The sequence below is a fragment of the Girardinichthys multiradiatus genome, chromosome 6 (assembly GCF_021462225.1).
Source record: "Girardinichthys multiradiatus isolate DD_20200921_A chromosome 6, DD_fGirMul_XY1, whole genome shotgun sequence".
NCBI lineage: Eukaryota > Metazoa > Chordata > Actinopteri > Cyprinodontiformes > Goodeidae > Girardinichthys > Girardinichthys multiradiatus.
The window spans coordinates 44,515,845-44,573,268 of NC_061799.1; the positions used below are offsets into that span (position 1 = coordinate 44,515,845).

Below are 57,424 nucleotides of genomic sequence, written 5' to 3' on the forward strand. Positions count from 1 at the left end.
ATGCATTAGGACAGGATGAACAATAAATCAATTGGATCTTTTATTAACCCCAGCTCCTCTGAACCGCACAAGTTTGGATCAAGTGTTTATTATGTAGGCCTAAGCAGCAGTGGTAAAAGTAGTTTTACATTCTTGCCAGTACTCAGGTATATGGGGTTACTAAACGATCCAACGTTAGGTGGTAATATTTGTAGTAATGGTTAATATATATTTAAAACCAATGTTCCTGAAGACAAGTGACCTGTACCATCATAAGTGTTGATTGCAACAAATACAACAGGAGGAAACAAAAAAAATACAAAATAAGTTAAGGAAGTTTTGAAAAAATAAATCCCGCAAACATAGAACAGCAAAACTGAAACTATTTCAGGAGCTGCAAATGTTTGTTAATCCTAATCTCACTGAGTCACATACCATAAAGAAAACTCTGGCACCAGCTCTTCTTCATTTCTAAGTAAACAGACATTTCCTGGTGCAACACAGTTACTTGAAATTGTCGATGGGATCATTTTAATTAATAAATTTATCCTCATCCAGATGTTTACTGTCAGCTCTGGGTTAAAGAAACTGAGAAATGGTCACAAAGGCAGTTCACCGTGTTTCTTTGGCACAAGCCTGACAGTGAAGGAAGAACGTTCTGTATTGAATCTGGTGGAGAACTCGTACTCGTACTCGTCGTCTTCCGCTTATCCGGGACCGGGTCGCGGGGGCAGCAGACTCAGCAGAGACGCCCAGACGTCCCTCTCTCCAGACACCTCCTCCAGTTCCTCCAGGGGGAGCCCAAGGCGTTCCCAGGCCAGCCGAGAGACATAGTCCCTCCAGCGTGTCCTTGGCCTCCTCCCGGTGAGACGTGCCTGGAACACCTCCCGAGGAAGGCGTCCAGGAGGCATCCGGTATAGATGCCCGAGCCACCTCAACTGGCTCCTCTCAATGTGGAGGAGCAGCGGCTCTACTCCGAGCTCCTCCCGGATGGCCGAGCTCCTCACCCTATCTCTAAGGGAGTGCCCGGCCACCCTACGGAGGAAGCTCATTTCAGCCGCTTGTATCCAGGATCTCGTTCTTTCGGTCATGACCCAAAGTTCATGGCCATAGGTGAGGGTAGGAACATAGTCCGACCGGTAAATCGAGAGCTTTGCTTTTCGGCTCAGCTCTCTCTTCACCACAATGGACCGGCACAGCGCCCCCATTACTGTGGCAGCCGCACCGATCCGTCTGTCAATCTCCCGCTCCATTCTTCCCTCACTCGTGAACAAGACCCCGAAATACTTAAACTCCTCCACTTGAGGCAGGAACTTCCCTCCAACCTGAAGAGGACAGGTGGAGAACACTGTGCAGAAAACAAAGAACCCAGAGGAGTTATTGAGTTTATCAGCATAGAAAGCGTAAGAGGTCAACCTGTTATACATATTTATTTTTTACATGTATTATTTTGTATTGATACATTAATGATTGTAAAAAACCTACTCACTGGAGCTCACACAGAAAGAAAAACGTGAAATTATCATAGTGAATTTAAAAAACAATTGAATTATAGGCAACATACTTCCCCAGGAAGAGAGATTGCTGCCAAGTCATTGACTGAGTGCATCTGGAGGGGCTTCAATAGAAAACATTTCACAGATTAGATTAATAAACTGAATTTGATTGCTTTGTGTTATGACTGGGATTGAAATGTCAGAATAACTGGTTTGATCTGACTTCCTATTTCTGAACATAAATTAAATCTGTGTGTCCTTAAAGTGCGCTGAGATGACATTTATTGTGAATTGGTGCTTTATAAATGAACTGAAACGATCTAAACATTAATGGTCACTCAATCATAGCTATTATTTCATTTAGTTTTATTTTCTGCTGACTGGACAAATGGCAGGTTGAACATTTCTCATAAAACCTTTTAATTATTTTATTTAATTCAAAATGAAAGTTGGTTTTCATTAAACATTGCAAAAACGTTCAATTGAATTCAGTTTTATTTATATAGGATCCTGGCCCGGGGTCGGGCGCTGGGCTGCGGTTGGCGGTTCGGTGGGTGGGGCGGTGGAGCATGTCTTGTGACTGCACTGGGGTGGCTGGTGCTTGGCCTGAAGCGGTTGGCCTGTATGGCCTAGGTCCCCAGCAGGTGCTTGTATCCCTCTTGTGGACTGGTGGGCTGGGGGCTGCTGGCACTGTCTGGGGGGATTGGGCGGGCTTGGAGGTGTGCTGCTCTGCTGGCTGTCGTGTCCAAGGGGGGAGGGGTTGTATCCGCTTCCAGGGCGTGGGGTCACTGGTGTTTGGATCGGCTGGGAGGCGATGGCGGAGCTGAGCCGGATAGTGTTTCTCCCTGGGCAGTCGTTGCAGTGGCGCGCTGTGTTGTGGGGGAGCGGGGCTGTGTGTGGAGGTTGCGCTGTGTGGGTGTGGTTTCATCGGCTTCTCGGCCATGGAGTTCACCTGTGGGGCTGTGCCCCTGTTGGGGAGGGGATTTGTGGCGTTTGGGTTTGGGGGGTGTGTTCGATATCGGGGTCCTTGTTGGGGGTGGCCCAGTGGGGAGGTTCTTGTTGGGGTTCACTGGGGTTGGGAGTCTCAAGGGGTTGGGATCAGAGCTCGTTGGGGGGTCGGGACTGCTCCGTCCTGGTGCGGCTCCGGTTGGCGGGCTGCTTTGGGCCATGTGGACCCCTCTTTTGTACATAGCTCCCTCTCTGGAGGCGGATGGGGGTTGTTGGGGACTGGGTTCGGGGCGGGAGCCGGGCCGGGGTCACCCGGGTCTGGGCGGTGCCGGCGCTGTCTGCCTGCCTATGCCCTGGGAGGGAAGGGGGCCACCTCCTGGGTCTGGGGGGCTGATTGCCCCTAGGGGGTACCGGCGCCTGGACCTGGGAGTATAGAGTATGCATGGGGAGTGTGACGTCCATTGTTGTTTATCTTTACGTTGGGTGTGAGTGATTTTATGTGTATGCATGAGGGTGGGAGTGGGTGATTGTGACTGTGTGCCTATTTGTTTTTTTTGTTTTTTTGCGACAGGTTGGGTCTTGGACTGCTCCCTCTCCTGGATCAGCTTAGGCCCCCATATTATGGGGACCTATTTCCTCCCCGCCACACTACCTGCCGGTGGTTGGAGTCTCTGACTGCTGGTGTACTTGTGGTTCTCGGTGTCCGGGGCCGGGTGCTTTGGCGTGTGCTGGCTCACTCCCGGTGGCTGCTTGCCGGGGCCTGGCCCCCTGGGCTCTGTTTGGCTTCTGCTTTGGGGGTGGTGTGTCCCAGGGTCTTGTGCCTCTGAGTCCATGGCTGGATCTGCTCGGGCGTGGACGGCTGCCGGCGGGGACTGTGGGCTCGTTGCTGCCGCTCCCTGGGGCTTCTGCACTGTCGCTGCTGGGTGGTTCCCCTGGGACTCTTCACTGCTCTTCTCTGGGGGGGTTGCGGTAGTCCCGGCGGTGGTTCTTCCGGGGTTCCTGTGCTTTGGGGGGCTTTTGGATGTCTGTGGCTCGGATCTCCTCAGTGTCCGTCCAGGGACCATGTGGCAGGCCTGTGGGTCCTCACACTCGCTATTGCATATTTTTGTGGAGAAACCTTGTTTCTCCACAAAAATACTTCAGAGGACATTACTATATCTGTTAAAGTTTAAAATAATACTGTGAATGAAAAAAAAAACAATATGCATAAAGTCCAACATACCCACACACCTGAATCCAGTTTCCTCAACCAAACTTTGTAGCCAGTCACTACAAAGTGTTGGTACAAAAACATCCAACAATTTAGCCTCCTAGAGTTAATCCAGCATAAGTTTTATTCTTAACCCTGTTTAAAAGATATTTTATTGCACTGACAACACTAAAAATACCTCCAACTCTTCTGAGCCCTACACTGCAGAGCCTCAGGAGGTTTCTACTAAAAATTATTCACACTGGATGCTTTGTGATGCTCTCTCTAAAGGAAGTATACGAAGGTTTCACTTGCTTGGGGAAAAACGGATCTCACATATTTCTTTACAAAGTTGTATGAGAGCCAGAAAAGGTGTAATGATTTTTGTTTCATTCTGAGTAGAACTAGGTGTGTGTTGGCGAGTCTTTGTATATAAAAAGGAGCAACTGTAAAAGATCGTAGAGCTCATCCTCATGTTCTCTGAAGAATAGTTGGAGGTAAGTGACAATGATGAATTGGTTTCTTCAACATTATGTAGGACATGGCACAGCTTAGTCATATATACCCTTTTCAGACCTTTTGTTTTATTTTGTTACAAGGACATATATTGTATGTTTGTTTCTTTGTAAAACAAAATGTGTCTGAATAAACAAATTTCTTTTTTAAATGCATAAATCAGCTGTTGGCAAAGTGATGCTGTGGTTGAACATGAAGCTCACAAGGATCAAACTAAATTTAACATTCATTCCTCTTATAGAAAGCAAGTAAAGCCTTAACTGTTGGACTTTATGTGTCTGATATTTTCTATTTTTACAATTTCCTGATTTCATTTAGAAATATCTTTACATGATGTACCCTCACAGCAGAACAATAAGACATAAACTGGTTCTGTGTTTGTTCTTGTTTCTCAGGAATTAGTCAGACCCTGACTGGAAGTCCAATCAACAATTTGAGATCATTTGGATCTGCACGTTGTGTTTCCAAATCCCAAGCAAGGTTTGTTCTGATTCATCTTTAACTCAACAGACTCACTTTAAAAAATAATTAATCATTAGCATTGGTTATTCTGCAGGTGAGTTACTTGCTGCAGTAAAGACCAAATATCTGCATGACTGAAATTAACCTGCTGAAAACTAAAAATATATCTCACAGGACTTTAATTTCTATTTAGTTCCACTGAGCAAAACTCGACATTTCAAAATCAGCTGTCATAAAGTCAGCTTAGACATACAGTCATATTCAGTATATTAGAATAATATTGAAGTTCATTTATTCCTGTAACTCCATCACTGAGAGAAAGACGTTATATAGATTAATTACTCACTGATTGATGTTTTGAAATATTTATTTCTGTTAATTATTTTTGCTCACAGCTAATTAAGACACATTAAAGATCAGTATATTACATCAGACCAATAAAACATCATTTAATGTAGAAATGAGGTCTTAATGAAAAGTATGTTCAATACCTGTTCAAGGGTACTTTTAATGTGACAAACAAGCCTCATTTCAGCTCATATTCTAATTTACTGAGTATGTATAATTTGTCTTCATTTGCACCCTAACGTGACAAGAGCTTCCAAAGAAATTCACCTTTTATCACAGTAACATAATTTCACATTGAGCCAAATAAAACCTTTAGTCTGAGTTCATTTATTCTGTGACAACAAAACCCCACATTAAGACTCACACTCGTCGTCTTCTGCTTATCCGGGACCGAATGGCGGGGGCAGCAGACTGAGCAGAGACATCCACTCTTTCCTCTCCCCAGACACTTCCTCCAGCTCCTCCGGTGGGAGCCCAAGGCGTTCCTAGGCCAGACGTGACACAGAGTCCTTCCAGCGTGTCCTGGGCCATTCCCTGGGCCTTCTCCCAGTGGTACGTACCTGGAAAGCCTCCTGGGGGAGGCGTACTGGAGGCATTCCAAAAAGATGCCCAAGCCATCTTTACTGACTTCTCTAAATGTGGAGGAGCAGCAGCTCTACTCCAAGCTCCTCACGGATGGCCGAGCTCTTCACCTCGTCTCTAAGGGAGTGCCCAGCCACCCTGCGGAGGAACCTCATTTCATCCTCTTGTATCCGAGATCTTATTCTTTCAGTCATGACCAGTGAGGGTAGGAACGTGGACTAACTGGTAAATCGCCTTTCGGCTCAGCTCTCTCTTCACCCTAACGGATTGCAGAGCATCCTGATTACTGCAGCAGCTGCACCGATCCTTCTGTCAATCTCCTGCCCTATTCTCCCCTTATTCGTGAACAAAATCCTGAGATACTTAAACTCCTCCACAGGAGGCAGGAGCTTCCCTCCAACCTGAAGAGGGCAAGCCACCCTCGGTTCGACTTAGTGCCAGCAGGGACACATGAGGGACACGGTCAAAGGCCTACTCCAGGTCCACAAAACACATGTGGACCAGTTGTGCAAATTCCCATGAACCCTCGAGCACACTGCAGAGGTTGTAGAGCTGGTCCAGTGTTTCACAGCCGGTCTGAAAACCACACTGCTCCTCTTGAAGCTGAGGTTCGACTATCAGCCGGAGTCTCCTCTCCAACACCCTGGCATAGGATTTCCCAGGGAGGCTGAGGAGTGTGAACCCGCTATAGTTAGAACACACCCACCGGTCACCCTTCTTGTGAAGGGGGACCACCACCCCAATCTGCCAGTCCAGAGGCACTGTCCCTGACCGCCACGAAATGTTAAAGAGGCGTGCCAGCCACGACAGCCCCACAACATCCTGGGACTTGAGGTACTGAGGGTGGATCTCATCCACCCACCAAAGCCTTGCCACCAATGAGCTTTTTAACTACCTTGGTGACTTTATCCTGGGTTATGAACGAGTCCAACTCTGAATCCCCAATCTCGTCTTCCACCAGGGGAAGATATGACAGCAGGATTAAGGAGATCCTCAAAGTACTCCCACTGCCTGGTAATGTCCCCCGTAGAGGTCAGCAGCTCTTCACCCCCACTGTACACAGTGTTGGCAAAGCACTGCTTCCCTCCCCTGAGGTACCGGACGCATTGCCAGAATCGCTTTGAGGCCGACTGGTAGTCTTTCTCCATGGCCTCAACAAACTCCTCCCAAGTGTTTTCCTCTACCACCACCCGGGACACAGCATGCTTGGCCTCAAGGGACCCTTTAACTGCCTGAGGAGTCCTACAATCCAACCACAACTGATAGGACTCCTTCTTCAGCTTGACAGCATCCCTTTCTGGCAGTGTCCACCACCGGATTTGGGGATTGTGGGCACGACAGGCACCGCAGACCTTACGGCCACAGCCATGGGCGGCAGCATCGACAATAGAGGAGGAGAACACAGTCCACTTGGACTCTTATGTCTCCAACCTCCCCCAGAATCTGGTCAAAGCTCTTCCGGTGGTGGGAGTTGAATACCTACCTGGCCAAGGGTTCTGCCAGACGTTCCCAGCAGACCCTGACTAGGTCCGAAGATACAACTACAAAGTCAGTCATCGACCTCCTGCCTAGGGTGTCCTTCTACCACGAGCACTGATGAACACACTTATGTTTGAACATTATGTTCATTATGGACAATCCATGAGTGGCACAGTAGTCCAAAAAATTAAACACCGCTTGGGTTACGAATGGGGAGGCCATTTCTCCCAATCGCTCCCCTCCAGGTGTCACTGTTGTTTCCCACGTGGACACTGAAGTCCCCCAGCAGAATGAGAGAGACCCTGAGAGGGGCACTGTCCAGCACCTCCGACAGGGATGGTAAGAAAGAAGAGTACTCTGCACTGCTGGTCGGCCTGTAGGCCAAAACAACACTTAGAGACCTCTCCCTGACCCAAAGGCGCAGGGATGCGACCCTCTCATCCACTGAGGCAAACCCCAACATGAGGCGGCGAAGCCGGGCGAGCGACAAACAAACCCACTCAATTCCGCCGCCTCTCCCCACCGGCCACTCCAGAGTAGAAGATAGTCTAACGTCTCTCAAAGAGTTCCAGAGTCTAGCTTGTGTGTGGAGGTGAGCTCGGCATCTAGCCAATATCTCTCGACCTCCCGCACAAGCTCAGACTCTTTCCCCCCAGCGAAGTAACATTCCACGTCCATAGAGTCAGGTTAACCATCGGACATGGGGTTGTTGAGGTCTCCGCCGTCGACCGCTGCCTGGTCCTCTTAGCACCGGTCCCTCATGGTTCCCCCTGCAGTTTGTGGGCCCACTGGGGGATGGCCCAGCATCACTAACCCGGCCATTAGGCACTCGCTGACAAATCCCGACCCCAGTCCTGGCTCCAGGGTTGGGCCCTGGCTCCGCTGTACTGGGCAAAGTCACGTGTCTCATTGTACTAGTCCTCATGAAAGCTTCTGAACTGCTTTTTGTCTGACCCTTCTTCAGAGTCTGTTTGCTATGGGAGACCCTACCAAGGGCATTTAAACCCCGAAAAACATAGGACCTAGGATCATTTGAGCACTTAAACACCTCCACCACGTTAAGGTGGCGGTTGAAGGAGGGGCCCACATTAGGAAATTTATACAATCGGCAGTAAAAAAGTTTAGTTAGGTTCAAACCTTTTAACATGTTTATTAGGCAAGACCATAATCACATGGTTAGTTTGTCAGTGTCTAAGAAAAACTATTTTATTGTACCTGTATGACTCACCTGAGGATCGATTAAATAAAGAAGAAACTGTTTTTTAGTTTTGCCATTTTTTTTGACTGTTTTCTTATGTTCGACTACAGGCAGACTGACACCAAAGAAGAATCAACTCTGACAATCAAGATGTGCCTGTTACTGATAACAACTCTCCTCCTTGTTGTGGTTGTTGTACTTTTGTTACACTGGAAGAACATTATCACTCTGACAGATTTACTCGCAGCAGGAAAGAGAGTTTCAGATGTAGTCATCCCAGCATTAGATGATCCTAAGATATCAGGAGCGCTAACACTGACTGTCACAGCATTCTTCATTTTGTCAAGTTCACTGACAACAACTCTGTTGGTCATTGTTACTGTAACACTTTGGTTACATTGGTTCAACATCCTTCCACTGAAACATTTATTCATATTAACTTCAGATTTTTACCAGTCAGTCACTGTGGGACTAAATCAGACCTGCATTGATTCAAAGCCAGGAGCTAAACGACTGGCTGAAGTCGTTAAAGGAAAAAGCACTCTGCTTACATCACAAACAGGCCATCTCCCGCTTTACAAAATTACACTGGAAGAAAAACAAATCAGCATTAAAGGGTGCAAAAGTTTCAGTTTTGGAGAGAAATCCATGAACTGTAACCGAAACATCCTGGTTCTTGGAGCCACAGGTGCTGGGAAGTCCACTGTCATTAATGCGATGATAAATTACGTTCTAGGTGTTAGATGGGAGGACTCGTTTCGGTTTAAGTTAGTGGACGAAAGTCAAACAAAATCACAAGTTCACAATCAGACACCAGAAATCACCGTGTACAAACTCTACCACCAGGAGGGTTTCAGAGTAAATTACTCACTGACTATTGTGGACACTCCAGGCTTTGGAGACACCGGAGGCATAGACAGAGACAAGGACATCACAGAACAGCTGCGTAGCCTCTTCGCTGATCAGGAAGGTGTCGGTGAAATTGATGCCGTGTGTTTTGTAGTTCAGGCCAATATAACTGAACTGACATCAACACAAACATACGTGTTTGATTCAGCACTCTCAATCTTTGGCAAAGATGTAGCAGAAAACATCAGGGTCCTGGTGACGTATGCAGACGAGCAGCAGCAACCAGTTCTAGAAGCCATCAGAGTGTCTGGTGTCCCATGTCCTAAAAGTAATGATGGTCTCCCAGTTCACTTCAGATTTAATAACTCAGTGCTGTTTGCTGACAACAAATCCTCAGTGATAAGACGCATGATTCGGCTCAACGAAGAGAAAACTTTTGAGTTTTGGAACATGGGGACAAAGAGCATGGCCGGTTTCTTTGCTAGTCTAAATCACGTCAGAACCATAAGGTTGACAATGACCAGTGAGGTCCTGAAAGAAAGAAAGCATCTGGAAAGTACAGCTGAGGAGCTGCAGAAGCAGGTTAAACTCGGCTTGGCCAAGCTGCAGGATATTAGGGAGACCAATGAAAAACTCCAAGAGCACGAAGCAGAGATCAGGAAAAATGAGGACTTTGAGTTTCACGTCACTTTGAAAAAAGTTGAGCAAGTTGATATTTCTCACACTGGACAGTACATCACCAACTGTCTGCAGTGTTATGTTACCTGTCACTATCCTTGTGGTATACCTAATGATGATGGTAAAAGAAGATGTGACGCAATGGGGCAGGACGGTTACTGTACAGTGTGTCCAGGGAAATGTTTTTGGAATGTGCATTCTAACCAGAGCTTCAAATTGGAATATCTAGAAATTCATGAAAAAAGAACAGTGAAGGAGCTGAAAGAAAAATACGAGAAGGCCTGCGGGCAGAAGGTGACTTTGGAGGAGCTGATTAAAAACCTGCTGTCTGATTATAAATCTATGCAGGATGATGTGGTGAAACTGATCGCAGAGGCTGCAAAGTGTCTGAACAGACTGAAGGAAATAGCCCTGAACCCAAATCCCCTTACCACTCCAGAATATATTGACATGCTCATTAAAGGAGAGCAACAGGAGTCTAAACCAGGCTGGAAGGAACGAGTTCAGGCTCTGATAAAAATGAAAGAAAAGGCAGAGATCATAGCTAAAATAGAGAAGGGAGAGGAGATCCTGGCTCATCAGTGATCTGCTGATGCCTTCAGAACAAATCTAAACTCCAGCTCAGACAAGATTGTTGAAAAACCAACAGTGATAAAGACAAACTACCAGTTTAACAAAACCTTCAAGTTGGAGCATATATAAAGCTGTTACAGTTTGCTTGACTCACTTCTCATTCACCAGTTTATTCTTAGGGCATTTTAAACAAATTCCTGCTAATTTTCTGACTGAACAGTCTATAACTAACCTATAACATCCTCTGTATGCAATGTTGGAGCCAGTTGGCCTAAACGTTAACATGATTTTGTCTCAAAAGATGAATTGGTCAGTCACATAAACTGTAGTGGCTTCATGCGTTCTGTCCGCCGAGAGGATTCATTTGATTTTTGGTTTAATCGCATAGAGCAAAGAAAGTGGGACAACACATTTAATTTAAGAAGGGATGAAAAAGATACCTTTTGTTTTTATCTGCTTTTCTTTTTTGCTTATTGTTTCGGTTTAAGTAATTTTAGGGTAATCTGTGTCTTTTTAGAGAACCCAAAAGCCTTATTTTGTTAATATGGGCAATTTAATGTTTTATTTTATCATTTTTCTTTAGGGTTTCTTAATGTTTTATGTTTTAAGATTTTTTAAATTTTAAGTTTAAGCAAATATAACTTTTATAAAACACGTGATGTGAACTGCACTGCAATTTACTGTGTTGATAGAAAATATATTGTAATAAATAAAATATATATATATTCCTTATTTTACACACATCTGGTCATTAACTCTTTTTTTTTTTACCTTGAAATCAATTCTATCACATATTAGATTACAAAGGTTCCTTTGCTTTTTTGGTTTAATAAAAAAAATTGTTTTCGAACTGCCAAAAAATGGATTCAGTTGAGCAACAACAATTTTAAAAAATCAAAAGAAAATCATTAATTCAGAGCAGTAAAAGGTAAATCAGTATAAAGTGTATTATTCCAGTACAATCAATCCTAATTGATTGATTGATTGAAAATGTTGTGTGTCACATAAACCTGCTTTTATAAAGATACTGTGAAATCTGAAGATCTCTTCCTGTTAACAGGTTTTAGTTACAAGCTCCTTTCTAATCAGTGATTTTGTTCTCAATCTAAACCTCGATCTCATGTTTTAATGGAAACTTGGTTCAGCCAGAATAATAATGCAGCAATATTAATTTATTTTTAGAATATTTCCAGGATTAAAGGATTAATGTTCCAGCAGGATCTTGAAAAACTCATTAATCTGGAACAAACTTCCAGAAAACTGCAGAAATGCTGAATGCCTGAGTTTTTTTAAATCAAGGTTAAAAACCTGTTTAGAGTTGCTTTTAATTGTTCTAAAATTACTGATATGGGTTTATACTGGAGATAAAAGGTGAATTAGGATTTTCCACCTTTGGACAGGACAGTGAGAAAAAGTCCACTGTCCACAATGAGGACTCCTCGGAGGGACAGCAAGAAGCATAAACCCAAAAAGGAAGACTGCCGGAAGGTCGTCCCGAAAAGGCACAGAGCTTAGGTGGATGGCCATAAGGCCGGCAACATAGGAGCAGGGACCTAGGAGGCCGGCAACAAAGAAGCAGGGGTCTAAAGGGGTGGCAACGCAGGAGCAGGGATCTAGGGGGCTGGTGATGGCAGAGATGAGGATCTGGAGGCTGGCTGTGGTGGTGGTGCATGAGAAACCCACAGAGAATCCAGGGTGGCGACTAGATGTGGGAGTGGCGTTGGAACCTTGGAGGTTGGCGGCGGCGGCTGAGAAGGAACCTTGGAGGCACACTGAGGATCATAGAGGACCCTCTGGGAGTCTGGTTTGGAGGTCGGCCATGGAGGGTGGAGGACCAGGAGAACCCACGAAGAACCCTGTCAGGTGGTTGACTGAGAGGTTGAAACTTGAACCCACTGAGGACCTTGGGAGATTTGTACCCACTGAAGAGCTCGAGAGACTTGAATTCACGATGGAGCTCGGGAGACTTGGAACCACGGTAGAGCTTTAGGGAGCACCGGGAAGGCCCTGAAGAGTGGTGCAGGAAGTGCTGGATCTGCAGTGGAATTTCTGGAGACTGAGCCTGGTCCACCTGGACGGCCTCGTTGTGGGAGTCAGGAGACGGAGGTTGTTCGTCCTCAAAACACTGTGAGACGTACACGTTGACTCTCAGTGAAAGAGCTCGAAGCATCTCGCTGACCTTCAGAAGCAGAAGATAAGACGTCTGGCTGAACCTTAAAGCTACCTTTAAGGTTCAGCCAGACCTTTAGAGTTTAAACTAGGGGCCCAAGATTTACTTTTTGTATGTCCTGATGGGCTAAAAATGAGTTAAATGTGATAAAAACCTGGAGTGGGGCTGATTGTTTAAAATCCTTCAAGTGGTGCTTTTAAATTTTTATATCTCTACATCAAAGTGTACCAAGGGTCTGCAGGTTAGGAGCACTTGGAGGCTTGTACCAGACAAACCATCCAATGGTATAATGACATAAGCAGTATGCAATGTGCAGTAATGCAGGAAACATGCCAGGAAACACAGGCAAACTGGCTGATGGCTCCCAAGCTAAATCTGTGAAGAGAAGTTCAGCAAGACTGCAAGAAAACATCTTTACCTGTGATAAATTCGTAATTCAGCAGCTGTGCCCTAGCTTTGGCTTTTAAGAAGAAAATTTAACTGGTTGTAAACCTAACACAAAACTAAAAATGGTTTTAATACTCTGCTAACGTTTCAGGTAAGTATTCTGTCCTAAATGGGATAACATGTTTTATCTTAGTATTTATTATAGTAGAGTTATATCTATATATTGGTTTTCCCCTTAAAAAGAGTTGTATGAGCTCAGGTAAGTTAGGCCTGCTTAGGCCCACGGGTGAAGGAGAGGCGGTAAGGGTTGGTTCTGCGTCCCACTAAATGATTATGCGCCTGTACGCAGTACCGGGAAGAAGGTAGAACGGCTGTCTGCTATGAAGCCGTCATCCAGAACCAGTTATGGCTGCAAAAACGAGCACAGAAACTCCCAAGCACACAAAGAAGATCAGATCCACTACCAATAGGCAGTCTAAAACACAACTTATTCTGTTTATAAATATAGCTTTTTTTCCTTGTTCCAAATTGTTTCTGAACTGTTCTGCTATGTTGGACCCTCAATGCTCTTGCTTGGCTTCTCTCCCCTCAGAGCTCGAAGCTTTTGTGAAAGGCTAGCCTTTGAAACGTGCACCGCTACATTAATGTCTGTCTGCTTGCTTCAAAATACCCCAGTTAAAATCAAAGCGAGAGAAACTAGTTGTGTTTCATGTTATTTTGCTGAATTACAACAACACAGTACAGCTCGAAAACACAGCTTATGTTCAGAGATTTCACTGACACTACACGAGAGCGCATGCGTGCTTACCTCCAAAACAGAGCGGTTGCTAAGGACATTGGTGCGTTCGATTTAATAGACTGGGAGATTTTACACAGGTGGTGCACATACATAAAACAACGCTGCATGCATTAGGACAGGATGAACAATAAATCAATTGGATCTTTTATTAACCCCAGCTCCTCTGAACCGCACAAGTTTGGATCAAGTGTTTATTATGTAGGCCTAAGCAGCAGTGGTAAAAGTAGTTTTACATTCTTGCCAGTACTCAGGTATATGGGGTTACTAAACGATCCAACGTTAGGTGGTAATATTTGTAGTAATGGTTAATATATATTTAAAACCAATGTTCCTGAAGACAAGTGACCTGTACCATCATAAGTGTTGATTGCAACAAATACAACAGGAGGAAACAAAAAAAATACAAAATAAGTTAAGGAAGTTTTGAAAAAATAAATCCCGCAAACATAGAACAGCAAAACTGAAACTATTTCAGGAGCTGCAAATGTTTGTTAATCCTAATCTCACTGAGTCACATACCATAAAGAAAACTCTGGCACCAGCTCTTCTTCATTTCTAAGTAAACAGACATTTCCTGGTGCAACACAGTTACTTGAAATTGTCGATGGGATCATTTTAATTAATAAATTTATCCTCATCCAGATGTTTACTGTCAGCTCTGGGTTAAAGAAACTGAGAAATGGTCACAAAGGCAGTTCACCGTGTTTCTTTGGCACAAGCCTGACAGTGAAGGAAGAACGTTCTGTATTGAATCTGGTGGAGAACTCGTACTCGTACTCGTCGTCTTCCGCTTATCCGGGACCGGGTCGCGGGGGCAGCAGACTCAGCAGAGACGCCCAGACGTCCCTCTCTCCAGACACCTCCTCCAGTTCCTCCAGGGGGAGCCCAAGGCGTTCCCAGGCCAGCCGAGAGACATAGTCCCTCCAGCGTGTCCTTGGCCTCCTCCCGGTGAGACGTGCCTGGAACACCTCCCGAGGAAGGCGTCCAGGAGGCATCCGGTATAGATGCCCGAGCCACCTCAACTGGCTCCTCTCAATGTGGAGGAGCAGCGGCTCTACTCCGAGCTCCTCCCGGATGGCCGAGCTCCTCACCCTATCTCTAAGGGAGTGCCCGGCCACCCTACGGAGGAAGCTCATTTCAGCCGCTTGTATCCAGGATCTCGTTCTTTCGGTCATGACCCAAAGTTCATGGCCATAGGTGAGGGTAGGAACATAGTCCGACCGGTAAATCGAGAGCTTTGCTTTTCGGCTCAGCTCTCTCTTCACCACAATGGACCGGCACAGCGCCCCCATTACTGTGGCAGCCGCACCGATCCGTCTGTCAATCTCCCGCTCCATTCTTCCCTCACTCGTGAACAAGACCCCGAAATACTTAAACTCCTCCACTTGAGGCAGGAACTTCCCTCCAACCTGAAGAGGACAGGTGGAGAACACTGTGCAGAAAACAAAGAACCCAGAGGAGTTATTGAGTTTATCAGCATAGAAAGCGTAAGAGGTCAACCTGTTATACATATTTATTTTTTACATGTATTATTTTGTATTGATACATTAATGATTGTAAAAAACCTACTCACTGGAGCTCACACAGAAAGAAAAACGTGAAATTATCATAGTGAATTTAAAAAACAATTGAATTATAGGCAACATACTTCCCCAGGAAGAGAGATTGCTGCCAAGTCATTGACTGAGTGCATCTGGAGGGGCTTCAATAGAAAACATTTCACAGATTAGATTAATAAACTGAATTTGATTGCTTTGTGTTATGACTGGGATTGAAATGTCAGAATAACTGGTTTGATCTGACTTCCTATTTCTGAACATAAATTAAATCTGTGTGTCCTTAAAGTGCGCTGAGATGACATTTATTGTGAATTGGTGCTTTATAAATGAACTGAAACGATCTAAACATTAATGGTCACTCAATCATAGCTATTATTTCATTTAGTTTTATTTTCTGCTGACTGGACAAATGGCAGGTTGAACATTTCTCATAAAACCTTTTAATTATTTTTATTTAATTCAAAATGAAAGTTGGTTTTCATTAAACATTGCAAAAACGTTCAATTGAATTCAGTTTTATTTATATAGGATCCTGGCCCGGGGTCGGGCGCTGGGCTGCGGTTGGCGGTTCGGTGGGTGGGGCGGTGGAGCATGTCTTGTGACTGCACTGGGGTGGCTGGTGCTTGGCCTGAAGCGGTTGGCCTGTATGGCCTAGGTCCCCAGCAGGTGCTTGTATCCCTCTTGTGGACTGGTGGGCTGGGGGCTGCTGGCACTGTCTGGGGGGATTGGGCGGGCTTGGAGGTGTGCTGCTCTGCTGGCTGTCGTGTCCAAGGGGGGAGGGGTTGTATCCGCTTCCAGGGCGTGGGGTCACTGGTGTTTGGATCGGCTGGGAGGCGATGGCGGAGCTGAGCCGGATAGTGTTTCTCCCTGGGCAGTCGTTGCAGTGGCGCGCTGTGTTGTGGGGGAGCGGGGCTGTGTGTGGAGGTTGCGCTGTGTGGGTGTGGTTTCATCGGCTTCTCGGCCATGGAGTTCACCTGTGGGGCTGTGCCCCTGTTGGGGAGGGGATTTGTGGCGTTTGGGTTTGGGGGGTGTGTTCGATATCGGGGTCCTTGTTGGGGGTGGCCCAGTGGGGAGGTTCTTGTTGGGGTTCACTGGGGTTGGGAGTCTCAAGGGGTTGGGATCAGAGCTCGTTGGGGGGTCGGGACTGCTCCGTCCTGGTGCGGCTCCGGTTGGCGGGCTGCTTTGGGCCATGTGGACCCCTCTTTTGTACATAGCTCCCTCTCTGGAGGCGGATGGGGGTTGTTGGGGACTGGGTTCGGGGCGGGAGCCGGGCCGGGGTCACCCGGGTCTGGGCGGTGCCGGCGCTGTCTGCCTGCCTATGCCCTGGGAGGGAAGGGGGCCACCTCCTGGGTCTGGGGGGCTGATTGCCCCTAGGGGGTACCGGCGCCTGGACCTGGGAGTATAGAGTATGCATGGGGAGTGTGACGTCCATTGTTGTTTATCTTTACGTTGGGTGTGAGTGATTTTATGTGTATGCATGAGGGTGGGAGTGGGTGATTGTGACTGTGTGCCTATTTGTTTTTTTTGTTTTTTTGCGACAGGTTGGGTCTTGGACTGCTCCCTCTCCTGGATCAGCTTAGGCCCCCATATTATGGGGACCTATTTCCTCCCCGCCACACTACCTGCCGGTGGTTGGAGTCTCTGACTGCTGGTGTACTTGTGGTTCTCGGTGTCCGGGGCCGGGTGCTTTGGCGTGTGCTGGCTCACTCCCGGTGGCTGCTTGCCGGGGCCTGGCCCCCTGGGCTCTGTTTGGCTTCTGCTTTGGGGGTGGTGTGTCCCAGGGTCTTGTGCCTCTGAGTCCATGGCTGGATCTGCTCGGGCGTGGACGGCTGCCGGCGGGGACTGTGGGCTCGTTGCTGCCGCTCCCTGGGGCTTCTGCACTGTCGCTGCTGGGTGGTTCCCCTGGGACTCTTCACTGCTCTTCTCTGGGGGGGTTGCGGTAGTCCCGGCGGTGGTTCTTCCGGGGTTCCTGTGCTTTGGGGGGCTTTTGGATGTCTGTGGCTCGGATCTCCTCAGTGTCCGTCCAGGGACCATGTGGCAGGCCTGTGGGTCCTCACACTCGCTATTGCATATTTTTGTGGAGAAACCTTGTTTCTCCACAAAAATACTTCAGAGGACATTACTATATCTGTTAAAGTTTAAAATAATACTGTGAATGAAAAAAAAAACAATATGCATAAAGTCCAACATACCCACACACCTGAATCCAGTTTCCTCAACCAAACTTTGTAGCCAGTCACTACAAAGTGTTGGTACAAAAACATCCAACAATTTAGCCTCCTAGAGTTAATCCAGCATAAGTTTTATTCTTAACCCTGTTTAAAAGATATTTTATTGCACTGACAACACTAAAAATACCTCCAACTCTTCTGAGCCCTACACTGCAGAGCCTCAGGAGGTTTCTACTAAAAATTATTCACACTGGATGCTTTGTGATGCTCTCTCTAAAGGAAGTATACGAAGGTTTCACTTGCTTGGGGAAAAACGGATCTCACATATTTCTTTACAAAGTTGTATGAGAGCCAGAAAAGGTGTAATGATTTTTGTTTCATTCTGAGTAGAACTAGGTGTGTGTTGGCGAGTCTTTGTATATAAAAAGGAGCAACTGTAAAAGATCGTAGAGCTCATCCTCATGTTCTCTGAAGAATAGTTGGAGGTAAGTGACAATGATGAATTGGTTTCTTCAACATTATGTAGGACATGGCACAGCTTAGTCATATATACCCTTTTCAGACCTTTTGTTTTATTTTGTTACAAGGACATATATTGTATGTTTGTTTCTTTGTAAAACAAAATGTGTCTGAATAAACAAATTTCTTTTTTAAATGCATAAATCAGCTGTTGGCAAAGTGATGCTGTGGTTGAACATGAAGCTCACAAGGATCAAACTAAATTTAACATTCATTCCTCTTATAGAAAGCAAGTAAAGCCTTAACTGTTGGACTTTATGTGTCTGATATTTTCTATTTTTACAATTTCCTGATTTCATTTAGAAATATCTTTACATGATGTACCCTCACAGCAGAACAATAAGACATAAACTGGTTCTGTGTTTGTTCTTGTTTCTCAGGAATTAGTCAGACCCTGACTGGAAGTCCAATCAACAATTTGAGATCATTTGGATCTGCACGTTGTGTTTCCAAATCCCAAGCAAGGTTTGTTCTGATTCATCTTTAACTCAACAGACTCACTTTAAAAAATAATTAATCATTAGCATTGGTTATTCTGCAGGTGAGTTACTTGCTGCAGTAAAGACCAAATATCTGCATGACTGAAATTAACCTGCTGAAAACTAAAAATATATCTCACAGGACTTTAATTTCTATTTAGTTCCACTGAGCAAAACTCGACATTTCAAAATCAGCTGTCATAAAGTCAGCTTAGACATACAGTCATATTCAGTATATTAGAATAATATTGAAGTTCATTTATTCCTGTAACTCCATCACTGAGAGAAAGACGTTATATAGATTAATTACTCACTGATTGATGTTTTGAAATATTTATTTCTGTTAATTATTTTTGCTCACAGCTAATTAAGACACATTAAAGATCAGTATATTACATCAGACCAATAAAACATCATTTAATGTAGAAATGAGGTCTTAATGAAAAGTATGTTCAATACCTGTTCAAGGGTACTTTTAATGTGACAAACAAGCCTCATTTCAGCTCATATTCTAATTTACTGAGTATGTATAATTTGTCTTCATTTGCACCCTAACGTGACAAGAGCTTCCAAAGAAATTCACCTTTTATCACAGTAACATAATTTCACATTGAGCCAAATAAAACCTTTAGTCTGAGTTCATTTATTCTGTGACAACAAAACCCCACATTAAGACTCACACTCGTCGTCTTCTGCTTATCCGGGACCGAATGGCGGGGGCAGCAGACTGAGCAGAGACATCCACTCTTTCCTCTCCCCAGACACTTCCTCCAGCTCCTCCGGTGGGAGCCCAAGGCGTTCCTAGGCCAGACGTGACACAGAGTCCTTCCAGCGTGTCCTGGGCCATTCCCTGGGCCTTCTCCCAGTGGTACGTACCTGGAAAGCCTCCTGGGGGAGGCGTACTGGAGGCATTCCAAAAAGATGCCCAAGCCATCTTTACTGACTTCTCTAAATGTGGAGGAGCAGCAGCTCTACTCCAAGCTCCTCACGGATGGCCGAGCTCTTCACCTCGTCTCTAAGGGAGTGCCCAGCCACCCTGCGGAGGAACCTCATTTCATCCTCTTGTATCCGAGATCTTATTCTTTCAGTCATGACCAGTGAGGGTAGGAACGTGGACTAACTGGTAAATCGCCTTTCGGCTCAGCTCTCTCTTCACCCTAACGGATTGCAGAGCATCCTGATTACTGCAGCAGCTGCACCGATCCTTCTGTCAATCTCCTGCCCTATTCTCCCCTTATTCGTGAACAAAATCCTGAGATACTTAAACTCCTCCACAGGAGGCAGGAGCTTCCCTCCAACCTGAAGAGGGCAAGCCACCCTCGGTTCGACTTAGTGCCAGCAGGGACACATGAGGGACACGGTCAAAGGCCTACTCCAGGTCCACAAAACACATGTGGACCAGTTGTGCAAATTCCCATGAACCCTCGAGCACACTGCAGAGGTTGTAGAGCTGGTCCAGTGTTTCACAGCCGGTCTGAAAACCACACTGCTCCTCTTGAAGCTGAGGTTCGACTATCAGCCGGAGTCTCCTCTCCAACACCCTGGCATAGGATTTCCCAGGGAGGCTGAGGAGTGTGAACCCGCTATAGTTAGAACACACCCACCGGTCACCCTTCTTGTGAAGGGGGACCACCACCCCGATCTGCCAGTCCAGAGGCACTGTCCCTGACCGCCACGAAATGTTGAAGAGGCGTGCCAACCACGACAGCCCCACAACATCCTGGGACTTGAGGTACTGAGGGTGGATCTCATCCACCCACCAAAGCCTTGCCACCAATGAGCTTTTTAACTACCTTGGTGACTTTATCCTGGGTTATGAACGAGTCCAACTCTGAATCCCCAATCTCGTCTTCCACCAGGGTAAGATATGACAGCAGGATTAAGGAGATCCTCAAAGTACTCCCACTGCCTGGTAATGTCCCCCGTAGAGGTCAGCAGCTCTTCACCCCCACTGTACACAGTGTTGGCAAAGCACTGCTTCCCTCCCCTGAGGTACCGGACGCATTGCCAGAATCGCTTTGAGGCCGACCGGTAGTCTTTCTCCATGGCCTCAACAAACTCCTCCCAAGTGTTTTCCTCTACCACCACCCGGGACACAGCATGCTTGGCCTCAAGGGACCCTTTAACTGCCTGAGGAGTCCTACAATCCAACCACAACTGATAGGACTCCTTCTTCAGCTTGACAGCATCCCTTTCTGGCAGTGTCCACCACCGGATTTGGGGATTGTGGGCACGACAGGCACCGCAGACCTTAGGGCCACAGCCATGGGCGGCAGCATCGACAATAGAGGAGGAGAACACAGTCCACTTGGACTCTTATGTCTCCAACCTCCCCCAGAATCTGGTCAAAGCTCTTCCGGTGGTGGGAGTTGAATACCTACCTGGCCAAGGGTTCTGCCAGACGTTCCCAGCAGACCCTGACTAGGTCCGAAGATACAACTACAAAGTCAGTCATCGACCTCCTGCCTAGGGTGTCCTTCTACCACGAGCACTGATGAACACACTTATGTTTGAACATTATGTTCATTATGGACAATCCATGAGTGGCACAGTAGTCCAAAAAATTAAACACCGCTTGGGTTACGAATGGGGAGGCCATTTCTCCCAATCGCTCCCCTCCAGGTGTCACTGTTGTTTCCCACGTGGACACTGAAGTCCCCCAGCAGAATGAGAGAGACCCTGAGAGGGGCACTGTCCAGCACCTCCGACAGGGATGGTAAGAAAGAAGAGTACTCTGCACTGCTGGTCGGCCTGTAGGCCAAAACAACACTTAGAGACCTCTCCCTGACCCAAAGGCGCAGGGATGCGACCCTCTCATCCACTGAGGAAAACCCCAACATGAGGCGGCGAAGCCGGGCGAGCGACAAACAAACCCACTCAATTCCGCCGCCTCTCCCCACCGGCCACTCCAGAGTAGAAGATAGTCTAACGTCTCTCAAAGAGTTCCAGAGTCTAGCTTGTGTGTGGAGGTGAGCTCGGCATCTAGCCAATATCTCTCGACCTCCCGCACAAGCTCAGACTCTTTCCCCCCAGCGAAGTAACATTCCACGTCCATAGAGTCAGGTTAACCATCCGGACATGGGGTTGTTGAGGTCTCCGCCGTCGACCGCTGCCTGGTCCTCTTAGCACCGGTCCCTCATGGTTCCCCCTGCAGTTTGTGGGCCCACTGGGGGATGGCCCAGCATCACTAACCCGGCCATTAGGCACTCGCTGACAAATTCCGACCCCAGTCCTGGCTCCAGGGTTGGGCCCTGGCTCCGCTGTACTGGGCAAAGTCACGTGTCTCATTGTACTAGTCCTCATGAAAGCTTCTGAACTGCTTTTTGTCTGACCCTTCTTCAGAGTCTGTTTGCTATGGGAGACCCTACCAAGGGCATTTAAACCCCGAAAAACATAGGACCTAGGATCATTTGAGCACTTAAACACCTCCACCACGTTAAGGTGGCGGTTGAAGGAGGGGCCCACATTAGGAAATTTATACAATCGGCAGTAAAAAAGTTTAGTTAGGTTCAAACCTTTTAACATGTTTATTAGGCAAGACCATAATCACATGGTTAGTTTGTCAGTGTCTAAGAAAAACTATTTTATTGTACCTGTATGACTCACCTGAGGATCGATTAAATAAAGAAGAAACTGTTTTTTAGTTTTGCCATTTTTTTTGACTGTTTTCTTATGTTCGACTACAGGCAGACTGACACCAAAGAAGAATCAACTCTGACAATCAAGATGTGCCTGTTACTGATAACAACTCTCCTCCTTGTTGTGGTTGTTGTACTTTTGTTACACTGGAAGAACATTATCACTCTGACAGATTTACTCGCAGCAGGAAAGAGAGTTTCAGATGTAGTCATCCCAGCATTAGATGATCCTAAGATATCAGGAGCGCTAACGCTGACTGTCACAGCATTCTTCATTTTGTCAAGTTCACTGACAACAACTCTGTTGGTCATTGTTACTGTAACACTTTGGTTACATTGGTTCAACATCCTTCCACTGAAACATTTATTCATATTAACTTCAGATTTTTACCAGTCAGTCACTGTGGGACTAAATCAGACCTGCATTGATTCAAAGCCAGGAGCTAAACGACTGGCTGAAGTCGTTAAAGGAAAAAGCACTCTGCTTACATCACAAACAGGCCATCTCCCGCTTTACAAAATTGCACTGGAAGAAAAACAAATCAGCATTAAAGGGTGCAAAAGTTTCAGTTTTGGAGAGAAATCCATGAACTGTAACCGAAACATCCTGGTTCTTGGAGCCACAGGTGCTGGGAAGTCCACTGTCATTAATGCGATGATAAATTACGTTCTAGGTGTTAGATGGGAGGACTCGTTTCGGTTTAAGTTAGTGGACGAAAGTCAAACAAAATCACAAGTTCACAATCAGACACCAGAAATCACCGTGTACAAACTCTACCACCAGGAGGGTTTCAGAGTAAATTACTCACTGACTATTGTGGACACTCCAGGCTTTGGAGACACCGGAGGCATAGACAGAGACAAGGACATCACAGAACAGCTGCGTAACCTCTTCGCTGATCAGGAAGGTGTCGGTGAAATTGATGCCGTGTGTTTTGTAGTTCAGGCCAATATAACTGAACTGACATCAACACAAACATACGTGTTTGATTCAGCACTCTCAATCTTTGGCAAAGATGTAGCAGAAAACATCAGGGTCCTGGTGACGTATGCAGACGAGCAGCAGCAACCAGTTCTAGAAGCCATCAGAGTGTCTGGTGTCCCATGTCCTAAAAGTAATGATGGTCTCCCAGTTCACTTCAGATTTAATAACTCAGTGCTGTTTGCTGACAACAAATCCTCAGTGATAAGACGCATGATTCGGCTCAACGAAGAGAAAACTTTTGAGTTTTGGAACATGGGGACAAAGAGCATGGCCGGTTTCTTTGCTAGTCTAAATTACGTCAGAACCATAAGGTTGACAATGACCAGTCAGGTCCTGAAAGAAAGAAAGCATCTGGAAAGTACAGCTGAGGAGCTGCAGAAGCAGGTTAAACTCGGCTTGGCCAAGCTGCAGGATATTAGGGAGACCAATGAAAAACTCCAAGAGCACGAAGCAGAGATCAGGAAAAATGAGGACTTTGAGTTTCACGTCACTTTGGAAAAAGTTGAGCAAGTTGATATTTCTCACACTGGACAGTACATCACCAACTGTCTGCAGTGTCATGTTACCTGTCACTATCCTTGTGTTATACCTAATGATGATGGTAAAAGAAGATGTTCTGCAATGGGGCAGGACGGTTACTGTACAGTGTGTCCAGGGAAATGTTTTTGGAATGTGCATTCTAACCAGAGCTTCAAATGGGAATATCTAGAAATTCATGAAAAAAGAACAGTGAAGGAGCTGAAAGAAAAATACGAGAAGGCCTGCGGGCAGAAGGTGACTTTGGAGGAGCTGATTAAAAACCTGCTGTCTGATTATAAATCTATGCAGGATGATGTGGTGAAACTGATCGCAGAGGCTGCAAAGTGTCTGAACAGACTGAAGGAAATAGCCCTGAACCCAAATCCCCTTACCACTCCAGAATATATTGACATGCTCATTAAAGGAGAGCAACAGGAGTCTAAACCAGGCTGGAAGGAACGAGTTCAGGCTCTGATGAAAATGAAAGAAAAGGCACAGATCATAGCTAAAATAGAGAAGGGAGAGGAGATCCTGGCTCATCAGTGATCTGCTGATGCCTTCAGAACAAATCTAAACTCCAGCTCAGACAAGATTGTTGAAAAACCAACAGTGATAAAGACAAACTACCAGTTTAACAAAACCTTCAAGTTGGAGCATATATAAAGCTGTTACAGTTTGCTTGACTCACTTCTCATTCACCAGTTTATTCTTAGGGCATTTTAAACAAATTCCTGCTAATTTTCTGACTGAACAGTCTATAACTAACCTATAACATCCTCTGTATGCAATGTTGGAGCCAGTTGGCCTAAACGTTAACATGATTTTGTCTCAAAAGATGAATTGGTCAGTCACATAAACTGTAGTGGCTTCATGCGTTCTGTCCGCCGAGAGGATTCATTTGATTTTTGGTTTAATCGCATAGAGCAAAGAAAGTGGGACAACACATTTAATTTAAGAAGGGATGAAAAAGATACCTTTTGTTTTTATCTGCTTTTCTTTTTTGCTTATTGTTTCGGTTTAAGTAATTTTAGGGTAATCTGTGTCTTTTTAGAGAACCCAAAAGCCTTATTTTGTTAATATGGGCAATTTAATGTTTTATTTTATCATTTATCTTTAGGGTTTCTTAATGTTTTATGTTTTAAGATTTTTTAAATGTTAAGTTTAAGCAAATATAACTTTTATAAAACACGTGATGTGAACTGCACTGCAATTTACTGTGTTGATAGAAAATATATTGTAATAAATAAAATATATATATATTCCTTATTTTACACACATCTGGTCATTAACTCTTTTTTTTTTTACCTTGAAATCAATTCTATCACATATTAGATTACAAAGGTTCCTTTGCTTTTTTTGTTTAATAAAAAAAATTGTTTTCGAACTGCCAAAAAATGGATTCAGTTGAGCAACAACAATTTAAAAAAATCAAAAGAAAATCATTAATTCAGAGCAGTAAAAGGTAAATCAGTATAAAGTGTATTATTCCAGTACAATCAATCCTAATTGATTGATTGATTGAAAATGTTGTGTGTCACATAAACCTGCTTTTATAAAGATACTGTGAAATCTGAAGATCTCTTCCTGTTAACAGGTTTTAGTTACAAGCTCCTTTCTAATCAGTGATTTTGTTCTCAATCTAAACCTCGATCTCATGTTTTAATGGAAACTTGGTTCAGCCAGAATAATAATGCAGCAATATTAATTTATTTTTAGAATATTTCCAGGATTAAAGGATTAATGTTCCAGCAGGATCTTGAAAAACTCATTAATCTGGAACAAACTTCCAGAAAACTGCAGAAATGCTGAATGCCTGAGTTTTTTTAAATCAAGGTTAAAAACCTGTTTAGAGTTGCTTTTAATTGTTCTAAAATTACTGATATGGGTTTATACTGGAGATAAAAGGTGAATTAGGATTTTCCACCTTTGGACAGGACAGTGAGAAAAAGTCCACTGTCCACAATGAGGACTCCTCGGAGGGACAGCAAGAAGCATAAACCCAAAAAGGAAGACTGCCGGAAGGTCGTCCCGAAAAGGCACAGAGCTTAGGTGGATGGCCATAAGGCCGGCAACATAGGAGCAGGGACCTAGGAGGCCGGCAACAAAGAAGCAGGGGTCTAAAGGGGTGGCAACGCAGGAGCAGGGATCTAGGGGGCTGGTGATGGCAGAGATGAGGATCTGGAGGCTGGCTGTGGTGGTGGTGCATGAGAAACCCACAGAGAATCCAGGGTGGCGACTAGATGTGGGAGTGGCGTTGGAACCTTGGAGGTTGGCGGCGGCGGCTGAGAAGGAACCTTGGAGGCCAACTGAGGATCATAGAGGACCCTCTGGGAGTCTGGTTTGGAGGTCGGCCATGGAGGGTGGAGGACCAGGAGAACCCACGAAGAACCCTGTCAGGTGGTTGACTGAGAGGTTGAAACTTGAACCCACTGAGGACCTTGGGAGATTTGTACCCACTGAAGAGCTCGAGAGACTTGAATTCACGATGGAGCTCGGGAGACTTGGAACCACGGTAGAGCTTTAGGGAGCACCGGGAAGGCCCTGAAGAGTGGTGCAGGAAGTGCTGGATCTGCAGTGGAATTTCTGGAGACTGAGCCTGGTCCACCTGGACGGCCTCGTTGTGGGAGTCAGGAGACGGAGGTTGTTCGTCCTCAAAACACTGTGAGACGTACACGTTGACTCTCAGTGAAAGAGCTCGAAGCATCTCGCTGACCTTCAGAAGCAGAAGATAAGACGTCTGGCTGAACCTTAAAGCTACCTTTAAGGTTCAGCCAGACCTTTAGAGTTTAAACTAGGGGCCCAAGATTTACTTTTTGTATGTCCTGATGGGCTAAAAATGAGTTAAATGTGATAAAAACCTGGAGTGGGGCTGATTGTTTAAAATCCTTCAAGTGGTGCTTTTAAATTTTTATATCTCTACATCAAAGTGTACCAAGGGTCTGCAGGTTAGGAGCACTTGGAGGCTTGTACCAGACAAACCATCCAATGGTATAATGACATAAGCAGTATGCAATGTGCAGTAATGCAGGAAACATGCCAGGAAACACAGGCAAACTGGCTGATGGCTCCCAAGCTAAATCTGTGAAGAGAAGTTCAGCAAGACTGCAAGAAAACATCTTTACCTGTGATAAATTCGTAATTCAGCAGCTGTGCCCTAGCTTTGGCTTTTAAGAAGAAAATTTAACTGGTTGTAAACCTAACACAAAACTAAAAATGGTTTTAATACTCTGCTAACGTTTCAGGTAAGTATTCTGTCCTAAATGGGATAACATGTTTTATCTTAGTATTTATTATAGTAGAGTTATATCTATATATTGGTTTTCCCCTTAAAAAGAGTTGTATGAGCTCAGGTAAGTTAGGCCTGCTTAGGCCCACGGGTGAAGGAGAGGCGGTAAGGGTTGGTTCTGCGTCCCACTAAATGATTATGCGCCTGTACGCAGTACCGGGAAGAAGGTAGAACGGCTGTCTGCTATGAAGCCGTCATCCAGAACCAGTTATGGCTGCAAAAACGAGCACAGAAACTCCCAAGCACACAAAGAAGATCAGATCCACTACCAATAGGCAGTCTAAAACACAACTTATTCTGTTTATAAATATAGCTTTTTTTCCTTGTTCCAAATTGTTTCTGAACTGTTCTGCTATGTTGGACCCTCAATGCTCTTGCTTGGCTTCTCTCCCCTCAGAGCTCGAAGCTTTTGTGAAAGGCTAGCCTTTGAAACGTGCACCGCTACATTAATGTCTGTCTGCTTGCTTCAAAATACCCCAGTTAAAATCAAAGCGAGAGAAACTAGTTGTGTTTCATGTTATTTTGCTGAATTACAACAACACAGTACAGCTCGAAAACACAGCTTATGTTCAGAGATTTCACTTACACTACACGAGAGCGCATGCGTGCTTACCTCCAAAACAGAGCGGTTGCTAAGGACATTGGTGCGTTCGATTTAATAGACTGGGAGATTTTACACAGGTGGTGCACATACATAAAACAACGCTGCATGCATTAGGACAGGATGAACAATAAATCAATTGGATCTTTTATTAACCCCAGCTCCTCTGAACCGCACAAGTTTGGATCAAGTGTTTATTATGTAGGCCTAAGCAGCAGTGGTAAAAGTAGTTTTACATTCTTGCCAGTACTCAGGTATATGGGGTTACTAAACGATCCAACGTTAGGTGGTAATATTTGTAGTAATGGTTAATATATATTTAAAACCAATGTTCCTGAAGACAAGTGACCTGTACCATCATAAGTGTTGATTGCAACAAATACAACAGGAGGAAACAAAAAAAATACAAAATAAGTTAAGGAAGTTTTGAAAAAATAAATCCCGCAAACATAGAACAGCAAAACTGAAACTATTTCAGGAGCTGCAAATGTTTGTTAATCCTAATCTCACTGAGTCACATACCATAAAGAAAACTCTGGCACCAGCTCTTCTTCATTTCTAAGTAAACAGACATTTCCTGGTGCAACACAGTTACTTGAAATTGTCGATGGGATCATTTTAATTAATAAATTTATCCTCATCCAGATGTTTACTGTCAGCTTTGGGTTAAAGAATCTGAGAAATGGTCACAAAGGCAGTTCACCGTGTTTCTTTGGCACAAGCCTGACAGTGAAGGAAGAACGTTCTGTATTGAATCTGGTGGAGAACTCGTACTCGTACTCGTCGTCTTCCGCTTATCCGGGACCGGGTCGCGGGGGCAGCAGACTCAGCAGAGACGCCCAGACGTCCCTCTCTCCAGACACCTCCTCCAGTTCCTCCAGGGGGAGCCCAAGGCGTTCCCAGGCCAGCCAAGAGAGATAGTCCCTCCAGCGTGTCCTTGGCCTCCTCCCGGTGAGACGTGCCTGGAACACCTCCCGAGGAAGGCGTCCAGGAGGCATCCGGTATAGATGCCCGAGCCACCTCAACTGGCTCCTCTCGATGTGGAGGAGCAGTGGCTCTACTTCGAGCTCCTCCCGGATGGCCGAGCTCCTCACCCTATCTCTAAGAGAGTGCCCGGCCACCCTACGGAGGAAGCTCATTTCAGCCGCTTGTATCCAGGATCTCGTTCTTTCGGTCATGACCCAAAGTTCATGGCCATAGGTGAGGGTAGGAACATAGTCCGACCGGTAAATCGAGAGCTTTGCTTTTCGGCTCAGCTCTCTCTTCACCACAATGGACCGGCACAGCGCCCCCATTACTGTGGCAGCCGCACCGATCCGTCTGTCAATCTCCCGCTCCATTCTTCCCTCACTCGTGAACAAGACCCCGAGATACTTAAACTCCTCCACTTGAGGCAGGAACTTCCCTCCAACCTGAAGAGGACAGGTGGAGAACACTGTGCAGAAAACAAAGAACCCAGAGGAGTTATTGAGTTTATCAGCATAGAAAGCGTAAGAGGTCAACCTGTTATACATATTTATTTTTTACATGTATTATTTTGTATTGATACATTAATGATTGTAAAAAACCTACTCACTGGAGCTCACACAGAAAGAAAAACGTGAAAGTATCATAGTGAATTTAAAAAACAATTGAATTATAGGCAACATACTTCCCCAGGAAGAGAGATTGCTGCCAAGTCATTGACTGAGTGCATCTGGAGGGGCTTCAATAGAAAACATTTCACAGATTAGATTAATAAACTGAATTTGATTGCTTTGTGTTATGACTGGGATTGAAATGTCAGAATAACTGGTTTGATCTGACTTCCTATTTCTGAACATAAATTAAATCTGTGTGTCCTTAAAGTGCGCTGAGATGACATTTATTGTGAATTGGTGCTTTATAAATGAACTGAAACGATCTAAACATTAATGGTCACTCAATCATAGCTATTATTTCATTTAGTTTTATTTTCTGCTGACTGGACAAATGGCAGGTTGAACATTTCTCATAAAACCTTTTAATTATTTTTATTTAATTCAAAATGAAAGTTGGTTTTCATTAAAAATTGCAAAAACGTTCAATTGAATTCAGTTTTATTTATATAGGATCCTGGCCCGGGGTCGGGCGCTGGGCTGCGGTTGGCGGTTCGGTGGGTGGGGCGGTGGAGCATGTCTTGTGACTGCACTGGGGTGGCTGGTGCTTGGCCTGAAGCGGTTGGCCTGTATGGCCTAGGTCCCCAGCAGGTGCTTGTATCCCTCTCGTGGACTGGTGGGCTGGGGGCTGCTGGCACTGTCTGGGGGGATTGGGCGGGCTTGGAGGTGTGCTGCTCTGCTGGCTGTCGTGTCCAAGGGGGGAGGGGTTGTATCCGCTTCCAGGGCGTGGGGTCACTGGTGTTTGGATCGGCTGGGAGGCGATGGCGGAGCTGAGCCGGATAGTGTTTCTCCCTGGGCAGTCGTTGCAGTGGCGCGCTGTGTTGTGGGGGAGCGGGGCTGTGTGTGGAGGTTGCGCTGTGTGGGTGTGGTTTCATCGGCTTCTCGGCCATGGAGTTCACCTGTGGGGCTGTGCCCCTGTTGGGGAGGGGATTTGTGGCGTTTGGGTTTGGGGGGATGTGTTCGATATCGGGGTCCTTGTTGGGGGTGGCCCAGTGGGGAGGTTCTTGTTGGGGTTCACTGGGGTTGGGAGTCTCAAGGGGTTGGGATCAGAGCTCGTTGGGGGGTCGGGACTGCTCCGTCCTGGTGCGGCTCCGGTTGGCGGGCTGCTTTGGGCCATGTGGACCCCTCTTTTGTACATAGCTCCCTTTCTGGAGGCGGATGGGGGTTGTTGGGGACTGGGTTCGGGGCGGGAGCCGGGCCGGGGTCACCCGGGTCTGGGCGGTGCCGGCGCTGTCTGCCTGCCTATGCCCTGGGAGGGAAGGGGGCCACCTCCTGGGTCTGGGGGCTGATTGCCCCTAGGGGGTACCGGCGCCTGGACCTGGGAGTATAGAGTATGCATGGGGAGTGTGACGTCCATTGTTGTTTATCTTTACGTTGGGTGTGAGTGATTTTATGTGTATGCATGAGGGTGGGAGTGGGTGATTGTGACTGTGTGCCTATTTGTTTTTTTTGTTTTTTTGCGACAGGTTGGGTCTTGGACTGCTCCCTCTCCTGGATCAGCTTAGGCCCCCATATTATGGGGACCTATTTCCTCCCCGCCACACTACCTGCCGGTGGTTGGAGTCTCTGACTGCTGGTGTACTTGTGGTTCTCGGTGTCCGGGGCCGGGTGCTTTGGCGTGTGCTGGCTCACTCCCGGTGGCTGCTTGCCGGGGCCTGGCCCCCTGGGCTCTGTTTGGCTTCTGCTTTGGGGGTGGTGTGTCCCAGGGTCTTGTGCCTCTGAGTCCATGGCTGGATCTGCTCGGGCGTGGACGGCTGCCGGCGGGGACTGTGGGCTCGTTGCTGCCGCTCCCTGGGGCTTCTGCACTGTCGCTGCTGGGTGGTTCCCCTGGGACTCTTCACTGCTCTTCTCTGGGGGGGTTGCGGTAGTCCCGGCGTTGGTTCTTCCGGGGTTCCTGTGCTTTGGGGGGCTTTTGGATGTCTGTGGCTCGGATCTCCTCAGTGTCCGTCCAGGGACCATGTGGCAGGCCTGTGGGTCCTCACACTCGCTATTGCATATTTTTGTGGAGAAACAAGGTTTCTCCACAAAAATACTTCAGAGGACATTACTATATCTGTTAAAGTTTAAAATAATACTGTGAATGAAAAAAAAACAATATGCATAAAGTCCAACATACCCACACACCTGAATCCAGTTTCCTCAACCAAACGTTGTAGCCAGTCACTACAAAGTGTTGGTACAAAAACATCCAACAATTTAGCCTCCTAGAGTTAATCCAGCATAAGTTTTATTCTTAACCCTGTTTAAAAGATATTTTATTGCACTGACAACACTAAAAATACCTCCAACTCTTCTGAGCCCTACACTGCAGAGCCTCAGGAGGTTTCTACTAAAAATTATTCACACTGGATGCTTTGTGATGCTCTCTCTAAAGGAGGTATACGAAGGTTTCACTTGCTTGGGGAAAACGGATCTCACATATTTCTTTACAAAGTTGTATGAGAGCCAGAAAAGGTGTAATGATTTTTGTTTCATTCTGAGTAGAACTAGGTGTGTGTTGGCGAGTCTTTGTATATAAAAAGGAGCAACTGTAAAAGATCGTAGAGCTCATCCTCATGTTCTCTGAAGAATAGTTGGAGGTAAGTGACAATGATGAATTGGTTTCTTCAACATTATGTAGGACATGGCACAGCTTAGTCATATATACCCTTTTCAGACTTGTTGTTTTATTTTGTTACAAGGACATATATTGTATGTTTGTTTCTTTGTAAAAATTAAAAAAATGTGTCTGAATAAAAGAATTTCTTTTTTAAATGCATAAATCAGCTGTTGGCAAAGTGATGCTGTGGTTGAACATGAAGCTCACAAGGATCAAACTAAATTTAACATTCATTCCTCTTATAGAAAGCAAGTAAAGCCTTAACTGTTGGACTTTATGTGTCTGATATTTTCTATTTTTACAATTTCCTGATTTCATTTAGAAATATCTTTACATGATGTACCCTCACAGCAGAACAATAAGACATAAACTGGTTCTGTGTTTGTTCTTGTTTCTCAGGAATTAGTCAGACCCTGACTGGAAGTCCAATCAACAATTTGAGATCATTTGGATCTGCACGTTGTGTTTCCAAATCCCAAGCAAGGTTTGTTCTGATTCATCTTTAACTCAACAGACTCACTTTAAAAAAGAATTAATCATTAGCATTGGTTATTCTGCAGCTGAGTTACCTGCTGCAGTAAAGACCAAATATCTGCATGACTGGCATTAACCTGCTGAAAACTAAAAATATATCTCACAGGACTTTAATTTCTATTTAGTTCCACTGAGCAAAACTCGACATTTCAAAATCAGCTGTCATAAAGTCAGCTTAGACATACAGTCATATTCAGTATATTAGAATAATATTGAAGTTCATTTATTCCTGTAACTCCATCACTGAGTGAAAGATGTTATATAGATTAATTACTCACTGATTGATGTTTTGAAATATTTATTTCTGTTAATTATTTTTGCTCACAGCTAATTAAGACACATTAAAGATCAGTATATTACATCAGACCAATAAAACATCATTTAATGTAGAAATGAGGTCTTAATGAAAAGTATGTTCAATACCTGTTCAAGGGTACTTTTAATGTGACAAACAAGCCTCATTTCAGCTCATATTTGTTGGAATTATGATTATTGATTAATTAATCTTTATCAATAATTATAATGAAAAATCATAATTTGACTAAATTAATTTCTTAACCAAAAATCCTGATTTATGAATCGAGACCAGTGATGTCTTCTGGTGTTGTAATTGTGGCTCAACGCCTTTGATAATTAGGCCAGACGTGAGACAGAGTCCTTCCAGCGTTTCCTGGGCCTCCTCCCAGTGGTACGTACCTGGAAAGCCTCCTGGGGGAGGCGTACTGGAGGCATTCCAAAAAGATGCCAAAGCCATCTTTACTGACTTCTCTAGATGTGGAGTGCCCAGCCACCCTGCGGAGGAACCTCATTTCATCCTCTTGTATCCGAGATCTTGTTCTTTCAGTCATGACCAGTGAGGGTAGGAACATGGACTAACTGGTAAATCGAGAGCTTCGCCTTTCAGCTCAGCTCTCTCTTCACCCCAACGGATTGCAGAGCATCCTGATTACTGCAGCAGCTGCACCAATCCTTCTGTCAATCTCCTGCCCTATTCTCCCCTTATTTGTGAACAAAATCCTGGGATACTTAAACTCCTCCACTGGAGGCAGGAGTTTCCCTCCAACCTGAAGAGGACAAGCCACCCTTTTCCAGTCTAGAACCGTGGCCTCGGACTTGAAGGAGCTGATCGTCATCCCAGCTGCTTTACACTGGGCAGCGAACCACCCCAGTCCCTGCTAGAGGTTTTGGCTGGAGGGGGCCAGTAGGACCACGTCATCTGCAAAAAGACGAAATCCTCTGGTCCCCAAACCAAACCCTCTCCGGCACTTGGCTGGTCCTAAAAATCCTTTCCATAAGAGTTATGAACAAAACCTGTCACAAACGGCAGCCCTGCCAGAGTCCAACATGCACCGGGAACAGGTTCGACTTAATGCCGGCAGGGAAACGTGTGGGACACGGTTGAAGGCCTACTCCAGGTCCGCAAACCACACGTGGACCGGTTGTGCAAACTCCCATGAACCCTCGAGCACCTTGCAGAGGTTGTAGAGCTGGTCCAGTATTTCACAGCCGGGCCGAAAACCACACTGCTCCTCCTGAAGCTGAGGTTCGACTATCCTTCTTCAGCTTGACAGCATCCCTTACTGGCAGTGTCCACCACCGGATTTGGGGATTGCTGCCACGACAGGCACCGCAGACCTTATGGCCACAGCTATGGGCATCGACAATAGAGGTGGAGAGCATAGTCCACTTGCACTCTATGTCTCCAACCTCCCCTGGAATCTGGTCAAAGCTCTTCCGAAGGTGGGAGTTGAATACATACCTGTTCAAGGGCTCTGCCTGATGTTCCCAGCAGACCCTGACTATACTCTTGGGCCTGCCAAGTATGTCTGGCCTTCTCCTCTTCCGGTGGATCCAGCTCACCACCAGGTGGTGATCGGTGGACAGCTCAGCCAATCTCTTCTCCCGAGTGTCCAAGACATTCATCCGAAGGTCCAAAGATACAACTACAAAGTCAGCCATCAACCTCCTGCCTACAGTGTCCTTCTACCAAGTGCACTGATGAACACCCTTATGCTTGAACATGGTGTTCATTATGGACAATCCATGACTGGCACAGAAGTCCAATAATGAAACCACGCAAGTCCCCCAGCAGAATGAAAGAGACCCTGAGAGGGGTTTTATTCATACAGCTCCAATTCACAACGCATGTCATCTCAAGGCATTTCACAAAGTCATTTCAATCGAATCATAGATTCCAAGTCAGGTTCATACATTCCAATTAATCCTAAATATCAAACAGTGCAGTCAGATTCAGTTATTTACTCAAATTGTTAAAAAAGTTTTTTCTATCTAAGGAAACCCAGCAGATTGCATCCAGTCAGTGATTGTAGCATTCACTCCTCCTGGATGAGCATGTAGCAACAGTGGAGAGGAAAAAACTCCCTTTTAACAGGAAGAACCCTCCAGCAGAACCAGAACCAGGCTCAGTGTGAGTGGCCATCTGATACAACCGACTGGGGATATGATAGAACAGAGCAGTGACTCAAAAAGAACACAGAAGCACTGATTCAGGAGTACTTTCTATGGGAAGGAAGTGTCCAGCACCTCTGACAGGGATGCCAAGAAGGCCAGGTACTCTGCTCTGCTGCTTGGCCTGTGGGCCAAAACAACACTCAAAGACCTCTCCCCTGGTTCCAGAGTGGGGCCCTGGCTCCGCTGTACCGGGCAAAGTCATGTGTCTCATTTTACTAGTCATCGTGAACTTCTGAACCGCCTTTTGTCTGACCCATCACTCAGAGCGTTTGCCATGACCACTACCAGGGGCATTTAAGCCCCGGAAAACATAGCTTCTAGGATCATTTGAGCACTTAAACCCCTCCACCACGTTAAGATGGCGGTTCAAACAGGGGCCCACATTAGGAAATATATAAAATCTGGAATAAAAAAGTTTAGTTAGGTTTAAACCTTTTAACGTGTTCATCAAGCAAGACCATAATCACAGAGTATGTTGTGTAATTCATTCATGGTTAGTTTCTCAGTGTCTATGACAAACTGTTTTATTGTATCTGTATGAATGACCTGAGGATTGATTAAGTAAAGAAGGAACAGTTTTTTACAGTTTTGCAATTTCTTGTGACTGTTTTCTTATGTTCGACTACAGGCAGACTGACACCAAAGAAGAATCAACTCTGACAATCAAGATGTGCCTGTTACTGATAACAACTCTCCTCCTTGTTGTGGTTGTTGTACTTTTGTTACACTGGAAGAACATTATCACTCTGACAGATTTACTCGCAGCAGGAAAGAGAGTTTCAGATGTAGTCATCCCAGCATTAGATGATCCTAAGATATCAGGAGCGCTAACACTGACAGTTACAGTAGTCTTCATTTTGTCAAGTTCACTGACAACAATTCTGTTGGTCATTGTTACTGTAACACTTTGGTTACATTGGTACAACATCCTCCCACTGAGACATTTATTTAAGTTAGCTTCAGACTTTTACCAGTCAGTCACTGTAGAACTCAATCAGATCTGCACTGATTCAAAGCCAGGAGCTAAATGATTGGCTGATGTTGTTAAAGGAGAACAGGCCTTTTCCTGCTTTACAAGGTTCCACTAGAAGAAAAACAAATCAACATTAAAAGGTGCAATGCTCATCTAGGAGTGAATGCTACACATCACTGACTATCATCTAACTATTTTACTTGGAATCTGTATGTTTTGATAAATCGACTTTGTCAAGTGCCTTGGGATGACAGATGAGAATTGGCACTCTATAAATAAACTGAATTGAACTGAAAGTTTCCATTTTGGAGAGAAATCCATCAGCTGTAACCAAATCATCATGATTGTTGGAGCTACAAGGAGCTGGGAAGTCCACTGTCATTATTGGGATGATAAATTACATACTAGCTGTTAAATGAGGAGACGCGTATCAGTTCAAGTTAGTGGACGAAGGTCAAACTAAATCCCAAGGTCAGAGTCAGACATCTGAGGTCACTGTGTACAAACTCAAGTACAGGGAGGGATTTGAGGTTCCCTTCTCTCTGACCATTATAGACACACCAGGCTTTGGAGACACCAGAGGCATAGAGAGAGACAGGGAGATCACAGTGCAGCTCCAGAACCTCTTCGCCAGTAAGGACGGGGTCAGTGAAATCGATGCTGTGTGTTTTGTAGCTCAGGCTGCTTTAGCCCGTCTCACGTCAACACAAAGATACGTCTTTGATTCCATTCTCTCAATCTTTGGCAAAGATATAGCAGAAAACATCAGGATTCTGGTGACGTTTGCAGATGGTCAGAAGCCACCAGTTCTAGAAGGGATCATAGAGTCAGGCGTCCCATGTCCTAAAAGTAAAGACGGTATTCCAGTTCACTTCAAATTCAACAACTCTGCTCTGTTTGCTGACAATAAATCGGCAGACACCCAGAGTGGGGACGATGACGAAGAAAACTTTGATCATATGTTTTGTAACATGGGAACGAAAAGCATGAAAAGATTCTTTGCTGCTCTAAATCAGATAGAAACCAAAAGTTTGACACTGACAAATGAGGTCCTGAGAGAAAGAAAACAGCTGGAGGTTTCAGTTGAGAATCTGCAGGTTCAGGTTAGACTTGGTTTAGCCAAACTGGAGGAGATCAGGGAGACCAGAGAAAAAATTAAAGAGCATGAAGCAACAATCAAGAGAAATGAGAACTTTGAATTTTAAGTCCCTATTAACCCTCGTATTATCTTTGGGGTCAATTTCACCTCATTATTGGAAATATGAATCTGAGAATATTATTTAATATTTAATATTAATATTTTACCAAATAATATTCCGGTTTGTTAAGGATTGTCCTGTGAATACCAGCCCATTAAGGCGATGGTATTAGGACAAAATAGAAAGGTGTGAGACGAGCTCTGACATTATTGAACAGCATAAACTCTGCACATATATGGAATGAATTCACACAATTTCTTAAAATACAAGAATTTATTAACAAAAATAAGTCAACTCAAAGTCAAACGTATTTCAATCAACAAACTCTTTACTTTGCTAAAACAATCCAACTAAACTACCAAGCAGAATTAAAGAATAATGAAGACTAATGGACTATGTACAATATAAACAAGTTGATTAAAGATGATTGAAAATCATGACCAAAAAGAGTGATGCAACATTACCATGCAATGTTTATGTTTGAGAACCAAGGATTATCTTGAAGGATCTGGAAGTGAAGTTAAGTTAGTTTTGGGACTAACTTAGAAAATAATCAGCAACCTTTAGACAACCATTCACAATGCAAGATCAGATAAAATATTATTTTAATAAAATAATGGTTTAAATAATGATCTGCTGAATAAAACCAACCTCCTGGATGACTAATTCTCAACGGTGTCTAATTAACTGCCTTTATTCATTAAAATAATATTTGGAAAAATATTATTGAGTATTTTGGAAAAGAGCCAAATCTTTCTGGAGAAATGGGGCTTAATGGTGTTTACTTAGTTATCAACTCTAGCAAATGATGTTCAGGGATTATTATTCACTAGCTTGAAAACTAACAACCTTTCTGTTGACTAGCCTTAATGCTAGCACACGTGTTCTTACCGACTGGCCGTTGGGCTAACAAAGAAGCTAGCTAAAGTGCTAAGCTAGAAGATAGCTTAGCGCCAGATCAACACATACCTTTAAAATACCAGGGTTAAAATGCATAAGCGCGGACGGCGCGTTATGAGCAATGTTCTGGTTGAAACCACCCTTTAAATAAAGTTTATCTAAGCTTTAAAACATACAAAGAACACGGAACCGGAGCGTGCCGTAGCTAGCCTACTAGCGCTAAAGATCGCCAGGTTCCACAAAACAATCTTCATAGAATGAAAACGTTCAGACTATTTCATCCTATCTGTTAATCTGCCCAAACCCAACCTCTGAACCTGTTGAGGGAATGTTGTCCAAGGGCGAAGTTTGAAGAAGATATCCGTCGTGAACAAGGAGTTAGCTTCCCGCTAACTTCTTCAGTTTCTCCCGATCAGAAGGTGACCAGCTGTTCGTTACCGTAGACACGTTTGCGGGCCGCTTTCCTCCAGACTCGGCTTGTTGAAACAGCTTCTCCACCGGGGCTTCTCTCGAACACCGTTTGCTTCTGTGGGGCCTCGAAGAGAAAATGTAAGCAACTCTTACACCTTAATTTCCCCGTTCATGAATGAAAATACCGGATACACAGACAGTATTTCATTCTACTTAACTTTGCATATGATCGATGATCGTATGGCTTCGGATCCAGTTGAATTTATGTCTTTTTGCCAGCAAAGGACATCAGCACGCTGTGTTTCCCTCCTATCTGGTACCTCTGGAAGACCGTGTGGAAGAGGGCGACTTGTGGAAAGGTGGGGGCTTATATGCGGGCAGTCCTCTGCTACCCCCCTTTCCCCTTCGGAATTGTGCTTTTATTTGGGTAATGGTGCCACAGGAAGTCCGCAGTTATCCCCTTTTCTGGCTGTGCCGGAAGAAGGTTAATGCACTTTATTTTGAAAAGTTCCAGAAAAGTATGTACCGGAGTTCTGGTGTCGAAATCCATGGCTGTGTGGTCCCAACATCATTAAAGGTTTAACGTACAAAAATAAATATTTGACATAATTGTTTTGGCTTCATATTTAGTGACTTTTCCTAATTTAATGGGGACATATGGGTATACATAGAATTAACATGACAATATTTTCTCAATGTCCTGTACACATGTTGTATGCATGGATGTTAATTGGGGTCAATTTGACCCCAGACTGTTTTAGCAGTATGAAATGTATAATAAATGATAATATTTTACACACATATCTTTTGGATAATATCGATATCATAATAACATGACATTTTCTAATCTTCGAAAAACTTTAGGGCTCTAACCCTACATAACCATAACTATATCAGTGCATGAACGACTGATAGTTCACACAGCATGGAGAGCGGGAAACACTGCGAGGAGTTTTATATTTCCCATCCTGTGGGGGTGGTGAAATACCGTTCCTGCATAGATATTGATACTTCACACAACTTAGGGGTGAAGCAAACATAAAAGCTTGCACAGCAGCCTTCTGAACCATCTCTTTTGGTGCTCTGTGTGGTCTCCCTTTCTGCTCTCTTCTCAACTGAAAATGTCAGTCAGTCAGTCATCTTTTATACTGCTTCACCCATAGTGGGTCGTGGGGAGTTGGTGCCTATCTCCATCGGTCTATGGGTGGTAGGCGGGGTACACCCTGGACAGGTTGCCAGTCCATTGCAGGGCAACACACAAACAACCATGCACACACCTAAGGGCAATTTAGAGAGACCAATCAACCTAACAGGCATGTCTTTGGACAGAACCTACGATCCTTCTTGCTGCAAGGCAACAGCACTACCCGCTGAGCCACCGTGCAGCCCCAAATGAAAATGACTTCTAACAAAAAGTTTTCTGTAAATAAGGTGCTGTCAACCTCTTTGACCACGAAGGTGACTTAGAGGAGAACGTGTCTGAGACAGAGGTGAACACTGAGGAGGACCCTGGTAATGAGGCATCCTCCACTGATGAGAATGAATCAGTGTTGACCCTCCTGGACTCTCTCAACTTCCAGCTGGGCTTAGGATTCTAACATTCTCAGAACGGTTCCAGGTCCCACCAGAAACGCTGTCAGCCATGTCCAAGACATAAAATCAGCCATTGAGCTCTTCATAACACCATCAATCAAAAGGACCTACTTGAGACGTCAAGTTTAGAGGGAAGGCCCATGTACGGAGATAGTTGAAAAGAAGTGGACCTTACTTACAAAATCTACATTGTGTGACTCATTTTGGCAGGAGTGTACAAGTCAAAAGGAAGAACAACAGTGAGTGTTTGGGCTGCTGACAAAATATTTTCATCACCTATGTCTCTAAATACATCCCTGTTTTCTTGCTTGTTATACGCTTTGATGACAGAGAAACAAGGCAAGGCCGACGAGGGCATGAGAATCTAGCAGCAACTGAGTTTTTCCTGGGATCAAATTGACCCCAAATATAAAATGTGTTACTATTCTTGATAATAGAAATTGCTTTTCATTGAAAAAGTCATATATCACAAATATATGCAAGAATATAAAGCCATTAGAATAACAAAAAGATATCTCTTAAATATTTTAGTCAAATCAGTGAGATTTTATGCTGATCTGCAATATTTCTTCATAGTCACATTAACAGTTATTTGGTTGTGCTTTTGATATTATTTGGAGGTTTAAACTGCTAGGGTGAAATTGACCTCAAAGATAAAAGATGTTAGTAAATTTCAAGGTAGTAGGATGGTTAAAAAACCTTAAAAAGTTGATATCTCAAATTAACGGACAAGTCTGTAAAGTGTCTGAATAGACTGAGAAGTGGAGCTCTGATGCAGCTGAGGCCAAACAAGGACGAGCTGTGAGATCAGACGAGGACCACGTGGTTTCTAACGGCTCCTCAAAGCTCCCATCAGCCCCTGCTGCCCACAGATAAGACTGCTGCTGCTGATTGACAGCTCAGCTCAAGATGCTGGATGGTTTCATCATCTTGATTTAAATCTGACAGCAGATGGAAAAAATCTGCCTCACATGATGCAGAAACACTAAAACTATTCATGTTCCCACAAACACATTCAGCTTGGTGCTGAATTTAGAAACAAAGACTGTTATCTGTTATTGGGCTGATGATGGGAAAACTGCTTTTAATAACAACCTGAAGATGGCGCTGTTGTTCTCCGTCTGATTACCAGTCAGTAGAAACACAATACAAAGCATCTTGAAGACAGATGTGAATAATGTTTAACTGTTGTAATGTAGCTTAAACCCCATCAGGTAAATGTAGTAGAACAGATCTAGAAACATTAGTTGTTAAAGAAGTGACTCAGATTTACAGGGAGAATAAAAGGTGGAACTTAAGGCTGACTCATGTCTTCATATGAATTATTAGAATGTAATACATATTCAATTCAATTCACTTCAATTCAAAAATCCTTCATTAATCCTAAAGGGAAATTAAATGTTGTTGTAGCTCATATTATGCAGGTTTCTTCAAAGAGCCATTGAAGATGCTGATGTCTGTGGACAGGAAGGATCTCCTGATCAAACTCTCCACAACAGACTTATAGAAGATCTGCAGCATCTTGCTGCAAACACCAAAGGACCTAAGCTTCCTCAAGAAGTACAGTCTGCTCTGTCCCTTCTTGTAGATGGCTTCACAGTTGCATCTCCACTCTAGTCTGTTGTCCAGGTGAACATCGAGGTATTTATACCTCCACCACCTCCACATTTTCTCCTATGATAGAAAAAGCATTTGACCTTTTCCTCTTTCTCTTGAAATCTGTACTCAAAAATTCACGTGGGCTTGTGCTGAGAGGCTGTGATGGATCTCTCTCTCTCCCTCTCTGGCGCTCTCGCTGTCTAGACACAGACAGTTTCAAACAAAACGTTTGTGCCTATTGAAACCTGACAGCTTCGCAAAAACAAGCGGAGCGTGATATACTTTCATGCACAATGAAATCGGAAGCGCAAAAAACACACCTGTCCAGTTGCCTCAATTATTATCAGTCTGTCATCCATGCAAAAGCAGCTGCCATTTGCAACAGAACCGCGCAGTGCGCACCGATGGCAGGTCGCTATGTGGAGATGGAAAGAACAGCAACGACCTTCTCTGTTTGTGTGAACATCTTTGAAATAAGAATAAAAAAAATAATCAGGACTTCTTGCAGCCTGACACCAGTTTTTAATGAATGAAGAACTTCTATTTTCCTTTTCCTTTTATTAAAGCCAATTGGTTAATATGAAAAAAAAAAGGGTTGTTTTGTCAGCAGTTCTGCAAAAACTGTTCGTCAACATAACGACAAAACGGAAGACAATGTTTTATTTTCTTTTTTTTATTTTCTTTATTTTAATAAGAAAATATTACATCTGACAAATCAGATTTACAATGAAAACACCCCTGTTTATCATTATTCTAATGGTTCGTGTATCAATTTAAGGCTAATGATTGTTCTAATAAAATAGTTATGTTATATATATGAACATATTTGGTATTTCCCGGGCTATATTAGATCTCAGTTCAGTGACGTGCGGTGAAGTCCATGACTGTGAAGCCCTGAATCGTCTAGTCAGATTTACAAATATATGAGCCCAATATAACTTGATGAATAACGTCTGCAGACTGAACCAGATGTTGGTTTTTCAGTCCCAAAGTGACCCTAAATCCACTCTGATGTGGAACACATTCAGTATTCTCCTCCAGGTGAGCTGCTGCTCCTCCAAAGAAACTCTCTCACCTGCAGAAATCTCAAGCCAGAGATCGGTTAGGTTCACTAACTTTTACACTGATTGCTTCTGATCTGAATTCATGACCTGGACAATCTTTAACAATCCACAGATGCTGCTGGCTTGTTATATTTAAAACTGAATTAAAACAGTGTGTTCTTTAATGGGCTTTCTGCTCTAAAGTAATTTTCAGTATTAATATTCATAGTTTCCGCTACATGTAATTGATCGTGGTGCGCCGCCACACCTTCAGAATAGAGAGTTTCAAATTTTTTAAGAGAATATTATGGTCGACTGTATCAAATGCAGCACTGAGATCTAACAGAACCAGCACAGACACAAGTCCATTATCTGAGGCCATAAGAATATCATTAGTAACTTTCAGCAGAGCTGTTTCAGTGCTATGATGAGCTCTGAAACCTGACTGAAACTCTTCAAACAGGTCATTGCTGTATAAATGTTCACACATTTGATTAGCAACTATTTACTCAATAATTTTAGATAAGAATGGAGATGTGAGTTCTAGGCTGAACCCACAGATGTTATTTCAAGATTTTATTATCTTGATTTTAAATATTGCACCAGAAATAAAACCATATTTGTGGATATTGGAACATCTGTGAAAACAGCCAGCTTCACGTGATCACCCATAACTTCTGAGGATATTTTACGGATCAGGACACTTTGTTCCTATGAGATGATGAAGCTCAGCTGCCGTATTGTTTGCTGTCAATGCAAGTTTTGCAATAATGATCATTTATTCTGAATCTGCAGTTTTTTAATCATCCTACAAGATATAGGACATTTCATTTTCACAAACCATTACATGCATGTTTGTGTATCTATTATGAAAATCTGATGTTTATGAATCATAGATGAAATAAAAACGTAGTTTAACACAAATGTTCTGTTTGTTTGCAGGTTTTAAACATGCACATCCCTTATTATCCACAAGGGGGTAGTGTAGCCTACTCTATACCTCTACTTTCCTCTGGATCTGGAGAATGACCAAAGCCTTTGCGTTTACAGTCAAGGCTAAAATTGTTCATACCCCATGGCAGATTTAGGTTGAATAATCTTTTCATTCCACCAACATGTTTCTTCTGACTGGAAGTAATTTTGATGTTTATGTGTTGGCTCAGCCAGAGCCCTAACTCGAATCTGATAGAGAATCTGTGAAGTGAGCTAAAGATAAGGGTAATGGCAAAGAGACCTTCCAATCTCATAGGCTTTGAGTTCATCACAAATGATAAATCATCAAAATACGAGAGGAAACATGCAGAGAGCTGCTGTGATGATGCAGCTGCAGAATAAACCATATATAAATCACATAAACAGCTTCCATTCATGGAGTTTATTCCAGTTCTTCTTTTATTGAACCACTGACATGAAACACTAGTTCTGGAGTCAACATGAACGAAACTCTGCTTCATTTTAACACATATTCCAGCATCTAGGAGAAAAAATAAGTAACAAAATAAGTAACATTTCTGTTTTTCCTTTTGAATTTAAACAATATATTTATACAAAATTCAATCCATAAAAACACCATAAAGATCATTTTACCAAAATGTTCTTTAACAAATTATTTTAGTCTTCACAGAGCATCATTCCCAACATGAAGTCATTGTGATTATCATATGTGAAGTTGTAAGTTTCATTAACTCATCAGATCAGGACAAAAAACATGAGTTTGAGATGTTTTCAGAATCATTACGGACTAAAACCTTTCAAACCCTCTAAGCAAAATTATACAAACAACCCAGATTTCCTTTCTATGAAAACACATGCAAATGTGGCTGAATATTGATGGTAAAAAGCAGCCTATCTAATGTCTGACTGCGCTTGGAAAGGTGTTGGTGTTAATGAAACAAGCAAATCAACATGTTTCTTTAGAGTAAAGTTTGAGTAAATGTTCTACATACATCTAAGTACATCTTGCATTTATAAGTACCGTGCACTTTTCGGTAAAAAAGCTGGTAATACGAACGTTTCTGCAGGTGTAAAAGCAAGCAGGGTCTTATTTTGTATTCTCTACATCCTTCTTTCTTTCCTCCATTCTATTCTCCTTCTCTCCCCTTTTCCTTTTTGCCCACCCTCTCTCTCTTTCGTGCTTCTTTTTTTTCCTTTTCATTTCTGTCTCCGTGTCCGTAACAATTGAAATAATCCCAAAGCAGTTTCTAATTCTTTTTATGAATATCAAGCAGAGCTTTAAAGAGTTAGCTGTAATGCTCCACTTGTGAAAGTTAATCTGTTTTCTTGGCACTCAGACATCAATTCTCTGCGCTACTCTACTGGACAGGACATGGTTAAAAAAAAAAAAGAGTAAAGTTTGGACCAGAAATGTGAGCTAAAGAACTTCAGTTTTAAGGTTTTCCAGGCTGAATAAGGCAGAAACTAGGCAAACAGAAATAAACATAAAAGAAAGGCGCCCATGTTGAGGTTTAGTCTATAGCATGATGTCATAACAATAACTTGTTAAATGACATTCTGTGTTGAGGAAACTGTAGCTGTTACCATGGCAAAACGCTGTGATTAGGAGGAAACCCTTAATGTATCTTATAGAATTTATTACATAACAAGAAATATGATATGTCTTCATGAAATGAATAATAATCTTTGAAATATAATGACACGGTAATGCTGCCTTTTGAATGACGCAAACAACTAACTAACAACTAACTAACAACTAAGCCAGTATTTCAAGTTCCAGAGGATCTCTGGACTGGACCCAAGCCTGGCAGAGGTAGATACCATCATCCCACCTTTGATGACACGCAGCCTGTGCAATTCAACTGACAGTAAATCTGCTTGGGTGGGAAAAACAGAAATAAAATCCTGTCAGTTGCAGGGGTGGGTTAACCTTATGTACAATTTCTATTCATAAAAACACGAAGAACATTTTATTTCCTTCAGTGTTCCATAAAACTGTTTTTTCTCAGCTATCGTTATAAATTAATTTTCCATTCCGTCTGTGCTAGCTGACAACAGTTTAAAGAAATATTCATCTACTGTCTGTAAAAAGAAAAGCTATAAATAGAAATGCTGTGGCGGTGACCCTTGACCTCCTCCCATCACAGACACCATGCACCATAACACTGGACAACATTTTCCTTCGTTCCTGCAGGAAACTGTCATCATTTCCATCCACCTGCAGCTTTCGCCTCTTCTACGTAAACAAGCCTCATTTTCCCAGTTTATCATCAAACCAGAAGACAGAAGAACCTCCATGATCCACCTCCTTCAGCCAGCTGGACCGGGACCTGGAAAATCCTTCATGTGGGTCTTTGTTGTCCGGTGTGAAAGCAGTTTCCATGGTGATCACAATGCAGCCCAAACAGGTTGGAGCCACCTTCTTCAAACATGCTGTGGTTGCAGCTTTAACCTTTGGTCACGTCTTCTCCCCTCTGACAGAACTCAGCAGGCAGGGGGTCTCCTCACAGTACTCCTCCCTCTGGTGGTTTATGGTGATCTGAAGGTCAAAGTTTCCTTTCTGCACAGACACAGATCAGGCAAATCCTGGTTCAAAACTTGAACATGGTTTTTCATTAACATTTAGAGCAAAATCTGAACCCTCTGGGATGAAGCAGTTTAATCTCCTAAATGTTCTGCAACTGTTGTGCTCCTCCTGTTGGCTTTATTTCTCTGCTAGTGTCACAAAGAAGTACAAATACAAGCAGGATCATCATGTCACACTACTGGGAGCAGTTTGAACCTATTTTTGCATCAACTCAAAATTGTTTTCTCTTCACAACAACAGCCTTGAGAAACAGCATCACTCAGCATCTGAGTGGAAGAATAACGTCGGTGGGGCGCATCTTAATTTAAAGTGGACAATTGAGTCATTCAAATAAAAAGGAGATGAAAAGCATTGTTTAAGACTTATACAATTTTAAGATCATTACATCCAGTTTATACAAATATACCAATTGTTATACTAATTGTTGGGCTGCATGGTGGTGCAGTTGGTAGCTCTGTTGCCTTGCAGCAAGAAGGTCCTGGGTTTGATTCCCGGCCTGGGATCTTTCTGCATGGAGTTTGCATGTTCTCCCTGTGCATGTGTGGGTTCTCACCGGGTACTCTGGCTTCCTCCCACAGTCCAAAGACATGCCTGTTAGGTTAATTGGTCACTCTAAATTGACCTTAGGTGTGTGAGTGTGTGCATGGTTGTTTGTGTGTTGCCCTGCAATGGACTGGCGACCTGTCCAGGGTGTACCCTGCCTCTTGCCCATAGACTGCTGGAGATAGGCACCAGCTCCCCTGCGACCCACTATGGAATAAGTGGTAGAAAATGACTGACTGACCAATTGTTAATTATGTTGGATAAAAATCACAGCAGCCTTTGCAGTCTCTGGTCTCACCCTCACCTGCTGAGACATCCCTGACCCGTTTTTGGGTAAATCCAGACAAGCAGAAGGAACGTTTTCCCCTTTTTGTTCACCCAAGTTATAATCACTAACAGCTTTCAGCTGATGTCGTTTTTTTCTGTCTGATCTGTACGTCACAAACAGCTGGATCTTAGAAAGTGCAAAGCATTTTTTTCTGGCTGTAATTTACAGAAATATACCTACAGTAATGTTGGACAGGCTTTCCTCTAAATGCATGCAGAACCCCTCAGTTAAAAGTGGACATTATGTGTGAGCACAGGGAGCCGTAAAGGTAATTTAGGAGCAGTTTATCCTACTTAGAGAGTTAGAACTCAGGTTTACTGGTTCTGTGAATATGGCCCTATAAGTCTGACTTTGCATAATAAACAACAAAGTAATTAACAATGAGTTCTAAAATAAAAACACTCACCAGAGACAGTGGCAGCGGCTCTTTCTGGAAATACTTCTGACAGGAGCCTGGGCGACAATGGACGATGGACCAGAACAGACCAATCAGGAGACCCAACATGATGATGACAGTCAAAGTCACTGTGGTGGGCTCCTTCCACGCTGGAGCACCGGGACCTGCAGGCAAGTTAGAGATGGTAACACCTCTGCTAACTTGGGGAAGTAGAAACTGTGACAGCACCAGTGATGTGGGAATTTATTTTGTTTCCTAATGATTGATGAGGACGATGATTCGGTGCTGAGGAAGTGATGTCAGTCTGTGTCTGTACCTGTGATGGACACGCAGTGGCTGTCGGTGTATCCACTCTGCATGCCAGAGTTCAGGAAAACCTGAGCCTTCACGCAGTACACCGCTCCCTCCTGCAGAGCGGCGACCTGCAGCACCTCTTGGTCTGCTGGCATCAAATGAGCCTTGGCCTGAGGAAACAGGAGCACAAGTGCAACAGGTTAGTCGCTGTAGGCAAAGTAGATGCAGGGTTAACTTTTGATGTCTGGAGGTAAACTAAACACCAGTTCAACCTGCAGCTCTTAGAGGCAAATACTGGATGAAGACTGGAAGAGGAGCACATGAAATCAAAGGAAAAGATGAGAAAGAAAGCACAGAAATAAAGATGAATGATCGTGAAAACTTCTGGATTTATAATCAATTAAAACAAAAAAACAAAACTGAATTGAACGGAAACGGAAGAAAGACTGAAGAAAACATTTTTGAAGTTAAGTACCAACCTGCTGCTCTTCATCTTCCTTCCACATCATCACTCTGGTGATGGAGGTCAGAGGAAACTTTCTGACGGACACCAGAAGAACATCACCTGCTGTCATCACCTTTATCTCAGGAACAGGAGGAGTCACTGCAGGCAAAAGAAAGATTTTACTTTTTTCTGAAGATCTTTTCTATGCCTTACAGTTACAGATAAAAATGATTTACAACCCCTCATCCAGCAGCTATCATGGACTTTGATTAGGCCATCCCAACACCTTGAATCTTTTGGTTTTTCAACCACCCTGCTGCTGTGTTTGGGATCATTGCCATGTTGATGGTGCAAACAGATGGTCTCACATTTGATATAAAATGATTTGGGCAAGGAGCCCAGGTTCTGTGGCTGCAGAACATCATTAACCCTCTTCCACTGCTGATATGCTGAGTTTGGTTTTCTCTAAACCATCGTCCATTTGGACAGGAATCAAACTTCTACACATCCCAGCATGCATTGCAACTCTGACTTCACCGCCAGAAGTGATAAATACCAGCTGAATCATCTGGCCTGATCATTGACTTGGAGGTCATACAGGCGTTTAACCAGTGTTTACTCCATAATCAGCACCATAATAAACCGGTCATTAATCTTAGAAATCATCCTTACAGTTAATGCATTCAGTTATATTTAGAACCTTGTTTATCAAGGACTGAATGAGCATCCATTTATGTTTATTTTATAGTTTTCACTGTGCTGGAAGATGTTCTGGAGATGCAGGGATCATCCTGGATGCTTCAAAAAGGAGAACTTTTTCTTCTGGGCTTTTTTTGAAGTCAAGGGCTTCTACATGTAGGCTGTGAAACTTTAAATGTTGGAAAGTGTTCTGGAGAACTTTAAATACTCTTTTCTAGTCAGCCTGAAATATACATTTGTAAAAACAAAGACAAATGGTCTGTGAGATTTTTGGTTGTTCCTATCAAAGTTACAGCATCACCATAGGGTTCACCCTTTCGCAGTCTTCTTCCAACTGTCCTGTTATGACCTTTAACCTTTAACCTGCTAACCGACGCTTATAGAGTCTGATATGGAGCTCTGGTGTATTTAGTCATTTCTCTGAGCATTACACGCTCCGACCTTGGCCTGAATTACTGAGACTTTCACTTCTGGGAAGATTGACAGCTACCCTAAATGTTGTCCATGGTGAAAAATGTTTCTCTCTGTAAAATGATGGGATTTAAACTGTATGAAAATGGCTTTTTAACCCTTCTCAGATTGATGAGCAGCAACAGCTGCTAGATTTCATGTGTCAGATCAAGATGACATGTTGACTCTTACTGTTGTTCCTGTTGAACGGAAATGTGGTCCAGGCTGAGAGTTCGGAGCCACACTGCGCCCTGACCCGCAGGCTGTAGTCGGAGTCAGATCCCAGCTCAAAGGTCAGGTCACACATAGTGTGGGGAATCTTCTGGCATTCAGGAGCGATTATCCAGCTGCCGTTCTTTACCAGAAACTCAAACTCCCTGCAGGAAGAGACACAGGTGGGTTTAAATTAAAAGAAATTCGCTTATTTCTTGGAAAACAATCCAACATTATAATGTCCTAGGAGCCACAGATGATAATGAAACACTGGCAGATCTGTAGTCTGACACACTGAAATGTTTCTGTCTGCTTTGGCGTCAAGTTCAGTATAGCAGTTTATCTGCATTCTTCCTGCTGCCATCAGTCAGGAATGTTAATCGCTCTCTGCAGTTAATTAATCAGGACTTCTGTTTCACTTCTGTCAGTGAGAATAGAGAGGAGGAGGAATGATTCATCCTTCAGGAGTCATCTGGCCTGTTAGGTTGGTTTATTGGAACATGAAGTAATATAAAAACATAAACAGAGCCAGGCTGCTGCTCTTTAGGAACATTTACTCTCTCCAGATTTTGTGATTTTTAGAAAATGAATCTTTGCTTCTGATTGCGAGATGGATCTGCTCAAACCCTCATGACCTTCATCCAGAACATTTGAGCTGATTCTCATCTGAACTGCTTCTCCAACACATTATTTAGTTGCTGGTTGTCCTCTGCTTTCATCTGCTGTTTGTTTCATATTAGGCACCTCAACAAGCAGGATTCTCTTTATGAAACCAGGCGGCAAGTGACATCAACACCCACACCTGACTATTCTTCTTTCACTTTAGATTTTCTACTCATGTAGGAGGCTAAGCTAATGTTTTCTTTTTATTATGATAAATACAAATAATGAATTGTGAGAAGAGTTTCTAGGGTAATGCTTCATTTGTCACCCTATCTCAGGTGATGCATACAGTATGTCTGCTAATTTTCTTCAGAGGCTTTGGGTCCTGGTAAGGACTCCCATGGCAAACTGATCAGAGAGGAGGACTCAGGCTTATAGCAATTCAAGCATCTAGATGAAAGAAGACCAAACCCAAAGACCTTCTGGAGCCAGGTCTTTGGGGAAAGCTCCTAGTAAGGAAGTTGGAAATTAAATAACCCCAAAAAGGCTGTCCCTAGCAGAGGAGGCCACCTCCATGAAGGCCCACCAATGCAGGAAGAGGAGTTGAGGTCTGATGCCTTGTGAGCTAGATAATGGAGACGGTGGAGGACCTCAGGATACTGATTCCCAGCATCACAATCTGGGACCCTTTGTGATGGTTCATGCATCTGATCAGGATGTGCCCTGACTGGCTCCCTCTGGAGGTTTTCTGGGCACATTCCACAGGGAGCAAATACCATGGCAAACCCAGAACATCCTGGATGTACAGGGGTTGGACAATGAAAGTGAAACACCTGTCATTTTAGTGTGGGAGGTTTCTTGGTTAAATTGGACCAGCCTGGTAGCCAGTCTTCATTGATTGCACATTGCACCAGTAAGAGCAGAGTGTGAAGGTTCAATTAGCAGGGTAAGAGCACAGTTTTGCTCAAAATATTGAAATGCACACAACATTATGGGTGACATACCAGAGTTCAAAAGAGGACAAATTGTTGGTGCACGTCTTGCTGGCGCATCTGTGACCAAGACAGCAAGTCTTTGTGATGTATCAAGAGCCACGGTATCCAGGGTAATGTCAGCATACCACCAAGAAGGACGAACCACATCCAACAGGATTAACTGTGGACGCAAGAGGAAGCTGTCTGAAAGGGATGTTCGGGTGCTAACCCGGATTGTATCCAAAAAACATAAATCCACAGCTGCCCAAATCACGGCAGAATTAAATGTGGACCTCAACTCTCCTGTTTCCACCAGAACTGTCCGTCAGGAGCTCCACAGGGTCAATATACACGGCCGGGCTGCTATAGCCAAACCTTTGGTCACTCATGCCAATGCCAAACGTTGGTTTCAATGGTGCAAGGAGCGCAAATCTTGGGCTGTGGACAATGTGAAACATGTATTGTTCTCTGATGAGTCCACCTTTACTGTTTTCCCCACATCCGGGAGAGTTACGGTGTGGAGAAGCCCCAAAGAAGCGTACCAGCCAGACTGTTGCATGCCCAGAGTGAAGCATGGGGGTGGATCAGTGATGGTTTGGGCTGCCATATCATGGCATTCCCTTGGCCCAATACTTGTGCTAGATGGGCGCGTCACTGCCAAGGACTACCGAACCATTCTTGAGGACCATGTGCATCCAATGGTTCAAACATTGTATCCTGAAGGTGGTGCCGTGTATAATGATGACAATGCACCAATACACACAGCAAGACTGGTGAAGGATTGGTTTGATGAACATGAAAGTGAAGTTGAACATCTCCCATGGCCTGCACAGTCACCAGATCTAAATATTATTGAGCCACTTTGGGGTGTTTTGGAGGAGCGAGTCAGGAAACGTTTTCCTCCACCGGTATCACGTAGTGACCTGGCCACTATCCTGCAAGAAGAATGGCTTAAAATCCCTCTGACCACTGTGCAGGACTTGTATATGTCATTCCCAAGATGAATTGACGCTGTATTGGCTACAAAAGGAGGTCCTACACCATACTAATAAATTATTGTGGTCTAAAACCAGGTGTTTCAGTTTCATTGTCCAACCCCTGTATCTCTTATGAATGGATGGTTCAGTTTATTAATTTATTTATCATCTTAAGGGACTTTGCAATAGAAATGGGTCCACATTATATCCAGTTATACAGAGCAAAGTTTGGGCCTGATTTAATTCAAATCATTTAAATGTTCATGTTCAGGTCCAATTCAGTCCAGTCCAATTAATACAATCAGTTACTGACTGTTTTTCATTTTTCTTTACGCTGATAATTGGACTGCAGCCTCTGAAGATGGGTCACAAGTTTAACCCTGCACCACCACCACACCCATTATATAGAGAGTCACAGCCTTGGCAGCAATCCCAAGTATTGAGAAGCGTCCACAGAGGTAAAGACAGAAAAAAACAAAGAACAAATCAAAACTTCAGTGTTTCTGATGAAGGCAGCTTCTCTCCAGACGTTGAAACCAGTTGGTGAAAGATGCTCGGTTAAGAGAAACCACATGAGTCAAACTGTGAGACTCATATTTATTTTATTCACATTGATGCACTACAACCTTTTGGGGTTGTTAGGAAGTTTAATTTTCAGGTTTTGTCCAATGGCTACCTGGTTACACTTTGGAAAACTTTGTTTTGTCTCAAGTAGATCATCACATAATTAGTGTAAAATGGTGATGAATGGCAAGTGGCTTCCTGAGAATGATGACTAATCATGAAAGCAAAACAACAGAAAATGAGTCAAGCTTAGATGAGATTAACATGACTCCATAAACGCAATGTTCCAGCTACAAAATAAAGACACAATTTATTTAGAAAATACTGAAATGGTTTTAGGTCTAGCTATAAGATCTGAAAAGTTGAGATGTCAGATTTTATGATGAGAAGAAAAGCTGTGATTTGAGCTAATGTAAAGAGGCGTATTAGACAGGGGAAAGTTGTTAGACTTCAGAAGAGCCGCTCATCAACGGACCGACACTTTAAGTACAACTCTGATGACACACAGGCCCAGTATGCGTTAGACAACAAGTCTGGAACCAGTTGTTCTGTTCTGAGCTCATAGCTTAGAGGCAAAGACAAACCTTCGGCTAACGAGACAGATGCATGAACACCTTGGTCCCCAATATTCAGGACCAACGTGGTTTGAAAAGAAATCACAGAAAACTTAAACCAGACACTGCAATAGGGAAGCTGTGGGGAGCCCTGCAGCTTGGTTAGAAGAACTCAAAGTTCCTCCAGGACGTTTCAAACAGGGTCTGAATGGAGGCCTCTGAACACCAAAACCAAAGAACAGAACCAAGGTTCTGCTGTTGTCACATATAGAGGAGGGGGTTGGAGCCTGGATGAGGGAAAGATGTTTAAATGTGGCGCATGAAGAAGAAAAAGAGGATGACGAAAGCATCAACAAACAAACACAAACTGCTCAATGTGTAATAATAAATAATACTATATTAATAAACTGTCCCCACCCTGATGACAACATGGTGAAGACATATATGAAGCAGTCATAATGATATTAACCGTCCACATAGTGATCAGAGGTTAGACACTGCAGGTAAAACTAGTCGAAGCTAATATCTGGGTACAAATATGGAAATCTGCAAACAATAAAAATTATGATTGATTTTGATGAAATGAAAGCAGAACTTCAGAGGCATGAAATAATGAGGAAGCAGTAACCCTCAGTGGCAGGACGGAAATACTGAACAACCTGTTTATGTTCTATATTTCATTCTGATTATATGATTTACATTCTGTCATGGCTTTTAGTTTTTCCTGTTTGCTGATTTAATTTTCTGATTTTATCTCCGAATTCTTTGTTATAGATTAGAGTGAAATAAAATAGAAACGGACCCGATTCATACAGAGCCAACACTCCTGTGACACTAAGAGGCAGGAGTAGAAAAGGGAAGGACGTCAGTACAAGGAGGTCACTGAGGTCACAATTGAGTCTGTTCGATGTTTTTATAACTTCTGCAATCAATATATTACCAAACTTGTTCCTAAAATGATGTGGTCAGTCTTTTAAATACAGATTCACTCAGAAAACCTTATTAGTCCCAATGGGCCATTTATTGTACTCCATTCATTGACCTCTGACATGCAAACCTTATGATTGTGGGATTTTCCAAAAGTTACTTTACATAAAGAGAAGAGAGCAAACAGCCGTCGTGAGACAGAGAAGCACATAAATGTCAAACTGTCTTGGCTGATGGAGAGCAGCCAATCAGGAAGCTAGAGGCTGATAGTGTTGAGCGAATCTGAGATTAGAAACTTTAGATTCTGATATTTTTTCACCTTAAAGTGAATCATTAAGTTGATGAATCACTTCACTGTTTTACAATCAGCAGCATTAATGAACTTCAACACGAATCATTTCAGAAACGATCCAGTCAGACGCTGGTTCTGGAGCCTTAGAGGAGAACTTCATCAGGTCCGAACCTCGTCAGGCCAAACCCTCGCCAGGTCAGAACCTTGTCGGGCCAGAACCTCGTCAGGTCAGAACCTTGTCAGGCCAAACCCTCGTCAGACCAGAACTTCACCAGGTCAGAACCTAGCCAGGCCAGAACCTTGTCAGGTCTGGACCTTGCCGGGTCATACACTGTGGGTTATCTCACCTTTGGGTTTCTTGATTCAACCCTCCTTTTAATTTCCCTTTGCTGTTGAATTATTCAGAACCAGAACCAGCTTTATTGCCAAGTTTGTGCACACAAAGTTTGACTCCAGTACACTGTCTCAATGACGTTTTTGTTTCAATATAAATTGAAGTCAAAAAACATTAGTTATTAAATACAGTGCCTTGCTCCCTTTGAACTTTTCAACCTCTTGCCACATTTCAGGCTTCAAACATAAAGATATAAAATTCTAATTTTTTGTGAAGAATCAACAACAAGTGGGACACAATCATGAAGTGGAATGAAATTTATTGGATGTGTCAAACTTTTTAAACAAATAAAAAATTGAAAAGTGTGGCGTGCAATATTATTGGGCCCATTTACTTTCAGTGCAGCAAACTCACTCCAGAAGTTCAGTGAGGATCTCTGAATGATCCAATGTTGTCCCAAATGACTGATGATGATAAATAGAATCCACCTGTGTGTAATCAAGTCTCCGTATAAATGCACCTGCTCTGTGATAGTCTCAGGGTTCTGTTCAAAGCGCAGAGAGCATCATGAAGACCAAGGAACACACCAGGCAGGTCCGAGATACTGTTGTGGAGAAGTTTAAAGCCGGATTTGGATACAAAAAGATTTCCCAAGCTTTAAACATCCCAAGGAGAACTGTGCAAGCAATCATATTGAAATGGAAGGAGTATCAGACCACTGCAAATCTACCAAGACCCGGCCGTCCCTCTAAACTTTCATCTCAAACAAGGAGAAGACTGATCAGAGATGCAGCCAAGAGGCCCATGATCACTCTGGATGAACTGCAGAGATCTACAGCTGAGGTGGTAGAGTCTGTTCAAAGGACAACAATCAGTCGTACACTGCACTAATCTGGCCTTTATGGAAGAGTGGCAAGAAGAAAGCCATTTCTCAAAGATATCCATAAAAAGTCTCGTTTAAAGTTTGCCACAAGCCACCTGGGAGACACACCAAACATGTGGAAGAAGGTGCTCTGGTCAGAAGAAACCAAAATCCAACTGTTTGGCCAAAAGGCAAAACGATATGTTTGGTGTAAAAGCAACACAGCTCATCACCCTGAACACACCATCCCCACTGTCAAACATGGTGGTGGCAGCATCATGGTTTGGGCCTGCTTTTCATCAGCAGGGACAGAGAAGATGGTCAAAATTGATGGGAAGATGGATGGAACCAAATACAGAACCATTCTGGAAGAAAACCTGTTGGAGTCTGCAAGAGACCTGAGACTGGGACGGAGATTTATCTTCCAACAAGACAATGATCCAAAACATAAAGCCAAATCTACAATGGAATGGTTCACAAATAAACGTATCCAGGTGTTGGAATGGCCTAGTCAAAGTCCAGAGCTGAATCCAATCGAGAATCTGTGGAAAGAGCTGAAGACTGCTGTTCACGAACGCTCTCCATCCAACCTCACTGAGCTCCAGCTGTTTTGCAAGGAAGAATGGGCAAGAATTTCAGTCTCTCAATGTGCCAAACTGATAGAGACAAACCCCAAGAGACTTGCAGCTGTAATTGCAGCAAAGGGTGGCGCCACAAAGTATTAACGCAAGGAGGCTGAATAATATTACACACCGCATTTTTCAGTTTTTTATTTGTTAAAAACGTTTGACACATCCAATAAATTTCATTCCACTTCACGATTGTGTCCCACTTGTTGTTGATTCTTCACAAAAAATTTGAAATGTATATTTTTATGTTTGAAGCCTGAAATGTGGCAAGAGGTTGAAAAGTTCAAGGGGGCCGAGTACTTTCGCAAGGCACTGTCTCTTTAAAATGTACATATAATAAGAGGCTTTACAGAGCAGATAATATGAGATCAGTCAGACCAGCTCATCTTCATCCTCAGCCTCATCCTATGAATGATTCTCTCTACCAGAGATTACCTGATGATGGACTAACAGATGTAATAAACTCCAACAGCTAAACATGCAGCTTTAACACCAAGTTATCAGAAAGTTTGACAAATGCAGAAACATGTTTAACATTTAACTGTCAGAATAAAATTCAATGTAGATCCTTTAGTCAACTGTTTTATTCTATAAAATGTTTATAATAGAGTTATAAAAGAATTATTTTAAAATCTGATTTCTGTTTATCCTGTTGTTCATCCATCCAATGAGCACTGGGGAAAATGTTTCCATTAAAATCCATAAAATGCTGTTAATCTACAGCTTTGCATCATAACCCAGTTTATGTTCAACACAGGAAGTTAAACAAGATGTTTAAAGCAACACATTTTTCAGGGATCCCAGTCTGCTGTTAATGATGAAGATGATGCACGTTTCATCCAGGGATTCAAATCGAGAGAGGTGGATTTGATGTTAGTTGGAGCAGTTTTACTCACCCCTGGTACTGAACGACGTAAACGACCGCAGTGTTGCACGAGGACTTCGGTTGCGTCCACCGCAGGACGTGTCTCATGTCCATGGAGTCCATGAAGACTCCCCCTGGAGCTGGCAGCATCCAAATGTCTGCAGGGAAAGTTTTCCTCCATTAATCAATCATCATCTGTAAAAATCTGTGGATCCAAATTCATCCGATTTAAATCCAAACCTGCTTTCAGGCAGATTTGCTGAAGAACGAACCTCCGTACTGAAGCGCCACAATCCAAGCCAATCTAATATTAAACTAATGTTTAAATTAAACGGACGATGAGGTTTGTTCCTTCCGGGTGTCTGTTTGAAGGTGATCACTAGCCTTGCTAACGAATAGAGTCACAGTTTGACTAATTAATTCATCGACCCAAAGCTGCTGCTGGCCAGCGTTGAGGATCGGATCTGACTGGTTAGCTGTGATCTGGCAGCTTGATAAAAAGCTGTTTCACGCACTGTGAGGTAAAATTACAACATTTACAAACAGAGTTGTATTTCCTCCCG

The 57,424-nt window shown here is 43.7% G+C and overlaps 3 protein-coding genes across 3 annotated transcripts in view; 2 read left to right on the forward strand and 1 right to left on the reverse strand.

Annotated features, from left to right (window-relative positions):
- The first annotated feature begins 8,290 nt into the window (after positions 1-8,290).
- LOC124870144 lies at positions 8,291-10,309 on the forward strand. Its single transcript, XM_047368669.1, has one exon. It carries the CDS (start codon positions 8,294-8,296, stop codon positions 10,307-10,309), a length of 2,016 nt encoding a protein of 671 aa, XP_047224625.1. The 5' UTR covers positions 8,291-8,293.
- Positions 10,310-22,278: 11,969 nt separating this feature from the next.
- Positions 22,279-24,785, forward strand: LOC124870145. Its single transcript, XM_047368670.1, has one exon. It carries the CDS (start codon positions 22,606-22,608, stop codon positions 24,067-24,069), a length of 1,464 nt encoding a protein of 487 aa, XP_047224626.1. The 5' UTR covers positions 22,279-22,605; the 3' UTR covers positions 24,070-24,785.
- Positions 24,786-43,739: 18,954 nt separating this feature from the next.
- crfb16 (cytokine receptor family member B16) overlaps positions 43,740-57,424 on the reverse strand; it is a 15,141-nt gene continuing 1,456 nt past the window's right edge. Inside the window, exons 2-7 of the mRNA XM_047367806.1 lie at positions 56,893-57,019; positions 49,260-49,444; positions 47,953-48,077; positions 47,496-47,643; positions 47,189-47,343; positions 43,740-45,884 (exon numbers count right to left, since the gene is read on the reverse strand). Coding sequence (XP_047223762.1) covers positions 45,783-45,884; positions 47,189-47,343; positions 47,496-47,643; positions 47,953-48,077; positions 49,260-49,444; positions 56,893-57,019 — 842 coding nt within the window. The 3' untranslated portion in view covers positions 43,740-45,782. The remainder of the gene's footprint in view (positions 45,885-47,188; positions 47,344-47,495; positions 47,644-47,952; positions 48,078-49,259; positions 49,445-56,892; positions 57,020-57,424) is intronic.

Bases quoted from the DNA above. Each gene is read 5' to 3' on its own strand.
- LOC124870144 (XM_047368669.1), top strand. From the start codon at position 8,294: ATGTTCGACTACAGGCAGACTGACACCAAAGAAGAATCAACTCTGACA.
- LOC124870145 (XM_047368670.1), top strand. From the start codon at position 22,606: ATGAACTGTAACCGAAACATCCTGGTTCTTGGAGCCACAGGTGCTGGG.